The sequence below is a fragment of the Arachis hypogaea genome, chromosome 4 (genome assembly GCF_003086295.3).
Source record: "Arachis hypogaea cultivar Tifrunner chromosome 4, arahy.Tifrunner.gnm2.J5K5, whole genome shotgun sequence".
NCBI classification, from domain to species: Eukaryota; Viridiplantae; Streptophyta; class Magnoliopsida; order Fabales; family Fabaceae; genus Arachis; species Arachis hypogaea.
In genome coordinates, this window is record NC_092039.1 from 23,544,935 (window position 1) to 23,617,023 (window position 72,089).

Genomic DNA, 72,089 nt, shown 5'->3' on the forward strand with positions numbered 1-72,089 from the left:
TATTTTTTTATAATATAAATTACTAATTCTATTAAAAAGACCAAATTGAATGCAAAAATAGTACTAAAAATTATGAATGAAACTCAAATTCAAGATCTTTAAATGAGAATAGAAAAATTATACCATTTGAATTATAACTCATTAACATCTAAACATGCTTTTGAATCATATAATCTAAACAATATTCATTTTACCATAATCTATTTTGATATAAAATTACCAAATATAAATTACGATTGATACCAACTCATTTCTAATCATATCAAGTTTGTAAAATCAATTTAATACAAATTTTTATTTACAAATTTTAATCCAAACATACACTAAGTTATTTTATATGTTAACCGTAAATTTGTGTTAAACTTTGAACAAATATTGCATTAAAGAGTAAAACTAAGTTAAATTCTAAAAGAAAAGTTTTTATAATTGGTATGATGTGCTTTCAACAAAAAATTCAAAAAATAAAAAATAAAAAGATAGTATTATGTACGATATTATTTTTTTAATTTGAAAATTTTTTAAAATAAATAAATTTATAAAATAATAAAATAAATAATTAATTAATATTAAATTTATAATTTTTATTATGTGTGAGTCTCAAAAGGCCAAAATTTTAATTTGAGAGTAATAAAACTCTTATTTTTTTATTTTATCAATTTTTTTACTTCAAAAGAATTTGATCTTTTAATTTATTTTTGTATATTTTACGATAAAATATTTATTGTGAAAAATCATATAAACAAAAAAATTAATTTAAAAATTTAAAAATAATAATTATAATTATAATAGTATTTTTTACTAAAATTAAGAAAGATTTATTATAATTCATAATTATTAATTTTTTTATGAACACTAAACTTCTACATCTAGTATGTTCTAACATAAAAATTAATATTATTTCAAAAAAAATTTTGCATGCAATTATTTTTATGTGAAGTTAATAGTTAATAACGATAATTTAATCAAATCTGATAATTTAGTCAAATCTATCAAATCATATGATGGTTTTCGACTATTAATTTCACATGAACGAAGATAAGAAAATAGTATTATTAGTACTCTTAAATCTTCATAAATATGAAATAAAGAATTATGTTTTTTATTTTTATTTTACGGGAAAAAAGAATCGTAATGTCCATTTGGTTCATAAATAATTACTAGTAATAGTATCGATGTTAAGAAATTATTAAATTTATTTAATTACAAAAAAAATGCATTACTTAATAAAAGTAATAATACAATATTAAAACTATAAATTAAGTGACCGTATAAATTAAACAATTAAAAAAAATATTTAATTATTTTATTAATTTCTATAATTTTATCAAATTTTTAATTAAATTTTTATATTTTTTTTTCTTTTCGATTGAATTCTTACGCAACTTTTAATTTTATAATTAAGCCCTTTTGTTGTATTGTACATGAAATTTTTACATATTTGAAATGAAAAAAAAAGTTCACAAGCATATCTACAAACGGGAAGCAAATGCAAATGACCTTTTTTTTTCATAGGCATTTCTATCTATAATTTATTCTATACTTTCTTCCAACATTGTGAGAACATAAATCCCTTCAAGGGAACTATCGATAATTGTTATATAAATAAGTCTATATGTCAAAAATCATAAAGTTGTCTATATCAAACAAAGAGGAAAAAAAGGTTTGTCTTGTAGACTACCCTTAATAAAATTTCTCTTGCTTCACACAAGTTGTCCTATATAAACAATTTTGCTATGATCAACACAGCATTAGTACTCTTGTAGTATAGGAAGCATTTCAGAAGTATTAGTATTTTAATAATGTTAGCTATTGATTTCAATCATAAAATATATACATAGTGGATGTTAATGGCTAAAACAATTGAAATGTTGGAAAATTTTGATGAGTATATATGTGCACATACATGCTTCATGATCCATGAATGATGAACAACAAAACTCATGATAGGCTTATCCCTCCTGTTTGGTACCATCTGGAGGATCAAGTGAAATCCAAAGCAATGCAATTGTGATGGAAAGCAAGCCGGACCAGACATAAACAATAGTGGGAACTTTTCCTTTCCTACCCATCAATCCTTTAGCAAAAGGGTACATATGAGAAAGCACCCAAAAGCTAAAGAACAATCCCCCAAATAGCTTATTCCATTGTGGTATCACACTATAAACGGTCCTCAAAATCCCCATTATCACAGCAATAAGATTGATGATGATAATAGTTAGTGGCATTATAAAGAGACTAGTCCATTTCACTAAGTAAAGATCAGCATATATGTCCTCTTCATCTTCCCCTGCTGACTTAGATGTTAATGTGAAATGTATCTCCACCCCAGCTATCACCTTTAGCAACCCTTGAAGCACAGCAACAAGGTGAGAGCTTGTTCCTCCAATCACCCAAAACTGCTCGTTTCGCCACCACTCCTCGAGCGCAATGCCGGACCATTTCACTTCCAAGAGGGAGATCAATATGAGGCAGACGGTGATGGAAAGAAGGTAGAAGAGAAAAGTTACATCCAAACCTTGGACTATGAATTGTCCCGAGAAAAGGGACAGTGCTGGTAAGAAGCAGTAGACAACTAAAAATATGGAGGTGAAGGGGTAGATTCCGACATTGAGATAGGCGATTCGTTGTAAGAATTTGAGACGCCGGGTGGCGAAGAAGGCATTGTTTTTAGAGAAGAAGATTTCAACGGATCCTGTGGCCCATCTCAACACCTGGTGGAGACGGTCTGTTAGATTTATCGGCGCAGTGCCGCGAAAAGCGTCTCTTTTTGTGATGCAATAGATAGACCTCCAACCACGGTTATGCATCCTATAGCCGGTGACAACATCCTCTGTAACAGAACCATAAATCCAACCAACCCTGTCTCCCCATTCTGTCTTATCCTCGTACCAGCAGGAGATCACTGCTATAGCCTCGGCCACTGTTGGTGCGTCCATGGGTGGACGAGGCTTAAGCAGTTCTCCCGGTGGCCTTCCATTCTTGACGGATTTGTGATCAGCAAGTGGCCTTGCTTGAAACTCTGCTATGGGTATTGTATCTGTGAAAATGCTCGAGTTTCCGAACTTTTGTGGCACCCCACTAGATTCTGAATTGTTTTCATTTAGGGGTTGTGTGTCGTCGTCTTCTAGATTCAGTTTTGCTTGATTGGGGTTCCGGTTCACCTTGGTTTTTACCCGACCAAATAGTCCAGTGTGCTCCATGAATCTTGGTGGTTCAAATCCGTACAGTGCATACCTTCGAAACATGCAACCTGTCCCCACGTACATTGGACCTTGGAGTCCATCCAATGCTCGCATATTTCCTAATCAAAATGTTCATTGTTGATGAGCACATGGTTGTTATATATATAGAACTCTAGAAGAGAGGTTGAAATGAAATGAATAAGTTACCATCAAAGAAGACTGTGTTGTGATTAGCATAACGATCAGAGGGATCAATCCCTTCAAATCGTTGAGGAAATTGTATGTAACATACACGATCGCCACCACGGTCCATCATGTAACACATTCCTTCCCTAAGCACAATAGAATTATAGACGTAGTGGTCACAGTCCAAGTTGAGTATGAAGGGGCCATTGGACAAAACAGCCGAAGCTCGAACCATGGCGTTCATGGCTCCTGCTTTCTTGTTGTGGTCAAAACCAGGGCGCTTCTCTCTCGATACATATGCGAACATTGGAATCCTTATGTCCACACCAGTGAAGTCCAGTGTCTTCTCATCATCATATCCCATTACTGGGTCATGTTCTGGGACCTTACTCATTACCTGCAAGATTCCGGCATGATCACCCTTGGAGTGATCAGCACAAGGAGTGTACCAGGTGCCAGGCCAGTGAGTGCCATCAGCCATCCATGTAGCTTTTGGGACGTTCAGGGGTTGATCTTCTGTTGCTGCTACTCCGCCATTTTTTGCCTTCATTTCCTCTCTCTCCTTCTTCTCCTCCCTAGCATTGTACATTTCGCTCCTTTTCTTTATTGCCTCTGGGAGTCCATTGATTCTCACCTTAAATTCATCATACTCTCTCTTCATCCACCTTCGGTCCTTCACAAAATCTGGACGTTTCTTGTTCTTTGTTGGGTCTTTCTTTATGCTGAAGTAAGCATCTGGATTTCTAGGTTCAATATTGTGTTTTCGACAAAACGGTACCCATAACTGCCAGTCACATTAACAAATTAACTTTGAAAGTTTTTGCACAACAAGTTTTGATATTACATTATGAAATTATTTATCTGAAAGATTAAATTAATAAGAAGATATATCTCTACCATATTTCTTTTGTTAATTCCATAAAGTATGTAAACAAACCTCAGCAAATTTGACAGCTTCGGCCATGGCTTCAAAAGTGAGTATGGCGCCGCCGTCATCTGAAATATAGCAGGAGACCTTCTCAATTGGATATTCAACACCAAGAATGGAAAGAATGGTGTTGGCAGTGACAAGAGGAGGCTCCTTTTCAGGGTCAGCGGTGGAAACAAAAACATCAATGCCAGGAAGGTCTGATCTTCCAGTAGGGTTAGAAGGAGATGGCTGCTCAAACTTGTCGTGCAAGGCAGCAAGGTCTGCAGCTCTGTTTATGGGGTTCATTTTTGGAAGCACATCAAGAAGCCATGAGATTGCAAACCAAATCTCACACACAATTGACATTCCCCACAACCACATTGCGTCGTAGTTGGGATTCCTAATTCGCCATGATAAGAAGAATGCTAGAATAACTATGCGGAATATCACCAACAATCTGTTCAAATCAAACCATTTTACTAAGTATAATACACGCGGTACATAATATGTAAAACAAAATGTTATAAACATACTCAAAATACTGATTGTACATTTATATATAAATTATATTATTTACCTCATTTTAAATATATATTTAAAATTTTGTTATTTATTTTATACGAATAATTAATTTAGTAATTAATTTTTTGTATATACATAATATGATTGTATATAATATATATTAAAAGAATATTATATATATACTAAAAATCAATCATTATATATTTATGTATGAACATAAGTTATTTTATACTCTTTTAGTATATATTTATAATTATAATTGATATGATCATACAATGACTTATCGATAATGCTAGAAAAAAAAATAACAAAAATTTATTTTATTTAGTATTTATTAATTATTATAATAATTAATAAATATTAAATAAGATAAATTCAAACTATTTTTTGTTAATATTTTTTGTTACCAAATATTTTTGTGACTTATTTTAATTGTAGCTAAACCTTTTAAATATCATAATTATACTTAACATATAATAGAAGATAAACATTTACATGGAGTTATATTTATATAAAATTAATCGTTAAAAATTATTAAATAATTTAATATATTTAATTAAATTATTATTTAATTAAATATATAGAACCATAACAGTATAATAGTTGATATAGAACCATCTAAGCTCCCAAAACTATATAATTACTCAAAAAGAAATGTTGACTAGCTAAAACATTAGTTGTATTTTTATTTTAATTAATAAATTAAAATGGAAGATAATTAATATACCTGTAAGGGCTAATTATACCGCCTGAAATGTTAACTTTCCTAGTAAGTGGTTTCCATGGTTTGTCCAAGAAATCTGACATGCCTATTGAATTCTGATCATCAGCAACAGAATTATGATCTTCTTGCCAACAAGCATTCCCAATCCCATATGTCCCTTTTGTCTCAAACAACCAACGGTTATGATCAAAATCTTGAGTTTGGCTCCTTAACAACATAGACTTGTTATTTGTTGAGTTCAACACAGTAGACACCCTCCTTTCCAATTTAGACCCTCCACCACCACCGTCGTTGCCGCCGCCGCCCCCATTCATGCCTCCTTGTTGTGACTCAGAGGCAAACCTAGAGGCCCCGGCCGGGTTCTTGGAATCTGAGGTGCCGGGTTGGTTGTCGGGCGTCGGAGGCATCATAACTGTGTAATTGATGTAATCATTTTGGCCTCCGAACTCGCCGGAGCCGTCGATTTCATCGTCTCTTGAGAGGTTAACAACCCTTCCACTCGCTGTCCTCCTTGAGAATTTCACTCCTTGTTGTTGTGGTGGTAGCTTGCCACCCATAGATGAATTTGATGAACTTGCCATGTATTTTTATTTTCTCTCTTTTTCTATCTTCCTTTTTATTTTCACATTTATCTGTTTAACTAACTAATTAAACTAACCATTTTCTTTGATGAATTCCCATGCCTACAAAAACATGTGTATGCATGGCTGTTGGAATTGTTTGGGAAAAAAAGGAACAAGAACAATGTTGGTTTAGAAAGGAAAGAAAATTCATGTTTTGTCTAAGATCTTGGAGTTTGGGAAATCCTTGCTCAGCGTATATTACCCCCTTAATTCATGCTTAGCCTCTCTCTCGTTCTTCTCTTTCTATTCCTACTTAATTAGGTTGTTGTGAACTCTAAATCTTTAAATGTGACTCACAATTACGTTCACAAAAAAAAAAAAAAATTAAAACAATTCTTTTTAAAACGGTAAATTGCCCTAGTACATGAATAAATAATAGTTGCATATAGTAAAACTTTATTAAATGGTCTAAATTAAGAAAGTGGTAGCATATTACCACCATGGCTAGATAGCTTTTTATCACTAGATCAGAGAATAATGATCCAATATTATATTACTTGGTCTTTAATTAGATAAATGTGTCGTAGGTTTTATTCTTGTGGCCTATGTAACTCCTTTCGATTATTTTTTTGAGAAAATATTCAATTTAGTCCCTGAAATTGTACTCAAGCCTCAATTTAGTTTTATTCCAGGGCTTACCTAGAACCGGACAGTGGTTGGGCTTGTTTGTGAGGCCCAAACGTTGGAGGAGTGTGGTCTCCGACTTGGTTTACGTCTGGGAGCTGCCTCCGAGTTGTGTATGTGAAAGAATGGGGGTGGTACCTGCAAAGACACTCCGATGCCTAAGTTAGCAAGGGTGTAAGCAGGTCTAGAGAGTATTGGGGCTTAGAGATACCTGAGAGATGTTAGTGTATTTATAGTGGTGAACCCATAACCACCGTTGGAGTAGTTCCGCCTTTTAAGGGGAATAACCGTCCCTTTATCTTAGGGAAGTTGAGATATGGCTCCTGGAAGTGGTTAGAGAGATTTTAGGGGCAGTTATCCTCTTGAGTGAGGGTTTATCTGCCAGCTAATCCCTCGTTCCCGACTTCTTTAGAGCAAGTCGTGGTAAGCACCGACTTCGTAGATTGAAGGTCGGTGTAAGGTGAGGCTCAATCCTTTGGATTGGGCCTTTCGTTGAGTCCTGGGCCTCATTATTGGGCCAGGGTATGAACAGTGCCCCTACTCGAGCCCAATTTCTTTTAAGATTTGGGTTCGAGTATTCTACCGAGGGTCGTAGCCAACCTAGGAGGGAACCGACGTGATCATTGGGAACCGACGTGACTTTTCGTGGCTTTTGATTTTCACAGTTACGTCTAATCAAACGTCGCGTCCGTTAGATGTTCGCGTAGGGATTGATTACCTTGGTAACGGTGCACTCATTAATGACCGCTTCCGTTTTTACCATTATACCCATAACGTGTTTATAAATACTTTTCCTCTCTTTTGTTGTTTCGTTTCTGCGATTTTTCGAATTTTCTTCTTCTCATCCGTTCGTGGGGCATTCCTTGTTTGAAGGCTTTCATCTTCCTCTACCTTATTTCCAGATAAAGGTTAGTCTTTTCTTCTCTTCTCTTTTTACAACGTGCTTTCTGTTTGCATGCTTTTATTTTTTAGAGAGAGAGAAGTTGATTTGTAGGCTTCTGTTTGATTCTGTGCCCCCCTTTAGAGACCATGTTTTTGATTTTCTTTTCTTTTTTCTTTGTAGGTTTCACTAACCCTTTTTAGGAAAAGAAATGTCTTCCGTAGAAATTCTTGCTCAGTGGGTCGATGTCACAGTCTTAGGGGAGGAACCTTGGGTTGACACTGATTTTATTACTGATCTTCGCACTCGTCACCGGCTCTGCACCTCTGATGAGGATGAGCCAAAGTATGAACTGCTTGTCCTGGGTCTAGAAGACCGGGTTTGCTTCGGGAGGGCTTCGGAGGCAGTCCCTCATTTCTTTTATATGTATGAGAGCATGATCACCCGCATGGGCATTTTTCTTCCTTTCTCTGATTTTGAGATTGCTGTTTTACGTCACTGTCGTGTTGCACCTACCCAGCTTCATCCCAATTCCTGGGGTTTTCTGAAAATTTATCAGTTTGTCAGCCATGCCTTAGACTTTCTGACTTCTTTGAGGATTTTCTTTTTTCTTTTCCACATGACCAAGCCCTTCAGTGGGCAAAATAACAAGCAGCAGTGGGTGTCCTTCCGAGCTATACAAGGTCGGAGGGTCTTCACCCTTTTTGATGAATCTTTTTATGACTTCAAAAATTACTTTTTCAAAGTTCAAGCCGTAGAGGGTCACCACCCCTTTTTCTTGGATGAGAATTCTTCTCCTCGCTTTCCTCTGTACTGGTTAGAGGCCTCTTCCTGTGAGAAATATGGTTTGGACAACCTGGATGAGGTGGAGGCAGCCGTTGTGGGGTTCCTCCGAGAAGTGTGGGGAGGGCCCCATATTTGAATACCAAAAAATTTCTCCAGGGGTCGCCGACTTTTGTCCAGACACAACTAGGTAGCTTTTTTATTTATCTACTTTATTTCCGACTTGTTTCGCTGACTTTTTGGCTACTAATTGTTTTCTTACAGAGATGGCGAAGAAGAATTCCAGTGAGTCTTACCAGAGAGTCCAAGAGACCAAGGCGAGATCTCGCGTCAGGACCAACGGCGCCAAGGTAACTAACTCTCCTCTTCCTCCTCCTCCCCCTTCTTCCTGAAGTTTGGAGACTCTTTCTCAACCCGTCGTCATTTCCTCCTCGGCTTCTTCTCAGCCGCCCCCTCCCCCCCGACCTTCTCCTGAGCCAGAGAAGAAGAAGCGTAAGACTTTAGAGTCTAGCTCTTCTTTTGAAGGTGAGGCTAAGGTGGATGCTCCTGCGTTTATCCGAAAATACATCTATCCTCATACCCGTATAGGTATGGATGATGTTTCTATCCGGAACCATCTCACCATTCTGGTTCAGGAGAATATCAGGGCGGTGGCAGTGTGCACCAAGTTTCTTGATATTTTTGAGAAGACTCCTCTTAACTCTCTGGGTTCAACCTTGAGGGTTGAAGAGCTGGAGGAGAGGTTTCTCATATATCAGAAACATGAGAAGGAGTTGAAGGAGGAGGTCGCTAAGTTGAAGGAGGAGAGGGATGGCCTTCGGAAGAAAGAGAGAAAGTTACAAGCCCAATGCAATATGGAGGAGGGCTTGAGGAAGAAGGCGCAGGAGAGTTATTCGAGTTTGTTCAAGGATCTCGTGGAGGTGAGGAAGGACTTGTTGAATTCTCGAAATGCTTACGCCAAGTTGGAGGACTCTATTGCTGAAGGAGCAGAGGAGGCCTGGAGGATTTTTAAGAAGCAGGTCGGGGTCCTTGCTCCCGACCTGGATCTCTCTCCTTTGGATCCTGACAAGATCGTCATTGATAGTGCCATAGTTTATCCTCCTCCCTCTCCTAAGCCTGTCACCGAGTCCGATCTGAAAACTCGGGGGCAGAGGATAATTGAGTCCCCTCCTTGTTCCAAGGATGCTCCGAGTTCCTCGAAGGCTCACAGAACCTCTTCTCCGTCTCCTATGAATACTTCTCTCCCTGAACCTGATGGCGCTGCGACTGCTCTTCCCGACTCTGGTGGTGATCCGACTATTCCTGGTGGTGATGTTTAAAAATTTGTTGGCTATATGGGGGCCCAGCCTGTGGGTCCCTCCTTTTTAAACTATTTTTATGTTTGTGGTGGTAGTGGTCTGTTGACATTTCTCTTGGCCTTTTTAAGGCCGTAAACGAAATATTTATAAATACCTTTTTTTGGATAAGGGTTTAAGTTACCTTTGGAGTGCATGCTTTTCTTTTGATACTTTAAAGAATTTTTTCGACCTTTTTTGAAAACCTTTTTCTTTGGCTTGTCTGTCCTCTAGAGCTTTTTCGCTTTAAGGACTTAGGACAGTCTTTTGGCTTTTTAATAGGTTTTTCGATCTTTTTTCCACTATTCTTTATACTCAACTTTGTGGTTTATTGAGTTCCTATGACTTAGGTTATTTTTGCGATGCGTTTTTTCTTCTACTCGGTTTTTCATTTCGACTTATGAGTCGGAATGTCTCCGAATTTCTCACGATCAACTTTTATAACCTCTTTACACCGACTTGTACCTCGTCGTTTTATCCTGACGACCATCTAGGTCGGTTCATGGGATTTTCACGCTTTGTCGAGCTTAAGTCGGCGCGTTTCGTAGAAAGAAAGAAAAAAAAGCGAGAAGGAATTTATAAGAGATATTGTAAAAGATCTTTATTTATTTGGGAAGGTACTTTACTACTACTAAGGGCATTTGATAGTCTATTTTCCCTTAGCCTCTACTGTGATGCCTCGTTAAAAACCCTTCTTCAGAAAAAACCCTTTGATTTTTGGGAAAAAATCGTGAAGTTGGGAAAAGAGTACATCAGGGAGTAGAGTTCGCTTTTAACTATAGTACCTTTTCAAGTTACAAGCATGCCACGACCTTGGTAACTCGGTGCCGTTTAGGTCGGTCACCTTATAATAACCTTTTCCTAAGACCTCACTAATTTTGTATGGTCCCTTCCAATTAGCAGCGAGTTTTCCTTCCCCCGATTTGTTGACCCCAATGTCGTTTCTGATCAAGACCAAGTCGTTTGGGGTGAAGCTTCTTCGAATGACTTTTTTGTTGTACCTGGTAGTCATCCTTTGTTTCAACGCTGCTTCTCTTATCTGGGCTTGCCCTCGGACTTCGGGGAGTAGTTCAAGCTCCTCTTTGTGCCCCTGTATGTTTCCGATCTCATCATGGAGAATCACCCTTGGACTTTGTTCGCTGATTTCTACTGGTATCATGGCTTCTACGCCGTAGACGAGTCGGAAGGGCGTTTATCTAGTGGCAAATTGTAGCGTCGTCCGGTAAGCCCATAACACTTGTGGGAGCTCCTCAGCCCAGGCTCCTTTTGCATCTTGTAGTCTTTTCTTTAGTCCTGCCAGTATGACTTTGTTGGCTGCCTCGACTTGTCCATTTGCTTGTGCATGTTCCACCGAGGTGAACTGGTGTTTGATCTTCATACTGGCCACCAGACTTCTAAAGGTAGAGTCGGTGAACTGGGTTCCATTATCTGTGGTAATGGAATATGGTATCTCATACCTTGTGATGATATTTTTGTAGAGGAACTTCTGACTTCTTTGGGCTGTGATGATGGCTAATGGTTCTACTTCTATCCACTTTGTGAAGTAGTCTATTCCCACAATCAAGTATTTGACTTGTCCTGGTGCCTGGGGAAAAGGGCCTAACAGATCCATCCCTCATTTTGCAAAGGGCCATGGAGAAGTTATACTGATTAGCTCCTCGGGGGGAGCCACGTGGAAATTTGCGTGCATTTGGCATGGTTGGCACTTTTTCACAAATTCTGTGGCATCTTTCTGCAAGGTCGGTCAGTAGAATCCAGCTCGAATTACTTTCCTAGCTAGCGACCTGGCTCCGAGATGGTTTCCGCAGATCCCATTATGAACCTCCTCTAGTACTTCAGTGGTCCTTGAGGTCGGTACGCACTTCAACAATGGCGTTGATATTCCTCTTTTATAAAGGATATTTTTCACCAGAGTGTAATGTTGTGCTTCCTTCCGGATTTTCTTAATCTCTTTTTCCTCTTTGGGGAGGATGTCGAATTTTAGGTATTCGACCAAGGAATTCATCCATCCGAGGTTTAGCCCAGTTACCTCTAGGACATCTCGTTTGTCCTCTACTTTTACCACAGAGGTTTCTTGGAGAGTTTCCTGGATCAAGCTTCTATTATTCGCTCCTAGCTTGGTACTTGCTAACTTGGATAGGGCGTCTGCTCTGCTATTGAGATCCCGGATTATGTGCTTAACCTCGGTTTCCGCAAAGTGCCCGAGGTGCTCCAGAGTTCTTTCCAAGTATCTTTTCATGTTCGGATCTTTAACCTGATACTCCCCATTTATCTGAGAGGTCACCACTTGAGAGTTACTGTATATCATCACTTTTGTTGCACCGACTTCTTCTGCCAGCTTCAATCCTGCAATCAGGGCTTCATATTCTGCCTGATTATTTGAAGCTGGGAATTCAAATTTGAGGGATACCTCTATTTGGGTTCCTCTTTCATCAGCCAGTATTATGCCTGCACCGCTTCCTGTCTTGTTTGAGGATCCATCTACGAAAAGTTCCCATGCAGTTGGCTTCTCTTGATCTCCCGCGTATTCTGCTATGAAGTCGGTGAGGCATTGGGATTTGATTGCTGTCCGAGTTTCATATTTTAAGTCAAACTCGGAGAGCTCTATTGCCCATTGAACCGTTCTCCCTGCAACATCCGTCTTTTGGAGGATTTGCTTCATGGGTTGGTTCGTTCGGATTCTTATCATATGAGCTTGAAAGTAAGGTCGTAGCCTCCGTAAGGCTATTACTAAGGAGTAAGCAAATTTCTCTAATTTGTGGTACCTTAGTTCGGGGCCTTGTAGAACTTTGCTGATGAAGTACACTGGATGTTGTCCGACCTCGTCCTCCCTTATCAGGGCTCATGTGACAGCTTTGTCTACTACGGACAGATATAGGACGAGATCTTCCCCAACTAGAGGTCGGGTCAAGAATGGAGGTTGGCTCAAGAACCTTTTGAACTCCTGGAATGCTCTTTCGCATTCTGGTGTCCATTCAAACTAGCATCCCTTTCTTAATAAAGAGAACAGTGGAAGGGATTTTAATGCTGATCCTGCCAAGAACCTAGAGAGAGCTGCAAATCGTCCATTTAGTTGTTGAACCTCCCTTAAGCAAGTCGGGCTCTTCATTTTCAGTATAGCTTGACACTTATCGGGATTGGCTTCAATCCCTCTTTGCGTCAGCATAAACCCTAGGAATTTTCTGGCCTCCACTGCGAAGGTACACTTTGCAGGATTTAGCCTCATCCCGTGCAACCTTATGGTGTCGAAGACTTGCGAGAGGTCTGTCAAGAGATCAGCTTCTTCCTAATTTTTCACTAGCATGTCGTCTACGTAGACTTCCATTAAGCTTCCGAGGTAGGGGGTGAACACCTTGTTCATCAGCCTTTGGTATGTGGCCCCTGCATTTTTTAGTCCAAATGGCATAACCACGTAGTAGAAATTTGCTCGGGGCGTGATGAACGATGTTTTCTCTTGGTCTGGCTCATACATAAGGATTTGATTATATCCCGAGTAGGCATCCATGAACAACAAGTATTGATACCCCGAGCTAGAGTCTACTAGAGTATCAATACTTGGGAGTTGATAAGGGTCCTTGGGACGCGCCTTATTTAAGTCGGTATAGTCGACACATATCCTCCATTGGCCATTTTGCTTCTTGACTAGCACTGCATTTGCTAGCCATGTTGGATATTTAACTTCTCTGATGAAGCCGGCTTCTAGGAGTGCTTGTATTTGCTCCTCCACCACTAGGGCTCGTTCCGGGCCGAGCTTGCGCCTTCGCTGTTGTACAGGTCGGGATCCTGGATACACCGAGAGCTTGTGGGACATAAGCTCGGGATTTATCCCAGGCATGTCAGAGGCTTTCCAGGCAAAGAGGTCAGAATTGTCTCTTAGGAGCTTAGTCAACCCTTGCTTCAGGGTTTCCCCTAGGTTGGCTTCTATATTGGTATTTTTTCCTTCCTCTTTGGAGACCTGTATTTCCTCGGTTTTTCCTCCTGGCTGTGGTCGCAACTCATCTTTGGCCCTTGCACCGCCGAGCTCTATGGTGTGAATCTCTTTGCTTTTTCCCCTCAAGTTCAAGCTTTCATTGTAGCACTTTCTTGCCAATTTCTGGTCTCCCCGCACCGTTGCTACCCCCGCTGTTGTCGGGAATTTCATGCAGAGATGGGGGGTGGATACCACTGCTCCTAGTCGATTTAGGGTAGCTCTTCCGATTAGGGCATTATATGCCGACCCTACGTCGATGACTATGAAGTCTATACTCAGAGTTTTGGATTTTTCCCCCTTTCCAATGGTAGTATGAAGGGGTAAGAATCCCAGTGGCTTTATTGGCGTGTCACCTAGCCCATATAAGGTGTCGGGGTAGGCTCTTAGCTCCCTCTCGTCCAACCCTAGCTTGTCAAACGCGGGTTTGAAAAGGATGTTGATGAGCGGATAATTTATACGCTTTTTGGCATTGTTTTTAGTATGTTTTTAGTATGTTTTAGTTAGTTTTTATTATATTTTTATTAGTTTTTAGTTAAAATTCACTTTTCTAGACTTTACTATGAGTTTGTGTGTTTTTCTGTGATTTCAGGTATTTTCTGGCTGAAATTGAGGGATCTGAGCGAAAATCTGATTCAGAGGCTAAAAAGGACTGCAGATGCTATTGGATTCTGACCTCCCTGCACTCGAAGTGGATTTTCTGTAGCTACAGAAGCTCAATTGATGCGCTCTCAATTGCATTGGAAAGTAGACATCCTAGGCTTTTCAGCAATGTATAATAGTCCATACTTTGCCCGAGATTTGATGGCTCAAACTGGCGTTCCAAATTAGCTCAAAACTGCCCGGTGTTAAACGCCGGAACTGGCACAAAAGCTGGCGTTGAACTCCAAGAGAAGTCTCTACTCGAAAATGCTTCAATGCTCAGCCCAAGCACACACCAAGTGGGCCCGGAAGTGGATTTTTATGTCATTTAAGCATTTCTGTAAACCCTAACTACTAGTTCTCTATAAGTAGGACCTTTTGCTATTGTATTTGGAGTCTTTTGATCACTTGAATCTTTTGATCATATTTTTATGATTGAACCCTATTTGGGAGGCTGGCCATTTGGCGATGCCTATACCTTGTTCTTATGTATTTTCAATGGTGGAGTTTCTACACACCATAGATTAAGGTGTGGAGCTCTGCTGTACCTCGAGTATTAATGCAATTACTATTGTTCTTCTATTCAATTCAGCTTATTCTTGTTCTAAGATATCACTTGTTCCTCAACTTGATGAATGTGATGATCCATGACACTCATCATCATTCTCACCTATGAACGTGTGCCTGACAACCACCTCCGTTCTACCTTAGATTGATTGGATATCTCTTAGATCCCTTAATCGGAATCTTCGTGGTATAAGCTAGAATTGATGGCGGCATTCAAGAGAATCCGGAAGGTCTAAACCTAGTCTGTGATATTCTGAGTAGGATTCAAGGATTGAATGAATGTGACGAGCTTCAAACTCGCGATTGTGGGGCGTTAGTGATAGACGCAAAAGAATCACTGGATTCTATTCCGACATGATCGAGAATCGACAGCTGAATAGCCGTGCTATGACAGAGCGCGTTGAACATTTTCACTGAGAGGATGGGAGGTAGCCACTGACAACAGTGAAACCCTACATATAGCTTGCCGTGGAAAGGAGTAAGAAGGATTGGATGAAGACAGTAGGAAAGCAGAGAGACGGAAGGGACAAAGCATCTCCATACGCTTATCTGAAATTCTCACCAATGAATTACATAAGTATCTCTATCTTTATTTTATGCTTTATTCATAAATCATTCATACCCATTTGATTATGCCTGACTGAGATTTACAAGATGACCATAGCTTGCTTCATACCAACAATCTCCGTGGGATCGACCCTTACTCGCATAAGGTTTATTACTTGGACGACCCAGTGCACTTGTTGGTCAGTTGTGCGAAGTTGTGATAAAGAGTTGAGATTGCAATTGAGCGTACCATGTTGATGGCGCCATTGATGATCACAATTTCGTGCACCAAGTTTTTGGCGCTGTTGCCGGGGATTGTTGAGTTTGGACAACTGACGGTTCATCTTGTTGCTTAGATTAGGTATTTTTCAGAATTTTTAAGAATGAATTCTAGTGTTTCAAGGTGATGTTCTTATCATCACCAAAGCTGATTGATCTTCATTAATTTAGCTCTTGAATGCAATGTCCTGCTGAAGCTTGGCTAGCCATGTCTAATTCCTTTAGACTAAAGCTTTAGACTAACATTGCATGATTCTTGGAATTCTTATTAAAAATTTTGAATCTCTTTATTTTCTTCTCCATATAATTTTCGAAAAATCCAAAAAAATCTACAAAATCATAAAAACCAAAAATATTTCTTGTTTGAGTCTAGTGTCTCATTTTAAGTTTGGTGTCAATTGCATGTTTCTGTTTTTCTTGCATTTATCATGTGTCTTCATTGATCTTCAAGTTGTTCTTGATGATTTACTTGCTCTGATCTTCAGTAGTATACAAACTTTTAAGTTTGGTGTCTTGCATACATTGTTTATTTGATTTTAGTTGCATCTTGATTTTTCCTCATCATTAAAAATCCAAAAAAAAATTAATTTGTGTCTTTTCAAGTCAATAATACAGAGAATTGAAGATTCAGAACATACAACAGAGGAATTACACAGAAAAAGCTGGGCATTCAAAAAGCCCAGTAAAGAAGAAAAACTGGCGTTTAAACGCCAGCCAGGGTGCCTGGCTGGGCGTTTAATGCCCAAAAGGGTAGCAATTTGGGCGTTAAACGCCAGAATGTATACCATTTTGGGCGTTTAACACCAGGATGGCACAAGAGGGAAGATTTTGTTTTTAATTCAAATTTTTTTCAAGTTTTCATAATTTTTTCAAAATCAAATCTTTTTCAAATCATATCTCTTCAATCATATATTTTCAAAATCAATTTCTTTCCATTTTCAAAAATACTTGCTAACAATTAATGATTTGATTCAACATTCCAAGTATGTTGCCTTTTCTGTTGAGAAAGGTTTAATGTTTGAATCATATCTTTTCTTGTTAGCCAAGTCATTGATTTTAAAAATTAAATCTTTTTAAATTGTTTTTCCAAATCATATCTTCTCAATCATATCTTTTTAAAACTATATCTTTTCAATCATACCTTTTTTATTTCTAATTTCAAAATCTTTTTCAAAAATCACTTAATTTCTTTCCCACTCTTAGTTTTCGAAAATCATCAATCAATTTTCAAAATTCTTTTTCAAAATCTTTTAACTTATTTTCGAAAATTCTTCCATTCTTCTCACATCCTAATTCTTCTACCTCCTCCTTCTATTCCTCTGACACCCCAAGGAATCTCTATACTGTGACATAGAGGATTCCATATTTTCTTGTTCTCTTCTCTTTCATATGAGCAGGAGCAAAGACAAAAGCATTCTTGTTGAGGCTGACCCTGAACCTGAAAGGACCTTGAAGCGAAAGCTAAGAGAAGTTAAAGCACAACTCTCTGTAGAGGACCTAACAGAAATCTTCAAAGAATAAGACATGGTAGCCGAAAACAACAACAATGCCAACAATGCAAGGAAGGTGCTGGGTGACTTTACTGCACCTACTCCCGACTTCTATGGGAGAAGCATCTCTATCCCTGCCATTGAAGCAAACAACTTTGAGCTTAAGCCTCAATTAATTTCTCTAATGCAATAGAATTGCAAGTTCCATGGACTTCCATTGGAAGATCCTCATCAGTTTTTAGCTGAATTCTTACAAATCTGTGACACTGTCAAGACCAATGGGGTTGACCCTGAAGTCTACAGACTTATGCTATTCCCTTTTGCTGTAAGAGACAGAGCTAGGATATGGTTGGATTCACAACCTAAAGAAAGCCTGAACTCTTGAGAAAAGCTAGTCAATGCCTTCTTGGCAAAGTTCTTTCCACCTAAAAAATTGAGTAAGCTTAGAGTGGAAGTCCAAACCTTCAGACAGAAGGAAGGTGAATCCCTCTATGAAGCTTGGGAAAGATACAAACAATTGATCAGAAAGTGTCCTTTTGACATGCTTTCTGAATGAAGCATCATAGGTATCTTCTATGATGGTCTGTCTGAACTGTCCAAGATGTCATTGGATAGCTCTACTGGAGGATCTCTTCATCTGAAGAAGATGCCTGCAGAAGCTCAAGAACTCGTTGAAATGGTTGCAAATAACCAATTCTTGTACACTTCTGAAAGGAATCCTGTGAATAATGGGACAAATCAGAAGAAAGGAGTTCTTTGGATTGATACTCTGAATGCCATATTGGCTCAGAACAAAATATTGACTCAGCAAGTCAATATGATTTCTCAAAGTCTGTCTGGAATGCAAGTTGCACCAGGCAGTACTAAGGATGCTTCATCTGAAGAAGAAGCTTATGATCCTGAGAACCCTTCAATGGAAGAGGTGAATTACATGGGAGAACCCTATGGAAACACCTATAATCCTTCATGGAGAAATCATCCAAATCTCTCATGGAAGGATCAACAGAGACCTCAACAAGGTTTCAACAACAATAATGGTGGAAGAAACAGGTTTAGCAATGGCAAGCCTTTTCCATCATCTTCTCAGCAACAGACAGAGAATTCTAAGCGGAGCCACTCTGACTTAGCAACCATGGTCTCTGATCTGATCAAAACCACTCAAAGTTTCATGACTGAAACAAGATCCTCCATTAGAAACTTGGAGGCACAAGTGGGTCAGCTAAGCAAGAAAATTACTGAACTCCCTCCTAGTACTCTTCCAAGCAATACAGAAGAGAATCCAAAAGGAGAGTGCAAGGCCATCAACATGGCCGAACTTGGAGAGGAGAAAGAGGCAGTAAGTGCCACTAAGGAAGGCCTCAATGGACGTCCACTGGCCTCCAATGAGTTCCCTAATGAGGAACCATGGGAATCTGAGGCTCACACTGAGACCATAGAGATTCCATTGGATTTACTTCTGCCATTGGTGGACGAAATTGTGATCCATGTTCTAACTATTTTGAGATGAAAGCTTTATTATGGCACTGGTTGAATTCACAACTCCGTTCAACTAACCAGCAAGTGTACTGGGTCGTCCAAGTAATAAACCTTACGTGAGTAAGGGTCGATCCCACAGAGATTGTTGGCATGAAGCAAGCTATGGTCACCTTGTAAATCTCAGTTAGGCAGATTAAAATTGTTTATGGGTTTCGAAAATAAAGATAAAAGAATAGATTAAATAAAAGGATAGAAGACTTATGCAGATTCATTGGTGGGAATTTCAGATAAGCGAATGGAGATGCTGCATGGCTCAGAGACGTCTGCTCTCCTACTGCTTCTACTCAATCCTTCTTACTCCTTTCCATGGCAAGCTTTGTATAGGGGTTCACCATCAGCTGTGGCTACTTTCAATCCTCTCGGGAAAATGATCCTATGCGGTTGTCAATCGCACGGCTAATCGTCTGGAGGCATCACCCATGGTTGATTGCTACATCCCATCCTCGCAGTGAAAACTAATGCTCACGCACTCTGTCACAGTACGGCTAATCACCGGTTGGTTCCCGCTCCTACTGGAATAGAATCCCTTGATTCTTTTGCGTCTGTCACTAACGCCCAGCACTCGCAAGTTTGAAGCACGTCACAGTCATTCATTACCGGAATCCTACTCGGAATACCACAGACAAGGTGAGACTTTCCGGATTCCGAGGATCCTACTCGGAATACCACAGACAAGGTGAGACTTTCCGGATCCTCATAAATGCCACCATCTATCTAGCTTATACCACGAAGATTCTGTTGGGGAATCTAAGAGATACGCATTCAAGCTCTGATTCATGTAGAACGGAAGTGGTTGTCAATCACGCGCGTTCATAAGTGAGAATGATAATGAGGGTTACTTATCATCACATTCATCATGTTCTTGGGTACGAATGAATATCTTGGAATAAGAATAAGAGAGATTTGAATAAAAGAAGATAGAATTTCATTAATACTTGAGGTACAGCAGAGCTCCACACCCTTAATCTATGGTGTGCAGAAACTCCACCGTTGAAAATACATAAGTAAAAGAGGTTCAGGCATGGCCGAATGGCCAGCCCTCTCCCTGATCAAGTGACCGAATGATTAAAGACTTAAAGTGGTCAAAAGATGAAACGTGGTCAAAAGACGTCTAATACAATAGATAAATGTCCTATATATACTTAGACTAGCTCCTAGGGTTTACATGAGTAAGTAATTGATGCATAAATCCACTTCCGGGACCCACTTGGTGTATGCTTGGGCTGAGCTTGATTAATCCACGAGCTGAGGCATTTCCTGGAGTTGAACTCCGAGTTATGATGTGTTTTGGGCGTTCAACTCCGGATCATGACGTTTTTCTGGCGTTTAACTCCAGACAGCAGCTTGTACTTGGCGTTCAACGCCAAGTTACGTCGTCATTCTTCGAATAAAGTATGGACTATTATATAGTGCTGGAAAGCCCTGGATGTCTACTTTCCAACGCCGTTGAGAGCGCGCCAATTGGAGTTCTGTAGCTCCAGAAAATCCATTTTGAGTGCAGGGAGGTCAGATTCCAACAGCATCAGCAGTCCTTTTGTCAGCCTTCTTCAGAGTTTTGCTCAAATCCCTCAATTTCAGTCAGAATTTACCTGAAATCACAGAAAAACACACAAACTCATAGTAAAGTCCAGAAATGTGAATTTAACATAAAAACTAATGAAAACATCCCTAAAAGTAGCTCAAACTTACTAAAAACTATATAAAAACAATGCCAAAAAGCGTATAAATTATCCGCTCATCACAACACCAAACTTAAATTGTTGCTTGTCCCCAAGCAACTGAAAATCAAATAGGATAAAAGAAGAGAATATACTATAAATTCCAGAATATCAATGAATATTAATTTAATTAGATGAGCGGGACTTGTAGCTTTTTGCTTCTGAACAGTTTTGGCATCTCACTTTCTCCTTTGTAGTTTAGAGTGATTGGCTTCTCTAGGAACTTAGAATTTCAGATAGTGTTATTGACTTTCCTAGTTAAGCATGTTGATTCTTGAACACAGCTACTTATGAGTCTTGGCCTTGGCCCTAAGCATTTTGTTTTCCAGTATTACCACCGGATACACAAATGCCACAGACACATAACTGGGTGAACCTTTTCAGATTGTGACTCAGCTTTGCTAAAGTCCCCAGTTAGTGGTGTCCAGAGCTCTTAAGCACACTCTTTTGGATCACGACTTTAACCACTTAGTCTCAAGCTTTTCACTTGGACCTTCATGACACAAGCACATGGTTAGGGACAGCTTGATTTAGCCGCTTAGGCCTGGATTTAATTTCCTTGGGCCCTCCTATCCATTAATGCTCAAAGCCTTGGATCCTTGCTTTTTCTTTCTAAAATTTTCGCCATTTTTTTTTCACTGCTTTTTCTTGCTTCAAGAATCAATTTCATGATGTTTTTCAGATCATCAATAACATTTCTCTTTGTTCATCATTCTTTCAAGAGCCAACAATTTTAACACTCATAAACCACAAGATCAAAAATATGCACTGTTCAAGCATTCATTCAGAAAACAAAAATTATTGCCACCACATCAATATAATTAAATTAAATTCAAGGATGAATTCGAAAATTTATGTACTTCTTGTTCTTTTGAATTAAAACATTTTTCATTTTAAGAGAAGTGAAGGATTTAATGGATTTTATTCATAGCTTTAAGGCATGGTTACATACTAATGATCATGAAATAAAGACACAAAACATAGATAAACATAATGCTAAAAACCGAAAACAGAAAGAAATAAAGAACAAGGAATGAATCCACCTCTTAGTGGTGTCTTCTTCTTGAAGGACCAACAATGTCCTTAAGCTCTTCTATGTCCCTTCCTTGCCTTTGTTGCTCCTCCCTCATTGCTCTTTGATCTTCTCTTATTTCTTGGAGAATGATGGAGTGTTCATGATGTTCCACCCTTAATTGTTCAACATTATGACTCAAATCTTCTAAAGAGGTACTGAGTTGCTCCCAATAGTTGTTGGGAGGAAATTGCATTCCTTGAGGCATTTGTTGATGATGTACTTCCTCATGTTCTTCTTGAGGGCAGTGAGGAACTTCTCTTGTTTGCTCCATCCTTTTCTTGGTGATGGGCTTGTCTTCTTCAATGGAGACATCTCCATCTATGATAACTCCAGCTGAGTAGCATAGATGGCATATAAGATGGGGGAAGGCTAGCCGTGCCATAGGTGAGGACTTGTCGGCTATTTTGTAGAGTTCATTGGAGATGACCTCATGAACTTCCACTTCCTCTCCAATCATGATGCTATGGATCATGATGGCCCGATCCACAGTAACTTCAGATCGGTTGCTAGTAGGAATGATGGATCTTTGGATGAACTCCAACCATCCTCTAGCTACAGGCTTGAGATCCAGTCTTCTTAGTTGGACTGGCTTGCCTTTGGAGTCTATTCTCCATTGAGCTCCTTCCACACATATGTCCATTAGGACTTGGTCCAACCTTTGATTAAAGTTGACCCTTCTTGTGTAGGGGCGTTCATCACCTTGCATCATAGGCAAGTGAAACGCCAACCTCACATTTTCTGGACTAAAATCTAAGTATTTCCCCCGAACCATTGTGAGATAGTTCTTTGGGTTCGGGTTCATACTTTGATCATGGTTCCTAGTGATCCATGCATTGGCATAGAACTCTTGAACCATCAATATTCCGACTTGTTGCATGGGGTTGGCTAGGACTTCCCAACCTCTTCTTTGAATTTCATGTCGGATTTCCGGATACTCATTCTTTTTGAGCTTGAAAGGGACCTCGGGGATCACCTTCTTCTTTGCCACAACATCATAGAAGTGGTCTTGATGGCTTTTGGAGATGAATCTCTCCTTCTCCCATGACTCGGAGGTGGAAGCTTTTGTCTTCCCTTTCCCTTTTCTTGAGGATACTCCGGCCTTAGGTGCCATTGATGGTGATGGAAAAACAAAAAGCTTAGGCTTTTACCACACCAAACTTAAAATTTTGCTCGCCCTCGAGCAAGAAAGAAAAGAAAAGTAGAAGAAGAAGAAGAGAATAGGGAAGAGAGGGGGGAGAAGGAAGTTCGGCTTTTTGGGAGAAGATGGGGTTTGTGTTGTGTGAAAATGAAGAAGAGTGGAAGGGTATTTATAGGGAGGGGGGAGGGTATAGGTTCGGCCAATTTGGGTGGGAATGGGTGGGAAAATGAATTTGAATTTTATGGAGCTAGGTGGGGTTTATGGGGAAGAGGAGGTTGATGTGAATGGTGAATGGGGTAATTGGGAAGAGGAATTGAGGTGATTGATGAAGAATATTGGGAATTGTGACATGGGGTATTCAAATCACAAAAATAGGATTAGGAGGTAAGGTGGGAATATGGTAGGTGGGGATCCTGTGGGGTCCACAGATCTTGAGGTGGGGATCCTGTGGGGTCCACAGATCCTGAGGTGAAAAGAAATACCATTCCTTCACCATATAGGCGTGTAAGATGCCTCCATGCATCATTCTGGCATTCAAACGCTCATTGGTGCATGTTCTGGGCGTTAAACGCCCATGTAATGCATGTTTCTGGCGTTCAGCGCCAGTTCGTCCTCTGTGTGCACATCCTGGCGTTAAACGCCAGGTTGTTGCTTGTTTCTGGCGTTCAGCGCCAGAATGGTGCTCTGTTCTGGCGTTGAACGCCAGCCAGATGCATCTTACTGGCGTTGAACGCCAGTCTGCGCTGCCTCCAGGGTGAACAATTTTTTTTTCTTCTGTTTTTGACTCTGTTTTTAATTTTTTGATTTTTTCGTGACTCCTCATGATCATGTACCTAACACAAAAATAACAAAGAAACAAAATAAAATAAAATTAGATAAATAAAATTGGGTTGCCTCCCAACAAGCGCTTCTTTAATGTCAATAGCTTGACAGTGGCTCTCATGGAGCCACAAGGTGATCAGGTCAATGTTGTATAGTTGTCCACATCAAACTTAGAGTTTGGATATGGGATCTTAACACCAAACTTAGAGTTTGGTTGTGGCCTCACAACACCAAACTTAGAGTTTGACTGTGTAGGTTCTTCTTGACTCTGAACTGAGAGAAGCTCTTCATGCTTACTCTCCTTTGTCACAGAGGGATGGCCATGTGCCTTAAACACAAGGTAGTCCCCATTCAATTGAAGGACTAACTCACCTCTATTGACATCTATCACAGCTCCTGCTGTGGCTAGGAAAGGTCTTCCTAGGATGATGCATTCATCATCTTCCTTCCTAGTGTCTAGGATTATGAAATCAGCAGGGATGTAAAGGCCTTCAACCTTTACTAGCACGTCCTCTACTGTCCCATAAGCTTGTCTCATGGACTTATCTGCCAATTGTAATGAGAACAAGGCAGGTTGTACCTCAATGATCCCTAGCTTCTCCATTACAGAGAGTGGCATCAGATTTATCCCTGATCCCAGATCACATAGAGCTTTTTCAAAGCTCATGGTGCCTATGGTGCAAGGTATTAAGAACTTGCCAGGATCTTGTTTCTTCTGAGGTAGAGTTTTCTGAATCCAAGTATCCAGTTCACTAATGAGCAAGGGAGGTTCACTTTCCCAAGTCTCATTACCAAACAGCTTGGCATTCAGCTTCATGATAGCTCCTAAATATTGAGCAACTTGCTCTCCAGTCACATCTTCATCCTCTTCAGAGGAAGAATAGTCTTCAGAGCTCATGAATGGCAGAAGGAGATTTAATGGAATCTCTATGGTCTCTAGATGAGCCTCAGATTCCTTTGGATCCTTAATAGGAAACTCCTTCTTGCTTGAAGGACATCCCAGGAGGTCTTCCTCACTGGGATTTTCGTCTTCCTCCTCCCCAGTGCATTCGGCCACTTTGATTAAATCAATGGCCTTGCACTCTCCTTTTGGATTCTCTTCTGTATTGCTTGGGAGAATACTGGGAGGAGTTTCAATAACTTTCTTACTCAGCTGGCCTACTTGTGCCTCCAGATTTCTGATGGAGGATCTTGTTTCATTCATGAAACTGAATGTGGCCTTTGACAGATCAGAGACTATATTGGCTAAATTAGAAGTCTTTTGTTCAGAATTCTCTGTCTGTTGCTGAGAAGATGATGGATATGGCTTACTATTACTCAGCCTGTTGCGTCCACCATTGTTAAAGCCTTGTTGAGGCTTTTGTTGATCCTTCCAGGAGAAATTTGGGTGATTTCTCCATGATGGGTTATAAGTGTTTCCATAAGGTTCACCCATGTAATTAACCTCTGCCATGGCAGGGTTCTCAGGATCATAAGCTTCTTCAGAAGCTGCCTCTCTAGTGCTGTTTGATGCATGTTGCAGTCCATTCAGATTTTGAGAGATCATGTTGACCTGTTAAGTCAACACTTTGTTCTGAGCTAATATGGCATTCAGAGCATCAATTTCAAGAACTCCTTTCTTCTGAGGTATCCCATTATTCACGGAATTCCTCTCAGAGGTATACATGAACTGGTTGTTTGCAACCATGTCAATGAGTTCTTGAGCCTCTTCAGGCGTCTTCTTCAGGTGAATAGATCCACCTGCAGAATGGTCCAATGACATTTTCGAAAATTCAGAGAGACCATAATAGAATATATCTAATAGGGTCCATTCTGAAAACATGTCAGATGGACATCTTTTGGTCAGCTGCTTGTATCTTTCCCAAGCTTCATAGAGGGATTCACCATCTTTTTGTTTGAAGGTTTGAACATCCACTCTCAACTTGCTCAGCTTTTGAGGAGGAAAGAATTTATCCAAGAAGGCAGTGACCAGCTTATCCCAAGAGTCCAGGCTATCCTTAGGTTGTGAATCCAACCATATTCTAGCTCTGTCTCTTACAGCAAAAGGGAAAAGCATGAGTCTGTAGACTTCAGGATCAACTCCATTTGTCTTTACAGTCTCACAGATCTGCAAGAACTCAGTTAAAAACTGATAAGGATCTTCAGATGGAAGTCCATAAAACTTGCAGTTTTGTTGCATTAATGCAACTAGTTGAGGCTTAAGCTCAAAGTTATTGGCTCCAATGGCAGGAATGGAGATGCTTCTTCCATCAAACTTGGACGTTGGCTTTGTGAAGTCACCAAGCATTCTCCTTGCATTATTATTATTATTATTTTCGGCTGCCATGTCCTTCTCTTGTTCGAAAATTTCTGAAAGGTTATTTCTGGATTGTTGTAATTTAGCTTCTCTTAATTTTCTCTTCAGAGTCCTTTCAGGTTCTGGATCAACTTCAACAAGAGTGCTTTTTCCCTGTTCCTGCTCATATGAAAGAGAAGAAGACAAGAAAAGAAAGAGGAATCCTCTATGTCACTGTATAGAGATTCCTTTATGTTAGTAGAAGAAGAAAGGGGTATAAGAAAGAGGAAGGAAGGATTCGGATTTTTGGATGAGGAGAGGTGAAGAGAAGTGTTAGTAATTAAATAATTAAATAGAAGAAGAGAGGAGAGGGAGAGGATTTTCGAAAATAATTTTTGAAAAAAGGTTAGTGATTTTCGAAAATTAGAGATAAATGTAATTGAAATTAAAATTTAAAACAATTAAAAAGAATTTTTGAAAAAGAGAGGGAGAATTTTCGAAAATTAGAGAGGGATAGGTAGTTAGTTGGTTTTGAAAAAGATAAGAAACAAACAAAAAGTTAGTTAGTTGATTGAAAAAGATTTGAAATCAAATTTTGAAAAAGATAAGAGGATAAGAAGTTAGATAAGATATTTTGAAATCAAATTTTGAATAAGATAAAGTTTTTGAAAAAGATAAGATAAAAAGATGAAAAGATTTTTAAGAAAAAGATATTTTGAAAAAGATTTAATTTTTAAAATTACTTAACTAACAAGAAACTATAAGATAAGATTTTAGAACTTAAAGATTGAACCTTTCTTAACAAGAAAGTAACAAACTTCAAATTTTTGAACCAATCACATTAATTGTTAGCTAATTTTCGAAAATTTGATATAAAGATAAGAAAAAAATTTTGAAAATATTTTGAAAAAATAATTTTAAAATTTTCGAAAATTATAAAAAAAATGAAAAAGATATGATTTTTGAAAAAGATTTTGAAAAGATAAGATTTTTAAAATTGAAATTTTGACTTTGACTTGTAAGAAACAACTAATTTTGAAAATTTTTGACTAAGTCAACCCAAAATTTCGAAAATTTGGAGGGAAATAAGGAAAAGATATTTTTTTTATTTTTGAATTTTTAAAGATGAGAGAGAAAAACAACAAAAATACTCAATGCATGAAATTTTTAGATCAACACAATGAATGCATGCAAGAATGCTATGAATGTCAAGATGAACACCAAGAACACTTTGAAGATCATGATGAACATCAAGAACATATTTTTGAAAATTTTTTAATGCAAAGAAAACATGCAAGACACCAAACTTAGAAATCTTTAATGCATGGAAAATATGAATGCAAAAGTGCACATGAAAAACAACAACCAACACAAAACAAGAAAACATCAAGATCAAACAAGAGGACTTATCAAGAACAACTTGAAGATCATGAAGAACACTATGAATGCATGAGATTTTCGAAAAATGCAAGACAAATTTTAAAAACATGCAATTGACACCAAACTTAAAAATTGACTCAAGACTCAAACAAGAAACACAAAATATTTTTGATTTTTATGATTTTATGATTTTTTTTGTACTTTTATTAATTTTTGTTTTCGAAAATATAGTTTAGAAAAACGAAAAAATAAAAAGAAAAATTTTTGAAAAAGATTTTTGAAAAGAAAATTACTTAATCTGAGCAACAAGATGAACCGTCAGTTGTCCATACTCGAACAATCCCCGGCAACGGCGCCAAAAACTTGGTGGACGAAATTGTGATCCATGTTCTAACTATTTTGAGATGAAAGCTTTATTATGGCACTGGTTGAATTCACAACTCCGTTCAACTAACCAGCAAGTGTACTGGGTCGTCCAAGTAATAAACCTTACGTGAGTAAGGGTCGATCCCACAGAGATTGTTGGCATGAAGCAAGCTATGGTCACCTTGTAAATCTCAGTTAGGCAGATTAAAATTGTTTATGGGTTTCGAAAATAAAGATAAAAGAATAGATTAAATAAAAGGATAGAAGACTTATGCAGATTCATTGGTGGGAATTTCAGATAAGCGAATGGAGATGCTGCATGGCTCAGAGACGTCTGCTCTCCTACTGCTTCTACTCAATCCTTCTTACTCCTTTCCATGGCAAGCTTTGTATAGGGGTTCACCATCAGCTGTGGCTACTTTCAATCCTCTCGGGAAAATGATCCTATGCGGTTGTCAATCGCACGGCTAATCGTCTGGAGGCATCACCCATGGTTGATGGCTACATCCCATCCTCGCAGTGAAAACTAATGCTCACGCACTCTGTCACAGTACGGCTAATCACCGGTTGGTTCCCACTCCTACTGGAATAGAATCCCTTGATTCTTTTGCGTCTGTCACTAACGCCCAGCACTCGCAAGTTTGAAGCACGTCACAGTCATTCATTACCGGAATCCTACTCGGAATACCACAGACAAGGTGAGACTTTCCGGATTCCCAGGATCCTACTCGGAATACCACAGACAAGGTGAGACTTTCCGGATCCTCATAAATGCCACCATCTATCTAGCTTATACCACGAAGATTCTGTTGGGGAATCTAAGAGATACGCATTCAAGCTCTGATTCATGTAGAACGGAAGTGGTTGTCAATCACGCGCGTTCATAAGTGAGAATGATAATGAGGGTTACTTATCATCACATTCATCATGTTCTTGGGTACGAATGAATATCTTGGAATAAGAATAAGAGAGATTTGAATAAAAGAAGATAGAATTTCATTAATACTTGAGGTACAGCAGAGCTCCACACCCTTAATCTATGGTGTGCAGAAACTCCACCGTTGAAAATACATAAGTAAAAGAGGTTCAGGCATGGCCGAATGGCCAGCCCTCTCCCTGATCAAGTGACCGAATGATTAAAGACTTAAAGTGATCAAAAGATGAAACGTGGTCAAAAGACGTCTAATACAATAGATAAATGTCCTATATATACTTAGACTAGCTCCTAGGGTTTACATGAGTAAGTAATTGATGCATAAATCCACTTCCGGGGCCCACTTGGTGTATGCTTGGGCTGAGCTTGATTAATCCACGAGCTGAGGCATTTCCTGGAGTTGAACTCCGAGTTATGATGTGTTTTGGGCGTTCAACTCCGGATCATGACGTTTTTCTGGCGTTTAACTCCAGACAGCAGCTTGTACTTGGCGTTCAACGCCAAGTTACGTCGTCATTCTTCGAATAAAGTATGGACTATTATATATTGCTGGAAAACCCTGGATGTCTACTTTCCAACGCCGTTGAGAGCGCGCCAATTGGAGTTCTGTAGCTCCAGAAAATCCATTTTGAGTGCAGGGAGGTCAGATTCCAACAGCATCAGCAGTCCTTTTGTCAGCCTTCTTCAGAGTTTTGCTCAAATCCCTCAATTTTAGTCAGAATTTACCTGAAATCACAGAAAAACACACAAACTCATAGTAAAGTCCAGAAATGTGAATTTAACATAAAAACTAATGAAAACATCCCTAAAAGTAGCTCAAACTTACTAAAAACTATATAAAAACAACGCCAAAAAGCGTATAAATTATCCGCTCATCAGCCATTCATGAGCTCTGATGAGTATTCTTCCTCTGAAGAGGATGAAGATGTCACTGAAGAGCAAGTTGCTAAGTGCCTCGGAGCAATCATGAAGCTAAATGACAAGTTATTTGGTAATGAGACTTGGGAGGATGAACCTCCTTTGCTCACCAAAGAACTGGATGACTTGACTAGGCAGAGATTACCTCAAAAGAGACAGGACCCTGGGAAGTTCTCAATACCTTGTACAATAGGCACCATGACCTTCAAGAAGGCTCTGTGTGACCTAGGGTCAAGCATAAACCTCATGCCTCTCTCTGTAATGGAGAAGCTAGGGATCTTTGAGGTGCAAGCTGCAAGAATCTCACTAAAGATGGCAGACAATTCAAGAAAACAAGCTTATGGACTTGTAGAGAATGTTCTGGTAAAGGTTGAAGACCATTACATCCCTGCTGATTTCATAGTCCTAGAGACTGGGAAGTGCATGGATGAATCCATCATCCTTGGCAGACCCTTCCTAGCCACAGCAAAGGCTGTGATTGATGTTGATAGAGGAGAATTGATCATTCAAGTGAATGAAGAATCCTTTATGTTTAAGGCTCAAGGATATCCCTCTGTAACCATGGAGAGGAAGCATGAAGAGCTTCTCTCAAAACAGAGTCAAACAGAGCCCCCACAGTCAAACTCTAAGTTTGGTGTTGGGAGGCCTCAACCAACTTCTAAGTTTGGTGTTGAACCCCCATATTCAAACTCTAAGTTTGGTGTTGGGAGGTTCCAAACATTGCTCTGAGTACCTGTGAGGCTCCATGAGAGCCCACTGTCAAGCTACTGACATTAAAGAAGCGCTTGTTGAGAGGCAACCCAATGTTATATTTATCTATTTTCCTTTATTATTTTATGTTTTCTGTAGGTTGATGATCATGGAAAGTCACAAAATCAATTGAAAAAGCAAAAATAGAATGAAAAACAGAAAGAAAAACAGCACACCCTAGAGAAAAACCTTGCTGGCGTTTAAACGCCAATAAGGACAGCAAATGGGCGTTTAACGCCCAGTCTGACACCATTCTAGGCGTTTAACGCCAGAAAGGGGCACCAGACTGGCGTTAAACGTCAGGAAGGGGCAAGAAGTTGGCGTTAAATGCCAGAAATGGGCACCAGCCCGGCGTTTAAGGCCAGAATTGGCATAAAGAGCATTTTTGCTTGCCACTTGGTGTGGACCCCACAGGATCCCCACCTACCCCACCACTCTCTCTCTTCTTCACCCATTCACCAATCACCTCAACACCTCTTTCCCAAAAACCCCTCACCTATCAAATCTCACTATTCTCTTCACCACTCACATCCATCCTTCATAAAACCCCACCTACCTCACCATTCAAATTCAAACCACTTTCCTACCCAAACCCACCCTCACATGACCGAACCATACACCCCCTCTCCACTCCTATATAAACTCATCTTCACTCCTTTATTTTCACACAACCTAAACACTACTTCTCCCCCTTGGCCGAACCACAAAGCCACCTACATCTCCTCTATTTCTTCTTTTTCTACTCTCTTCTTTCTTCTTTTGCTCGAGGACGAGCAAATCTTCTAAGTTTGGTGTGGTAAAAGCATTGCTTTTTGTTTTTCCATAACCATTTATGGCATCTAAGGCCGGAGAAACCTCTAGAAAGAGGAAAGGGAAGGCAAAAGCTTCTACCTCCGAGTCATGGGAGATGGAGAGATTCATCTCAAGGGTGCATCAAGACCACTTCTATGAAGTTGTGGCCATGAAGAATGTGATCCCCGAGGTCCCTTTCAAACTCAAAAAGAGTGAATATCCGGAGATCCGACATGAGATCCGAAGAAGAGTTGGGAAGTTCTTACCAACCCCATTCAACAAGTCGGAATCTTAATGGTTCAAGAGTTCTATGCCAATGCATGGATCACCAAGAACCATGATCAAAGTGTGAACCCGGACCCAAAGAATTGGCTCACAATGGTTCGGAGAAAATGCTTAGATTTTAGTCCGGAAAATGTAAGGTTGGCATTCAACTTGCCCATGATGCAAGGAGATGAACACCCTTACACTAGAAGGGTCAACTTTGATCAAAAGTTGGACCAAGTCCTCATAGACAATTGTGAAGAGGGTGCTCAATGGAAGAGAGATTCAAGAGGAAAGCCGGTTCAACTGAGAAGGCATGACCTCAAGCCCGTGGCTAGAGGATGGTTGGAGTTTATCCAACGCTCAATCATTCCCACTAGCAACCGGTCCGAAGTTACTATAGACCGGGCTATCATGATTCATAGCATCATGATTGGAGAGGAAGTAGAAGTTCATGAGGTTATATCCTAAGAACTTTATAAGGTGGCGGACAAGTCCTCTACCTTGGCAAGGTTAGCTTTCCCTCATCTCATTTGTCACCTCTGTTATTCAGTTGGAATTGACATAGAGGGAGACACTCTCATTGATGAGGACAAGCCCATCACTAAGAAAAGGATGGAGCAAACAAGAGACCCCACTCATCATGAAATCCCTGAGATGCCTCAAGGGATGCACTTTCCTCCAAAAAACTATTGGGAGCAAATCAACACCTCCCTAGGGGAATTGAGTTCCAATACGGGACAACTAAGGGTGGAGCACCAAGAACATTCCATTCTCCTCCATGAAATTAGAGAAGATCAAAGAATCATGAGAGAGGAGCAACAAAGGCAAGGAAGAGACATTGAGGAGCTCAAGCACTCCATAAGATCTTCAAGAGGAAGAACAAGCCGCCATCACTAAGGTGGACCCGTTCTTTAATTTCCTTGTTCTTTATTTTTCTGTTTTTCGAATTTCCATGCTTATGTTTATCCATGTTTATGTCTTATGATCATTAGTGTCTTAGTGTCTATGCCTTAAAGTTATGAATGTCATATGAATCCATCACCTTTCTTAAATAAAAAATGTTCTTAATTGAAAAAGAGAAGAATTGCATGAATTTCAGATTTTATAACAGATTAATTATTTTGATGTGGTGACAATACTTTTGACTTCTGAATGTATGCTTGAACAGTGCATATGTCTTTTGAATTTGTTGTTCATGAATGTTGGCTCTTGAAAGAATGATGAAAAAGGAGACATGTTACTAAGGATCTGAAAAATCATAAAAAAATGATTCTTGAAGCAAGAAAAAGCATTGAATACAAAAAAAAGAGAGAAAAATTTGAAAAAAAAGAGAAAGAGAGGAAAAAGAAAAAAAGAAAAAGAAATAATAAAGTTGTGATCCAAGGCAAAAAGAGTGTGCTTAAGAACCATGGACATCTCTAATTGGGGACTCTAGCAAAGCTGAGTCACAATCTAAAAAGGTTCACCCAGTTATGTGTCTGTGGCATGTATGTATCCGGTGGTAATACTGGAAGACAGAGTGCTTTGGGCCACGGCCAAGACTCATAAAGTAGCTATGTTCAAGAATCATCATACTTAACTAGGAGAATCAATAACACTATCTGGATTCTAAGTTCTTAGAGAAGCCAATCATTCTGAATTTCAAAAGATAAAGTGAGATGCCAAAACTGATCAGAGGCAAAAAGCTAAAAGCCCCGCTCATCTAATTAATACTGATCTTCATAGATGTTTTTGGAATTCATTGCATATTCTCTTCTTTTTATCTTATTTTATTTTTAGTTGCTTGAGGACAAGCAACAATTTAAGTTTGGTGTTGTGATGAGCGGATAATTTATACGCTTTTTGGCATTATTTTTAGTATGTTTTTAGTATGTTTTAGTTAGTTTTTATTATATTTTTATTAGTTTTTAGTTAAAATTTACTTTTCTGGACTTTACTATGAGTTTGTGTATTTTTCTGTGATTTCAGGTATTTTCTGGCTGAAATTGAGGGATCTGAGCGAAAATCTGATTCAGAGGCTAAAAAGGACTGCAGATGCTGTTGGATTCTGACCTCCCTGCACTCGAAGTGAATTTTCTGGAGCTACAGAAGCCCAATTGGCGCGCTCTTAATTGTGTTGGAAAGTAGACATCCTGGGCTTTCCATAAATGTATAATAGTCCATACTTTACTCGACATTTGATGGCCCAAACCGGCGTTCCAAATCAGCTCAAAACTGCCCGGCGTTAAACGCCGGAACTAGCACAAGAATGGGAGTTAAACGCCCAAACTGGCACAAAAGCTGACATTTAACTCCAAGAGAAGTCTCTACACGAAAATGCTTCAATGCTCAGCCCAAGCACACACCAAGTGGGCCCGGAAGTGGATTTTTATGTCATTTACTCATTTCTGTAAACCCTAACTACTAGTTCTCTATAAGTAGGACCTTTTGCTATTGTATTTTGAGTCTTTTGATCACTTGAATCTTTTGATCATGTTTTTATGATTGAACCCTCTTTGGGAGGCTGGCCATTCGGCCATGCCTAGACCTTGTTCTTATGTATTTTCAACGGTGGAGTTTCTACACACTATAGATTAAGGTGTGGAGCTCTACTGTATCTCGAGTATTAATGCAATTACTATTGTTCTTCTATTCAATTCAGCTTATTCTTGTTCTAAGATATCACTTGTTCCTCAACTTGATGAATGTGATGATCCGTGACACTCATCATCATTCTCACCTATGAACGTGTGCCTGACAACCACCTCCGTTCTACCTTAGATTGAGTGGATATCTCTTGGATCCCTTAATCGAAATCTTCGTGGTATAAGCTAGAATTGATGGCGGCATTCAAGAGAATCCGGAAGGTCTAAACCTTGTCTGTGGTATTCTGAGTAGGATTCAAGGATTGAATGACTGTGACGAGCTTCAAACTCGCGATTGTGGGGCGTTAGTGACAGACGCAAAAGAATCACTGGATTCTATTCCGACATGATCGAGAACCGACAGCTGAATAGCCGTGCTATGACAGAGCGCGTTGAACATTTTCACTGAGAGGATGGGAGGTAGCCACTGACAACGGTGAAACCCTACATATAGCTTGACGTGGAAAGGAGTAAGAAGGATTGGATGAAGACAGTAGGAAAGCAGAGAGACGGAAGGGACAAAGCATCTCCATACGCTTATCTGAAATTCTCACCAATGAATTACATAAGTATCTCTATATTTATTTTATGCTTTATTCATAAATCATTCATACCCATTTTATTCTGCCTGACTGAGATTTACAAGATGACCATAGCTTGCTTCATACCAACAATCTCCGTGGGATCGACCCTTACTCGCGTAAGGTTTATTACTTGGATGACCCAGTGCACTTGCTGGTTAGTTGTGCGAAGTTGTGATAAAGAGTTGAGATTGCAATTAAGCGTACCATGTTGATGGCGCCATTGATGATCACAATTTCGTGCACCAGATGTCCGCCGAGCTTCCTTGATCTACTAGAGTTCTGTGGAGATGGGCATTGGCCAGGATCATGGTTATCACCACTGGATCGTCGTGTTCAGGGATTACTCCTTGCCATCTTCCTTTGTAAATGAGATGGTAGGAAGGTCAGGCGATTCGCTCCCGACCTGGTAGACTCGCTTGAGGTGTCTCTTGCGAGAGGACTTGGTGAGTCCCCCTCCCGCGAATCCACCTTAGATCATATGTATATGTCTCTCCGGAGTCTGCGGTGGTGGGTCTCTTCTATCTACGTCATCTCGCTTTCTCTTCCCATGATTGTCTGACCTTTCCATGAGATATCTATCAAGTCGACCTTCTCTGGCCAACTTTTCTATCACATTCTTGAGGTCGTAACAGTCGTTTGTTGAGTGACTATATATTTTATGGTACTCGCAGTAATCGCTGCAACTTCCCCCTTTTTATTTTTAATGGGCCTAGGAGGCGGCAGCCTTTCAGTATTGTAAATTTCTCTGTATACGTCCACTATAGAAACCTTTAGAGGAGTATAAGAGTGATATTTCATAGGTCTGTCAAGACCGAGGTCTTCTTTCTTCTTGGGCTCCCTCTCCCTTTCTTTTATCGAGGGAGGGTGCCCAGATCGCTAACTCGACTCTCTCAGTCTGGCATTTTCCTCCATGTTGATGTACTTTTCCGCTCTCTCCTGTACATCACTCAAAGAGGTCGGGTGCCTTTTTGATATGGACTGTGAGAAGGGTCCTTCCCTAAGTCCATTTACTAATCCCATGATAACTGCCTCTGTGGGCAGATCTTGAATTTCCAAACACGCTTTGTTGAACCTTTCCATGTAATCACGTAGAGGTTCCCCGACCTCCTGTTTAACTCCCAGGAGGCTCGGTGCGTGGTTTACTTTATCCTTCAGGATGGAGAATCGCATCAGGAATTTTCTTAAGAGGTCCTCAAAGCTGGTAACCGACCTTGGAGGGAGGCTATCGAACCACTTCATCGCTGCTTTTGACAGGGTGGTCGGAAAAGCCTTGCAACGTGTTGCATCAGAAGCATCAGCCAGATACATCCGACTTTTGAAATTGCTTAAATGATGCTTTGGGTCTGTGGTTCCGTCATAGAGGTTCATCTCAGGGCTTTTGAAGTTTCTTGGAACCTTCGCCCTCATGATGTCCTCGCTGAACGGGTCCTCTCCTCCAAAGGGCGACTCTTCTAGGTTGCCGCGGGAGTCTCGGGCTTTAAGGGAGGATTCAAGCTTTGTGAGCTTTTCTTCCAACTCTTTTCGTCGTTCTATTTCCTCCCTAAGGTTTCGCTCTGCCTCTCATTGTCGTTCTAGTTCCTGTTCCAGTTGCTCCAAACGACCTTGGTGACCATGGACCAGCCCCATTAGCTCGGTTGCATGGGGTGGCCCTTCCTTTCCGAACTCTCGTCCTTCCAAGGAATTTGCCTTTGGGTTTTTGAGCCCAGAGGTGCCTTCTTTATGCTGGTCGCTGGTTCCTTGATTAAGGGTCAAGTCTGCGGTATTGTTTCCGGTATCTGGATTTTCTTGCTCGGAATCAGATGCTGTATGTCCATCTTCTGGTGAGTTGTCCGCCATTACTAGTTGATCTCTCGGTTCGCCGGCAACGGCGCCAATGTTTCGGGGCTTACCTAGAACCGGACGGTGGTTGGGCTTGTTTGTGAGGCCCAAGCGTTGGAGGAGTGTGGTCTCCAACTTGGTTTACGTCTGGGAGCTGCCTCCGAGTTGTGTATGTGAAAGAATGGGGGTGGTACCTGCAAAGACACTCCGATGCCTAAGTCAGTAAGGGTGTAAGCAGGTCTAGAGAGTATTGGGGCTTAGAGATACCTGAGAGATGTCAGTGTATTTATAGTGGTGAACCCATAACCACCGTTGGAGTAGTTCCGCCTTTTAAGGGGAATAACCGTCCCTTTATCTTAGGGAAGTTGAGATATGGCTCCTGGAAGTGGTTAGAGAGATTTTAGGGGCAGTTATCCTCTTGAGTGAGGGTTTATCTGCCAGCTAATCCCTCGTTCCCGACTTCTTTAGAGCAAGTCGTGGTAAGCACCGACTTCGTAGATTGAAGGTCGGTGTAAGGTGAGGCTCAGTCCTTTGGATTGGGTTGGGCCTTTCGTTGGGTCCTGGGTCTCATCATTGGGTCAGGGTATGATCAAGTCTTAAAATTTTAATTGCCTCAATTTAGCCCCTAAATTTTTTAAGTTTTAATAATCTTAGTCCGTGCGATGGTTTTCGTCACAAAGTCAATTGAAAAGTTTAGAGACTAAATTGAGACAATTGAAACTTCAAAAGCTAAATTGAAACTTGTGTATAATTTCAAGACTAAATTTTTGACAAACTGCGATCCCCATTAAATTTTTGACAAATATTTTAAGTATGTATATAACTTGTCTCCTACAAATTCCGATCTTCTTAAGACGAAATCATTGTTTGAAATAAATTCACCAGGTTTTCTGTTGATTTATTTACAACTTATTATAACATTGTTTCAATAAAGTGATAGCTAGTTTAATGGTTCCTGATGACATTTTTTAACGTAGGATTGTTTGTGATAAAATGAAGGTTTTGAAATAACATATTGGTTTTTAGACCCGAAGTTGTCGATGTATGTGATTGAATATGTGTTATTCTGTTTGCGTGTGATCAATGATGGATGCAATTAAACATTTCAAGAAAGGGCAAGTGTGCTTATTTGATTTCTACTGAGACTTGATGAAATTTTATTTCACCTCCCCCAATTTCGCTATTAATAAGTTCCATGTTATATATACTTGGTATCCAAATCGGAAATATTATCAGACCAATACGTTTACTTTTTACTAATATTAATTAATATTGTAGATTAATATTTTATTTTATTTTATTTTAATACTATGGAAATATAATTAAAGCTTGTGTAAAAATAAATATAAACAAATGAAATTTAGCTCGTCAACAACCACCATCAACGTCAACGTGGATTTTATTTTATTTAAAGACTATATAAATATATTAAACCGTTTGTTTTAAAAAATAGGATAAGACAAGATACAGAAAAATATAAAAGACAAAAATATAAAATTTTATAGTCTTGTATTTTATCAGGTGATAAACTAGTACAAATTATAAAAATTTAATTTATTTACATTTTTTTCATTCAAAAAATTTAAAAAATATATATAATAATAAAAATATAATTATAAAAAATTAATAAAAAATAAGTTGTATTTTTTATTAGTGTCTCTATATCATTCTTATTAAAATAAATACAAAATATATTAATTAAATATCTCTGTATATAATATTTTTATCTATTTTTATCTGTCAAATATAATTTTTTGTTTTTATGTCTTTGTCTTAATTTTCCGTCCGTATAAACAAACGCATATAAACCGTGCCATCAACTTTTACGCTAAAACTTAAATTTCAATATATTGCAAAGAACACACACCAAAAGAAAATGAACAACGACATACTTAAGTATATGTACTTATGTAGTTTGATTAATATGACTATCCACTAGTATATATATGCTCCCAACTCTTCAAAGTAAATACAAGAAAGAAAACAAAGGGAAGCAAACACTTTCTTTTTTAAAATAAAAAATAATAAGAGCAGAAAAAGAGAAAACACTCCTTTGAACTAGCTATCAACATTACATTTAGTTTGTCTTTTATTTTATATTTTTATTTTTTAATAATTTTGTTTTTTTATAATTTTATAAAGAAAAGAGAAAACAATAATTTTTTATATTTTTTATTTTCTCCTTTTCTCTACAAAATTTTAAAAACAAAAAAATTAAAAATAAAAGATAAAATGCAAACCAAACAAATCCTACTTTATTCTTCCATTTCTTCTTTCGCCTTACAGCATCATTATTTCTTCCAATTTTGGCTCTTCTACGTACACCTTCATGAAAATCAAAACCAAATAAGCAAGAAACTTAAATAAAATATAACAAGCTAAGCCAATTTAATGCCAATTTTTCCCTTAAAATATGGGTATGAAAATTTTTAGTTATGTCTAAATAAAAAATGTTTGATAATAAAAAAATATTAATAAAAAATAGATAAACATTGTCTTATTTAAAGTTTATTATTAAATGTTATACAATTAATAATTATTAAATAAGATAAATTTTGACTTTTTTTGGTTTTTTAACATGATCATACTTAAATATTTACTTATTTTTTTATTTTTTATTTTTGTAAGGAGGATTGGAATACTTGTATTTTGATCTTATTATAAAAAGTACAACTAGTGAAATCTAATCTAGCCTTTAAAGTCTCATGGAAAGGATAACTAAAAATTTTTGGACAATGATTTCTTTTCATTTTCAAAAGTTAAATTTGAGATCATTAATTAGTTAAGAAACTACAATATTTATCATCTTAACATAATCAATAATATTAAGTATATACTAAAATCAGTTATTAATATAAAATATATATTTAAATATAATATACATTAAAAATAAATTAAACAATATATATTTATACATAAATATATTGATAATTAATTTTGATAGTCATTTTTAATATACAAATAATATTTTTGTAACAAATTTTTACATCGGTGAATATTAATAGTTACTTATTAATTATTACACGTAAAATACTTACCTTTCAAGAAATCAATTACTCTTGGGATAAAATATGTTCTTGGGTGTTGGTGCCTTCGGCCTATCCCCAGAGCCCGAAGAACTTGAGCCCTTGGTAGTTGCTGCCTTGGTTTTACCCTCAGAGCCTGAAGGACTTGAGACACTGCTGCTCAGAGACGATGGCGGTGGAGGCCTTGTAGGACAAAGAGAAGCTTGAATACTACTTATCTTGGTGGCCATTTTCATAAAGGAGGAAAATTTTAAGAAAGAAAAATATATATAACTTTTGTTAAGGAACTATAAATACCTAGCTTGTTTTGTGGTTATATTTTAGGACAATATAATGCTTTATATATATAGGGAGCCATTTGATGAAGCGATAACAACTCATCAAATATTTTTGTAGTAATTAACATGGAAACTACATTTGCATTACCAGGTATTTTAATTGCAATTTACGAACAACTCAAACGAAGATTGACCATATGTATGTGCATGGAAACCGTATAGAAAAATTAAACCTAAATAAATGTTTAAAGATATATATACAGAAAAACCTAATAACATGTTGACATGGTCGTGACGTAGGTTAGTCCCTTATTTGGGTTGTTATTTCTTTTATTATTGTTTTTCTTTTTTACCAATGCCAATCACACACACATACACGCTTAAGTCTTCGTCACTTTTAATAATTTCTTATATATATATATATATATATATATATATATATATATATATATATATATATATATATATATATATATATATATATATATATATATATAAAAGAAAGACTACTATCCCCTTTTATGAGTAGATAATTAATTAATTAATGGTATTATTCTCTCTTATATTTCATCAACATTCTTGTAAATATCACTACAACAAAAATTATTTTTAATATTAAATTTTTAATGATAATAATATAAATATATAATGGTCATTATATATTCTATTAAACTTATATTTTTACGTCAATTATATATATATATATTGGTATTACTATATGTGGTAATGACAATTGTATATATTTTTGTAACTATTAAAAATATTTTTATCCGTAATTATATAATTGTCACTGAAATTTTTTAATAACAAAATATAAGACAACTAATATCTAATTATCAATAAAGTGACTATTTTTATTTTTGCTAAAGATATAAATTACCGTTAAAATTAATTTTTCCAGTAGTATATATAAACGTCTTTTAATTGAAAGGTGAAGACTACTAAAAGTTAAAAATTACTTGAAAAAATTATTAATTACCCGAATTTATTAGAAATCAAGAATATTTATTAATTAGATACTTAAACTCTGAATAACTCATCAGTTATCTAAATTAAAATCAATTGCATACTCTACTATTCTTAGTCAAAATTCAATAAAATTCCTATGATGTATAATATTTTTCCGGTTTGGTTAGTGTCAATGGTGGGAGCAGCTCCATGTTTGGAAGAATGGAAGTTATGGGGAAATTTAATGTGTTTTTGATGACTCTTTCGTGGACGTAATATAATCAAGCTAAACTATTCGGTCTTGTATTTCTATATTAAAAAATACGAGATAATAATGTCTCTTCAAAGCTTAAATTAATTTGTGAATATCATTATTTTTAAATAATACTCAAACTGCGTTGCTTTCTTTATGTTTCACTTTGTTGAATATAAATTTTGTTAGAAAAAACAAATGTTCTTCTAAGAAAAATACTTAAAGTACATTCATATGAACATTAAGAGGAGCTAATTAAATTTAATAAATTCTACAATATATTTTTATTTTAATTTAATTGCTTTTGGGAAAAAGAAATTAACCTCCTTAACAAACTTATAGAGTTATAGTAATAAATTGGTAACAGATATATATGTCACATCTATGAATATACTTAGTGGTCAAATGGTTGACCAAAACCTTATATTGTTTTCACGTCATTAATAATTGGTCTTTTATTTTTAACCATTTAATAATTTGAGCATTTTCCCTTGACCATTATGCAGCTCATATTTCCGTGATCTTTTGTCATTTTTATTAATTATGCTACACATTTTGAAAGCTTTAAGTTTGAAAGATATGTTTGTAAGAGAGATTAAGACTAAAAAGTAAAGATTGAGGGAAAAAAATTAAATTAAATATTTATATTATGTTTAAGTATAAAATATATTAGATTAAATTATATCTAAATATATATTATGTTTGGTGTAAGATAAATTTATAAATTGAGGGACAGATTTAAAATTTAAAAAATTACATGAGAGTATTTATAAAAAAAATTTAATTTTTAATTTTAGACATTTTAGTCTCATATATTTTTACTTTATGGAAATAGTAAAGAGACTAAAATTTTAGTTTTAATATCTTGATCACTAAATATAATACTGAATCTCAATTTAATCTCTGAATCTCTAAAAACTAACATTACCTAATAGTTTATTTGTTCGTTGAAATTACTATTTTTGGAGAAGTATATAGATAAATTTGCCTATAATTTTGTATTTATTTATCTAATTATCTTTTTTATTTTTATTAATCTTTAATCTAAACTGAAAATAATAAATTAAAATAGGTCAAAATAATATGTTAACTAAAAAAGTGTTTATTTAGCAATTATTGTATGTTTAACATAAAAACTTAAATTTTTATGATTGAGATATAGAATGGGAGAAACAAAATAATTCGTACAACGACGTAGAGATCCTTTTCATTTGTTTGTTGAAGAGTTTATTTAATTTGTATTTGATCCATAAAAAATAAAGTGATTAATTAGAACGATTAGGATTAAATACTCCAGTGTGAATAGTTTTTAACGCTAACAAAAACATGTTTAATATATAACTATGGGAATATAATTAAAACTTGTATAAAATAAATCTAATAAACAAATAAAATTTAGCTTGTTAATAAATAATAACCACCATCAACGTAGATTTTAAAGAGTATAAATATATTGAACTCATCATATATAATTAAACTGTCACATTAACTTTTTCACTAAAATTTACATTTCACTATATTACAAAGAACACACACCAAGAGAAAACGAATCACGACGTACACTAAATATATTTAATTTTATTTTATTATTATGACTATCCACTAGTATATATGCCCCCCAACTCTTGAAATTAAAGTAAACCGTAACCCCGAGAAACCTAAATACAAGAAAGAAAACAAAGGGAAGCAAACACTATGTTTTCTAAAAATAAAATATAAAAAATAAAAATAAACATAAAAATTGAAAATACAAACTAAATAAATCCTAACTTATTCTTTCATTTCTTCCGTTCGCCTTGCACTTGCAGTATCATTCCTTCCAATTTTGGCTCTTCTACATACACCTTCATGAAAATCAAAACTAAATAAGCAAGAATCTTAATTAAAATATATATAACAAGCCAATTTAATGCCAATTTTTTTATTCTTAAAACATGGGTATATATGGTCGTATGGAAATTTTTCATTATATCTAAATATTTACTTATTGTTTTTATTTTTATTTGAAAAATTATAGAAAATTAATTTTTGGTTAGCTAATATTAACCAATTTTAATATTTAGGTTTGTAATTTAGGATTAAGTAACGCTAGGGAACTAATTTTCTTTAGCCAATATTAGCCAATATTTTTAAAATGACTTTGTTTATCTTAAATTGTATGTATATACCCTAAATAATAAATTTTTAATCGTAAATCTTAAATTATAAACATAAACTAACTATAAAATTAGTTAATATTAGCTAACAAAAAGTTTGTTTCTTATACTTTTAGAATTTAGGATCAAAAGTTTATAATTCAGAATTTAGACTTTAAAATAAATAAAATAATTTTAAAAAATTGACTAATATTAATTTAAAAAATAGCTATCTAACATTATTATTTTTATTTTATTTTATTTTTTGTACCCAGGGCTGAGCTACTTAGCTTGTATTGGTATCTTATTATAAAAAATTCAACTAGTGAAATCTAATCTAGTCTTTGAAGTCTCATAGAAAGGATAAGTAAAAATCTTTCGATAAAGATTTTTTTTTTTAATTTTATCTCCAAAAGTTAAATTTGAGATCAATTGTTAAGAAACTAAGATACTAATTAATTATTATGCATAAAATACTTACCTTTGAAGAAATCAATTTCTGTTGGGATAAAATATGGTCTTGGTGGTTGGTGCCTTCGGCTTATCCCCGGAGCCTGAAGGACTCGGAGATGGTGGAGGCCTTGTGGGACAAAGAGAACCTTGAGCACTTTTCTTGCTACTCATTTTGATAAATAATAATGGAAATTTTTGGGAAACAAAAAATATAACTTTTCTCAAGAAAGTGAGGAACTATATATATATTCTTAATTAATTAGCTTGTTTCCTGGTTATGTTTTAGGACAATCTAACGCTTTCGAATGCTCATTATATAGGGAGCCATTAACATGGAAAATTGGAAACTACATTTGCATTGCCGTGTATTTGAATTGCAATTTACGAACTTAAACATAGATTATTGACCATTATGTACGTGCATGGAAACCGTATAGAAAATTAAATTAGACCTAAATAAATGTTTAAAGATAGATATAGAGAAAAACCTAATAATATGTTGACATGGTCTTGCCGTGGGTTAGTCCTTTATTTGGGTTGTTATTTCTTTTATTATTATTGTTTTTCTTTTTTACCAACGCAATCACACATACACGGTTAAAGTCTTCGTCACTTTTAATAATATTTTATAAATATGTAGAGAAGAAAGATAATCCCCCTTTAAAGATAATTGATTGACTACTTTTATTATTCTCTTAAGAAGTAAAACCTAAATTCTATTTAGTTAGGACCATATTGTACCTCTATTTGGTAAAATTATTAATTACAAGAATTTGTTATTAGAAATCATGCAAGAATATTTATTAGATAAATTAAACTCTAAATAATTCAGTTATCTTCTAAATTAAAATTAATTACTATACTACTCTATTATTCTACTAGTCAAATTTCAATAAAATTCCGTGATGTGTAATATTTTTTCTGGTTTGTTTGGTGTCAATGGTGGGACGAGGAGCTACATGTTTGGAAGCATGGAAGTTATGAGGAAATTTAATGTGTTTTTGATGACTCTTTCGTGGACGTAATATAATCAAGGTAAACTATAAGGTCCTTGTATTTTTTATATTAAAAAATATGAGATAATAAGGTCTATTCAAAGCTTAAATTAATTTGTATATATCATTATTTATTAAATACTCAAACCGCTTTTTTATGTTTCACTTTGTTGAATAGAAATATTGTTGAAAAAAAATGAATGTTCTTTCTAAGAAAAATACTTAAAGTACATTCATATGAACATACATTAATTATTAAGAGGAGCTAATTGAATTTAACATATATATATATATATATATATATATATATATATTGTTTTAAAAAAAATCCTTAATAACAAACATAGAGTAATAAACGAGTAACAGATATGTTACATCTATGAAAGTACTTATTGGTCAAATGGTTGACCAAAACCTTACATTGTTTTCACGTCATTAAATAATTGGTCTTTTCTAGCAATTTAATTTGAGCATTATTTTCCCTTGACCACTATGCAACTCATTATTTATGGTATGTCTAAAACGAATTCAATTATTATGTATTTATTAAATGAGTTATATTTATATAGATTATTAAATTTTATTAGATGAAAATTAGAGATTAATATAAAAGAAGAGTATTGATATAATCTAATAAATATAAAATATCTTAGTACATAAATAAATATTTTAAATGACAATATTTTAATACATAATATTTTAAATGGCAACAAAATTTTTTATTCTTAACTAATTAAATATAAAATATATTAGTATTTTTTATTTAATAAAATTAATTATTATGCAAAATTTTTTTATAATATTAAAAAATTATATTAATATTTTAAACTGTAACATAAACATATAAAATTATTAAAATTTTATTTTATATTACCTGATAAATAATTAGATTATTATATTCAAAATTTATTAACTAACTATTTTTATTAAAGATATTATTATATAATATAATTTTTCATAAAAAAATTTTAAAAAAATAATTTATTTAAAATATTATATATAATACATGAAAATATTAATTTTTTAAATTTTTTAAAAAATAGAATAAATAATATAATTTTAAATACATACCTAAATAAAAAAGTTAATATTTTCATGTATTATATATAACGTTTTAAATAAATTTTTACTTTTATAAATATTTTAATAAAAATTATATTATATAATAATAAATTTTAAATATAATAAATTAATTATTTTAATAATTTATTTATTTTATATTTTTATGTTGTAGTTTAAAATATCATTTTAATATTATAAAATTTTTTTGTATAATAATTAATCTTAATGAATAAAAAAATTTATATTTTTTGTATTTATTTATTTTATATTTTTTAGAATAAATTTTTTTTATCTTTATATAATAAAATATGTGATAATCTTCTTATATATATAGGGGTGGTAAAATGGGTCGAATTCGTCGGGTCGACCCGATGAACCCGCTAAAAATGTGGGTCGGGCTAGAATTTGAAATCTGTCAAATAAAAAAACTTCGTCAAATTATATATATATGTTCCAATTATGTGACTTTATTTATTTTATTTTACAATTTCGTATATGTGTTTAAATTATGTGACTTATTTTTTAAAATAAAGATGGTTCTATTGACAAATATTATTTTGAACAATTTTATTGAAGTTAAAATTTAAAAAAAATAAAAAAATTTATATTATAATTTGACTATTTTTTTATTTGTAATTAATTGTTTAATTATTATTTTTTAGTTAATTTTAATTAATTTAAAAAAAAAAACAAAATCAAACGGCTAGCATTTTGTACCCACTTTAGTTGGCGGGATAGGCCGGCCCGTCCCGCTTAAGGTGCGGGCCTAGGTGAGGCGGGGCGGGTTGGGGCGAGCCGGCCTACATTGCCACCCTTAATATATATACTATCTAGTAATTTTTTATATATTAAATAATTATAATCATATAATAACATTGAAATCAAAAAACATATTAAATTTGTTACAGTATAACTATTTAAAATATCATTTTAATATAATTTGTTAATATTATAAAAAAATTTTACATAAAAATTTTGCGGGTACGTCAAACTTTTTTAATTTGACAGGTTTCAAATCCTAGTCCGACTCACCTTTTTTAGCGAGTTCAGCGGATCGGTCCGACGAACTCGACCCATTTTTCCACCCCTAATACATATATTAAGAAGATTATCACATATTTTACTATATAAAGGTAAAAACTTTTTGTTCTAAAAAAATAAATTAAATAAATACAAAAATATAGTTTTTATATAAAGGTAGAAACTTTTTGTTCTAAAAAATATAAATTAAATAAATACAAAAAAGATAAGCTTTTTTATTCATTAAAATTAATTATTATGCAAAAAATTTTTATAATATTAAAATGATATATATTTTAAGCTATAATATAAAAATATAAATAATGAAAATTTATTTTATATTACTTGCCAAATAATTAGATTATTATATTTAAAATTTTTTAACTAATTACTTTGTTAAATATATTATTATATCATATAATTTTTTATTAAAATATTTGTAAAAGTAAAATTTATTTAAAAAGTTATAATAATACATGAAAATATTAATTTTTTTCATTTAGGTATGTATTTAAAATTATATTATTTATTCTATTTTTTAAAAAAATTGAAAAACTAAAAAAGTTAATATTTTCATGTATTATATATAATATTTTAAATAAATTATATTTTTAAAATATTTTTATAAAAAATTATATTATATAATAATATCTTTAATAAACGTAATTAGTTAATAAATTTTAAATATAATAATTTAATTATTTGTCAAGTAATATAAAATAAAATTTTAATTATTTTATATTTTTATGTTAGTTATAGTTTAAAATATTATTTTAATATAATTTTTTAATATTACAAAAAAAATTTGCATAATAATTAATTTTAATAAATAAAAAATACTCATATATTTTATATTTAATTATTTAAGAATAAAGATTTTGTTGTCGTTTAAAGTATTGTGTATTAAAGTATTGTCATTTAAAGCATTTATTTATGTATTAGGATATTTTATATTTATTATGGTCCATCAATGCTTTTCTTTTATATTAGCCTTTGATTTTCATCTAATAAAATCTAATGGCCTATATAAATGTGGCTCATCCAATAAATATATAATTGTTGAGCTCGTTTTAGACATATATGATTTCTATTATTAATTAATAATATCATATAAAGGGCAATAACACTTTATTATTTTGAGATCGGAGTATTCAAGTGGTTCAATTGGATTAAAAAAAATTAGTCATCAGATTGATAAGATTCAGGTAAAATATTAATTAATTGATAATAAATTAATTAAAAAATAAAAAATCGATTAAAAAATTGGTTAATCATGTATATCAGTATGACTTCTAAGTAATTAATCAGTTTAAAATAATAAAATATAAATTTTATTTATTAAAAAATATATTTTAAATACAAATATATTATTTATTGTATTTAATTTAATTTCAATTGAACTTCAATTAAACATTTAAATATTCAAATTTTTAACTCAATATAATCGATGACCGGTCTGATTCTTTGAATTTTACATTTTCCATTTTGTTTATTTAAGATTTAATAATCCAGTAGATTCTTATAATTTTATTAAATTTTTAATTAAGTTCTTATATTTTTTTTTCAATTAGATTTCTATACGTTAATTTTTTTAATTAAGTATTTGTCGTGAAAATAATATTTAAGATAACAAAATATTCTGTTTAAAAAACGAATATTCTTATGAATAGGTTAGAATAACTAGTTGAACATACATCTATTTTTTTAAAATACCAAAAAAATTCATGACATTTTATCCCAAAGAAAAAAAAATCTAGCCAGCCCTAACTTGCTCACTGTAGATCGTGTACACTGCGTTTCTCCTCCGTCGGTCCATCGTCTTCATCCATAATTGTCGTCGTCCGTAGTGGAGGCTTGGTGGTCGTCCGTCCGTCGCATCCTTCTCTCTGCGCTGTTCTATTCTGCGTTACTCTGTTCTGCGGTCTTCTGTGCTATTTGCCCGTCGAAGCTCTTGTTGTGTTGCGCCTCGCCTCGATTTGCCTATACTCGATCTCTCAGAACAGGTGATATTAAAATTTTTTTCTTCATTATTTTGAAGTTGATGAAATATATTTATACATATGTCAATTTTTTTAAAATAACACTTTTTAGTATAATTCTTGCTTAGATATTATCGTTCATTTTTTACTTAAAATGATTGGGTCAAACCTAGATACTATAGTAGTAGTTATAATTTGTGAAGCTTAATTGGTGTGCAAATGCCATCAGGGTTAGTGATTAATTTTAAATACTATAAGTATACTCTTAAGTATTAATGTAAAGTTTATTATGCTATCATTAGATTATATATATTGTATCAAACGTGTGTGTAATTACTGAGACATGGATTCTAATAGTAAAAGCTTTATGATGAGTTGATATATAATTTGGTTATATTTAATTTAGTTAGATAGTAATTACATCAAAATATTTTCTTAATCAATTGAAAAATATATCATTAATATGCTATGTCTATTCTGTAATTATTTCTTAATTTAGTTCTTCTGATATTTTTACATGCAGTAATGTAAATTTGGTTGTATTTGATATCAATTTTAAGGTTGTTCTCTGCTGATAGTGAAGATGTTTTTGATTCAGCTTCTAAAATAAATGTACATAGGTATGTTGATTGTGAGTCGCTTTTATTTTATCGAACTTATTCGAAGCATAATTTTAAATGTTATTGGATGTGTGTTTGATCGGAATTGAAAAGATGGACTATCAACACTAAGTACTATAATGCTGATGTTTTTGTGTGGATGGCTCATCTTCGTGATAATTTTTCTGTCTAAAATCTACCTATGTTTCAACAGACAGTAGCACTGGTGATGATTTTTGACATGAATATATAATGTTAGTTCTTTCATTTGACTACTCTTTAATTTGTTTTTTGGTCAATGATCATTTATTCCATGAAAAAATCTTAGTTACTTTCATTGTTTTAGTGTGTGTCTTGTTTTTGGCCATGAGGAATCTCAAACAATGGTTTGAAGCAAGCAGACCAAATTTTAACTAATTTTGGCCTGTTCAACAACATTATGTTTGAGCTATATTTTAACATGATTTTTAATAATGTGCTATAGTTTGGACAGAAGTATAAAAGGTTTATTTTTTGTTAGACCGAACCTTGATTTACAAATTATAAACAAAACACACCAATATTCATATAATGTAAACTTAATTTTTATTTTTCTTGTTATATGCAGTCGTCTTTTCTAATTGCTCTCCAAGATTGGATATTTGGTACTGATATTCAAAATTTTGATATGATCATATATGGTTGCATATATTTACTTTTATATATAATAAATTGTTGGGACATCTGATAAACTCAAGTCTGCTCTATTTTAATTTTTTTTATTGGCTCGAAACCGGCTGTTATCAATGTTATTATTCATCCCTATGCTGGTTCAGAGAGTAGAAGGCTGCAACACAAAAATTAATTTTCAAATTTCAAATTTCAATAATACAAATTAGCCTTGTAGTTTTTTATGTTGTACCATGATACCATAAAGACATAAATTATACTCCATGAATCCACACAAATGTAAAATGTTACATGATCATAATGAATACTTGAATGATAGAAACTGAATTTTATATATACTTATTACTACTATTTCTGTTTTATTTTATCCATTCCCTTTTTTTTAGATTCTTAAGATAAAATATTTTGAAAGTTAAAAAAAAAAGAGAAAAGGTATTTTTGGTACAATTTATATATAAATAAGCAAAAGAATGATAGTGACAAAATAAAAGGGATTATAAGAATATCTTTTATGTCGTAGAATCATTGAATAGGGATTATATGAATATCTTTTATTGAATATTTATAATTTTACCGAATTTTTAATTTAGTCTCTATACTTATTTTTTTCTTTTTAATTGGATTTCTAAGGCGAAAGCTAGTGCACTCCAGATAAAGTAGGGAGTGCAGCACTCCTTAAAAGTTAACCTACTATCAAAAGTTATCAAGTAAATTTAATTTATTTATTATTGTTATTATTTTTTTTGTCATGGGCTGAACAAACAAACCAGCACTAACAAAAAGACTAATTCCTCTGTTACTCTGTTATTGTCGATGTGATGTCTTCAAATATTTTCACTGTTTTGTTTGATGGCTGGTGCTTCCACTATCGTTTTAGCTAGCTATAGATTTTGACGCTTTTGAACCCACCCTATTCCACTTCTACCATAAATGACCATCAAAGTCCGAAAAATTGCTGCCATAGAAAAGGAAGACGCATGTCTGTCGCCACTGCTGGTTAGCTAACTCCAAACGCAAAACGGATTCTGTAGAAGAACCCCGGTTTCCATGAAGGCGCATGATTCTCAGATGACGACGCAGTCAAAGCACAATATGCATGGCAGTTACAACAAGTACATTATCTTTTATTTCAAATTAACCTCAACGTGTACGTAATAGAATGAAAAATTAAAATACAATTATATTTAAACAATTATTTATATTATTTTTTTATTAATTTATTCAAAAAATAATTAAATTCTGAAGCTAATTGGTATAAAATATTACAGATATAAAATTAAGAAAAATTTTTATTTGTATAAAAATGAGCCTAATAAATAATTATTCTATTTAATATATAATTAAGAGTATTTCTTTTTTTGCCAACGAAATTATAGTTCAAATGACATAATCTCTTTATATTCACCTAAGAATTGGTAAAAAAAATATTTCTTTCCTTTATTAATTTTTTTAAACATTAATTATTTATTTTACATACAATATAAAAATAAATGAATATAATATTTATTGAGTAGAAGCAATTACACAAAAAAGTTTGTTGTCATAGTATTTGAACAAAAGAAAAGAAAATATTATTTTAAGAAAAAATAATAATATATTTTTAATAATATTCTTAATACAAAATAATAAATTTTAAATATTTTTAAAATAATATATATTAACTAAAATAATATAATTATCCCAAATAATATATTATAAATATAGTAAAATAACATATTTCAATAAAAAATATTGTTAATAAAAAATTATATAAATTTTTTTTACATGAATTTTTGTTTCGCACAAAATAAAATTATTATATGTTTGTTTGTTTTTTACGTTGTATAAATATTTTTTTAATTAAATTTATATAGTACTAAATCTTTTATCATTCTGTTCATGTTTAATATTTTAATTTTGTTTCACACAAAATAAAATTATATATATATATAATACAAAATTTTTTATCATTATATTTATATTTAATATTATAATTTTATTTCACATAAAACAAAATTTATTTAAATTTTAATATTATATATATATATATATATATATATATATATAACACAATTTTTTTATCATTGTGTTTATATTTAATATTATATTTTATTTCACACAAAACAAAATTTATTTAAATTTTAATATTATATACATAATATATATTTAATATTATTTTTTTAAGATTTTAATATATTTTTTTTTGATTTAGTACATGAATTTTTAACTTATTTTTTATGTATTATTTATTTTAATTCTAAAGTCCAATAACTTTTTTTTTGTACAGACATATTGTTTTTAATAGCATCCCTTCAGAGAAAGTATATGTCATCATTTTTATTAAAATTTGGCTAGCACTTAACTAGTAAAAAAAAAGTGAGTAATCTCACACTGTTCATTATTGGATGAAATCTTATACTATTAAAAACACCAATAATAACTAATTAATGATTACAAATCACATAACTTGTTAGTTCCTTAGCACTCTTCTCCTCTTCATCATAATTAGTGTACAAGTAATTTAAATTTTTTCATCATTCAATATAATAATTCTTTCCCCTTCTTTAATTTTGTCAGCACCCATTTTTTCATTACACAATGTGCATTTCTTAATAATTTATTTATTTTCAAATCATATGGTTTTACTAGGGCATACCTAATTCTCACGTTCAATATATAATCCTTTTTCAAACAAATTAAGTTTAATATTTATAGTGTATATTAATAGAAATTAATATTATATTATATTTTATTTAATTTATAATTTTTACTTACTTTTAGAGATGCTCTATTAACATCGTATGCAGTAGTAAAAATGTTACAGTTCATATTGTATAACTTAACTTAAAATACATAAATTGACATGAGCATATCTGATTTTGTGAAAGTTAATCGCTGTATAGTTTGTCTACCGATGAGTATTTACATACTTTTCGTTGAGATGAGTTATATATCAATAATGAGAGAATAAAAGGGTAAGTACCTGCAAAAGGTATTTTGACTCTCAAATCAGTAAATGAATAATAGATTTTGCCGAATGTAATGATAGAACAATCTTCTTACCATTTTATTTATATCTGAAAATGAAAAAAAAAAACGGTTATTTTCCCGAATAATGATACTTTAAACGGAGAATAATAGCATTTCTGAGCGTTACTAGTATTTGTTTGAGTGACCGTTATTGACAGCCAATCTATAACATTTATAGTCGAGTTATAACGTATAACCGATGTATAACAGTCATATCACAACTCCCAAGCTTGATCTTGTGATATTTTTTATAAAACAGGTTGAACTTTTTATTGAGTTATAACTTGGTACTTTGATAAGGATATAGAACCCCCAATTCAATGTATTTTATCAAAATAAATATAAAATAATTATATGCAACAATTGTAATTTTTTGGAAAAAGAAAAAAGAAAAGTAAAGGGTTTTGTCATTAAATTAAAAGTGGGTATAATTTTCAGTTTCCAATGTCATTCGTTGTCGTTTGTTTTTTAGAGAAACAACGGTTGTGATGGAGTTGGAATTAAAATATTTTATTAAATATTAATAAACTATTTTGGAATCCTTAAGGGTTACATTAAAGCAAATTCAGTTCCGTTTAAACCTATTTTAGAAAAGTAAGAGATGAGTAAAAGAGGTTAGTTTTACTTTTATTTTTGGGTATGATTTCTTCATCTTCTTCTATCATTTTGTTTTCAAAAAAATATGGGTGAGAAAAGGGGGAAAGAAAAATTTGAAGATGTTGAGACGGTTGTTACAATTGGTTAATAAGGATGTGAAAATTCGAGAGTCTTTTTTCGTGGATATGGGTAGTGTGGCTGAGATTGACGTTGAAAAAATAGTTAGGAGGATTCTGGGGTAGGGGTTGAATTGCTTTCATGCACTAGGGATGATCGCGTTTTTCATAGAAAAATGGATTTTGAATTTTTTTACATGCATAGTTGTGTTCCAGAAGAAACGCGTGTGAAATTGTCTTTTACAGCTTTCGAATGTGATGTTTTAAAATAACTTAACTGTGCTCCATCTCAGCTCCGTCCGTATGGTTGGACTTTTGTGAGATGTTTTGAAATTTTAATGGAATTTTTAGAGATAAAACCTTCTCTTGAAATGTTTTTCTCCTTGTTTCAAGTTAAAGAGGTTTGGAAGGGGATTTGAGTGAATCTGAATAGTGCTTCTGCCTTTTCGGCTTTTGAATTCTATAATTCATTTTTCAAGAATTTTAAGGAAATAATTTTGAAAGTAAAGTTGGTCGACGATGATTTTTTCTTCTATTTGGAAGAGAATTTAGGTGAGAAATTTTCACTTTTTTGGTGTTCGCAACCACAACATATATTAGGTTCAGAAGAGATCACTCTTCGGAATAAGTGTATAATAAGATATTTGGTTGAAGTAGTTGATAGAGGAAACTTAATATCTGTGTTTGATCTACTTCCATTGGAGGAAGATAGAGCATCTGTGGTGAATTATCTTGGTGAGAGTTGTTGAGTTGTTTGTTAAAGATATTGATATTTTGGATGTATGTTTGATATTGTTTACTGGTTTTGTAGGTGAAAAATATCCAGAATATCTGCAGTGAGTTTTAGAGCTCGTCTGAAGACAGAATTTTGTGAAAGAGGGATCTTCCTCTAATCCTGATAAGAGGGATGGAAAGGGAGAGGTTAATCAACCAGCCCCCCAAAAGAAGAGCTTTGTATTTAAGAAGAGAAAGGCGGAGGTTATAAATTTGGGTGACGATGTTACTGAGAAGGAGAATGACACTCTTTTGGAGGAGCTTTCAGCATTTGTTACTAAGCAAGAGAAGCTCCATGGGTTTGCCGAGGAAGGTGATGGTTCCTCAGTATGGGATAAGAGATTTCTAATCTGTTTATGATTATAGCTGATGAGGTGGTGCAAGCGTCTTCCGACATTGTCTTAGTTGATAAGGTTGGGGATACTGGTGTTGACCAGTATCTTTATGTATGAAAACTGAACTTTGTTTTTTAACTTTTGGGGATCGACGAGTTATATATATTTCTTTGACTTTTGGGTTGTTTCAGGTTTTGGGTTTTCGTCTGGCCAATATAGGTCGGAGCCAAGAGAGGAGGCATAAAAAACTGTTGCTAAAAAATGATGGGTCTGTAATTCTAAAAGAGGAGTTAGGCTTGAAAGAGATTGTTATAATGGATCTTAAAAAGAAATTGGCTGAAAAAGATGATGACTTAAAGTTGTAAACAAGTAATCATGACAAAGATGTAGTGCTATTGAAAAAGAAGGAGAGTGATATTTTTAAATTGAATAACCAAGTTATTGAAGTTATTGTGAGGCTAAAGAATACGGAGAAGGATTGTGAGACCGAGCTTTTAGATGCCTTTGCCGAAGGATTTGAACGTGCTGTTACACAAGTAAAGTTATTTGTAAGGCCCAGAACCTTTGAAAAGCCTTTTTATGATCAAGTCTCAAATCATATAGTTATTTATAGTCTTAATTTCAGAAATTGTTTTATTAAAGATAATTAAGGCAAGTTTTGATTTATTGAAATTGAGACGAGTTATGATCTTTATCCAATTTTATAATTATTGGGTTATTTTCTATATTTAAATTATAAAGTTGGCAGTTATGAAACAATATGAATTTTATATGATTTGGATTAAATAATTAATATTTTTAAATATTAATACTGCTACTTTGGAAAATAAAGAATTTAATTATATTATTTTTAGTTATTTGATTTGGGTATTTTATTGAAAGTAATTTGTAAAAATAGAAGAGCAAATAGTATTTTTCCATATACTATTAGTGTTGGATTTACATTGGGTTCCAATTACTATATTATTCCCAATTTTATGTGAAATTACCAAAATGCCCTAACCCTAATTTTTGAAAATGAAACCCTAACCCTGAAACCCTAACCCATGACCCATGACCCGGTTTCTCCACAACTGCTGCAACCCTCCCTTCTAACAGCAACACACACACACACACAAAGCTTCCTTTCTCTCTGAAAGAACGAAAAAGAAAGAAGAATGGGGTAAGGGGAAGGGGCCGCGTAATAAGGGAGAAGGAGAGGAAGACTCGCGCCAGCGTGCTAGTCTCACCGCCGCCATCGCGCCGCCGTCCTGCTCAACGCTGCTGTCCCATCTTGCCGCGTCGTCGTGCCACGCCTTGAAGGCTGTCATGCAAGGGAAAAGAGAAGAGAACGTGCCGCCGCGCCCTGCCGTCGACCCACGTCTCGCCCCCGGTCCACCGTCATTCGATCCATCCGCGAGTCGCCGAGCCAGGCTGAGAGAAAGGGAGACGCGCAAAGGAGAGAACGGATCTGAGGCCGAGTTGAGGTCCAACCACCGCGTCGGAGTCCATCCGCGTCGCCGTCGTACGCGCCGTGACCTCCAGCCGCGCCGTTGCCAATCGTGCTTACTTTGCCACCCTGAAGCCCAGCTGCTGTTGGGAACCATGTCGCTGCTCATGGGGTGCGCTGGTAAGCCTCTGCCGCTGAAAAACGTCACTGCTGCACCGGCCACCGCCGCAGGTGACGCTGTTGGAAAGGGGAGCTGCACCTCTGTGTTTATAGCTGCCGGAGAAGTGGTTGTGGCTACCGGAACCACACCGGAGCTTCTGGCCGTTTCTGCCACTTGAGACCCCCGCTGCCGTCGCCGGAAAACGCCTCTGTCACCATCGAGATCCAATGCCGGTAAGGGTTTCGAATTTGGTTTTCGTTTCTTGGTTTTCAGTCACCGTTGCCGGAGTCGGGTCGCCGCAGCCGCTGGAGGTGACTGCCGGGGACACCGCCCAACCGGTTTAGAGGGCACTGCGGTCCGGTTCAGCTGTTCTTAGTTTCAGAGTTAGAATCCGAGTTTCCTTGTGGCGTTGAGGTTGTTTCTACTTTTAAGAAAGACACGCGGAACCGGGGTTTTGATTGTCGATTTCGGGTTGAGGCAGAAAGGACACTGTGACGCGTTTAGGTTATGGATTTGCGTTTTGAGGTAGGGGCGCTTTCCAAACACTATGTTTTATGTATTGGAATTATTACATATGGATACTGATGTGAGATATTATGTATTTGGTGATTGTATCAGCCTTATGTATTATTTGATTGACTCGAATGATTATGGATGTTGATTTGGCTGAATTGTTGTGCGGCTTGTGAAATGTAATGTTTTGAAGTTGATTCTTTAAAGATTTGAAATCTGAGTTTAATCCGCTAAGGATTGATTTGGTTTGAGTTAATTGTTTTGATGATTTGAAAAGTCGAATGCACTTTTGAATTCAGCCTGGTTTACTTTAATTGACTTGGTTTTGGACAAATGATTTGTTATTGAACCGTTTCTTTAAAGCTTTAGAAATGAGTTAAATCAGTTGATATTGATTTGATTTTAAAATGATTTTCTTAAGATATGCCAATGAGGCGACTGTTGGATTTAGCTTGATTTTGAATTGATTTTGGATTTTGGACTGTTGAAAGGATTGAGGAACAGTTAGTTGGACCCGAACCGGTGGCAAAGTCCAAGTTTTAGGGAGATGCTGCGAAATTTCTATAAAATCAGATTTATTTGAAATGTTATTAGAATTTGAGTTAATGTCTTTCCTATTTACTCAGAGGATTGTGAATTTAGGGCTTCTCTTATTATCTTTGCTTAGAACGATTATGAAAGCGATGAAACTATGCTTTGAAAGAATTATTAAAAAAAGAGAATCATGATTTCTCCTTGTTTTCCAAGAAGAATAGTATGTTTTTGGTACAAGTTTTCGGTTTTTTTTTTTTTTTTTTTTTTTTTTTTTTTTTTTTTTTATTTTGTAGATTTTTTTTTCTTTTTTGATTTGAAAGAGTTGAATTGAAAGAACTCTATTGAATTACTCAATTCGGAAGCCAATGTTTTAATGATTTTAAATACAAATGATTTGTTATTGAACCGTTTCTTTAAAGCTTTAGAAATGAGTTAAATCAGTTGATATTGATTTGATTTTAAAATGATTTTCTTAAGATATGCCAATGAGGCGACTGTTGGATTTAGCTTGATTTTGAATTGATTTTTGGATTTTGGACTGTTGAAAGGGATTGAGGAACAGTTTAGTTGGGACCCGAACCGGGTGGCAAAGTCCAAGTTTTAGGGGAGATGCTGCCGAAATTTCTATAAAATCCGAGGATTTATTTGAAATGTTATTTAGGAAATTTTGAGTTTAATGTCTTTCCTATTTACTCAGAGGATTGTGAATTTAGGGCTTCTCTTATTATCTTTGCTTAGAACGATTATGAAAGCGATGAAACTATGCTTTGAAAGAATTATTAAAAAAAGAGAATCATGATTTCTCCTTGTTTTCCAAGAAGAATAGTATGTTTTTGGGTACAAGTTATTCGGAAGAGAATTTTGCCTTGGGGCTGTTTTAAGAGGTAAAACGGGTTTTATGTTTTTCTCTATTAAACATAAAGAGTGTCCATTGGAAGAGTTTTTGTGATTTTAAAAGGAATTAGATTTTGATTTATGAACCTCATTATTTTGACGTTTTGAATAAGATTCAGAGTACCCTTTGAACTCTAGTTTAACACAACAAAAAAATAATTCTCTTAGCAGTTTGAAACGCTTCAAATTTAATTATGGAATTGAAGATGGTTTTGTTTAAGTAAAGGAAATAGCTTTGAAAAGAGTAATTGATTACATGTCTCGGATTGGCTTAGATCCTATTTTATTACTCAATTCGGAAAGCCAATGTTTTAATGATTTTAAATGAATTTGGCGGAATGAGTTATGTTATTCTCCCCTAAAGGCTTGATACTCTGTCGAGAAATTTTTGTTATTAAAGCCCCTTGTTAGATGGATGATTTTGAATGTTTCAAAATGAATCTTTAACTTGCCATGGTTATGGAAGTTGTGGAAAGAGGATGCCGAGAGTGGCATTGTTTTTAAAAGGGGAACTTACTTTGAGTAAAAGTGGCTTATGAGCCTGAGATGATTTGAGAAACGAGATTTCTAAAGCCAAGGCTGAAAAGAGTTGAAACTTGATTGAAGTGAAATGTCTTGAGAAAAGTAATTTATGGCTTAAATGCCGGTTTTATGAATTTGATGATGTTGAATGATGGAAGTGCTGTTTTGTTATGGGCCAGAATGGCTGTGTATGATTATGAATATTGGCTGGTTCTGGATTGAACCGTGAGCCGGAATGGCTGTGTATGATATTGATTTATGGCTGATTGCCGAATGAGTTATGGGCCGTATGGTTGACTATGAATTATGAATTTAAGCCGGATGGCTGAGATGGATGTTGATCCATGGCTGGGACTGAATGAATATATACTTGAGATACCTGGGTAGTAGTAAGGGTTGTGGTTCGTCCCACTTGCTCCAGGTCAGAGACTGTTACGCCTGGTAGTAGCGGTAGTAGTGGTGATTCCACTCGCTCCAGGTTGAGCTTTTAAACACCCACTTGGGTAGTAGCCGCAGCAGTGGTTATTCCACTGGCTCTGGGTTGAGCGGATAGTAGCAATGGGGTTGTAGCTCAAACCTACTTGCTCCGTGAGGGGTGTTTCTGTCCATGGTTAGCTACCAGGATGTGTCGAGTTGGCTATATAACTGACAGATGATATCATCAGCCACTAGGGACAGGCATGCATCATATGAATTTATGTGACATTGTTTGGGTGTGCATATTATACTTGGTTTGCCTATGTGATTAACTGCTAATTGTTCTACTTGCAATACTTGTTTGTTTGTGCTTACATCTTCTTATTTGTGTTTGCTACTGGGATTCTGTTGGACTGTGGTGATTGGTTGATGGTTGGATTGTTTGGGCCTAGGGCCGTGGTTGGAATGAGATGAACCGATGGTTGATTTCGGTTTGTATTTTTGGTTTGGAATAAGATATGAAAGGCTATTTTGTTTTAGCATAGATAAACCGCTTTGAAAGGCTTTTGAGTTTTTGAGAATTGAATGGTTCCTCTTTCAGAAAAGATTTCCTACTTTACTTTTATTGTAAACTGTTGTTTTTGAAAAGGGGCATAAGACGGTTATTAATCACTGGTGCGGTTATCTTCACATATCCTATTACAGTAATTCCCAAAAACCCTCTACTGAGAACCCTTTCGAGGATGATGTTCTCACCCCTTACATTTTTCCCTTTTCAGGATATGGCGCAGAAGTTACGAAGGGTTTATTTAGTTGTTGTTGAGATGCTTTGTATTGCTTTAGATTATTATTTATTGTACCCTCGCCTTTATCTTGAGATGTTTTGTAAGAGGGTTAGGAATTGTATTGGGTAATATTTGTAGTATTATTTATATATATGTATGTATATATATATGGTGTACTCTTGATGAGCTTTTGTAAGTTGTATGGTATCTATGGATGTACGTTATCGAACGAAAGTAATTTTTGGAGCAGTATTGTGGTTTAAAGTTTTAAACAGGCTCATATTTTAGTATTAAATAGTATAAGTGTCGTCGTAATGTCCGAGCTATCAGAGTTGCACAGCCGGAAGCGTGAGCTTTGGTAGTTAGGGTGTTACATTATGGTATCAGAGCAGTCCTTCTTGTAGAGCCTGAGGATTGGACCGGCTATGCTTCAATTGCATACTCTGAACGTTTGTCATGTATTAGGTCTTGTCGAATGACGAGAATTAGAGCTTTATGCACATGACGGTCTATTGATTAACGCTGTTAGTCTTGCATTGCATAATTTCTGATATTAAGTTTGGCCGGCTTAATACTAGTGAATTATGTACATGAGAGCACTGATGGGTTATCATACGCGATATACGAGTTTCGAGTAAAGCGAATCGCGGGTTTTGGGAATGTTGGAAACTATTTCTCGAGGCTATTCAGTTGTGTGTCTTGAATTCTGTTTGAGTCGACCTATTCTTTCGTATCCTAATTTGAAGTTCTTGGTTACTAATCCTTTTGAAAAATAGCTTGATTTTTCAACTTTATTCCTCTATTCATATGCATTCCTGTTTGAACTTAATTGCATATGCTTGGTTGAAATCCTTGTTGTATCTACCTTTCTCTGATTGAGTTCTTCTTGATTCATGTATCCTTTGACATGACTTTGAACTTGTCCTTCTGCGCTGTGCATTTTAACTCCGGATTCCGAGTCCATTAATAGAGAAATTGTTGATTCAATTTTCCTCTTATTTAACAGTGATTGTAGCCAATTTTGAGATTTTTATGAAAATTGCTGTTAAAAAGATATATACTTTTCTATAGGTGCAACTTTGAAGATTTCTTATATAGTTTAACAATTGTCTATTTCTAATACCTCGTGTGAGCTTTTACTGTGTTATGGAACTGCACTTACTTTAAATACAAATTGACTTTCTAATAATTTTACTATAGTTCTAGGACACATTTTCATTTGATTATGTATTTGGATATTTTTCAAAATTTTGGAAAGAAGAAATTTTTCACTTTTATCCCAGTTGAGTTTCGTTTGATAAGCTTTACTTAACTTATTTTGAATTGAGTTTGATTTAGCATGCTATATGGTTTATGCCATTGTTGTTCTTTTGAGAATGTTGGACTCAAAGCTTTCTATCTCCATGAACGTCATGTTTGACTTTGTTTTTAACTGACCTTTTACACCTTGTGAACGTTACTATTGATCTTGGTTTTTATTTTCTTGTGAATCTCATTCCTATATGAGTTAATTTGATTCGTTTCAAAATGGTGTATCGTTTATCCTCTCATTGTCTTTACCAGAGTTTTAGTCAAAGATTTATCCTTGAGAAGTTACTAATGGTTGAGTTGTCTTTTCTATGACTTTTGTATTCTTTTGAATCAATTGAAAGCTTGTTTGATGTCTCATGCTTAGTGGATCTTGTTTGAACTACTTTGATTTAAGATCCTTTCTTGTATGACTTGACTCCTTTTCAAGTACATTCTAATCTTCTTGAATATTATTGTGAGATGGTGATTTCAAGTATACTTTTGGAGTCTTGTTTTGAATTTTATAAAGTATATTGAATTCTTTTTGAAGAAGCTCTAAATCGAACTTATTTTTTTAGTTGCTTGGTTACAATTGAAACCATTGTTCAATCTTTGACAAAGTTGATTTAAATTGGGCATGCGCTATTTTAAATGAAGTTTCGAAAGCTTTCTTGTTTATTGGAAACCGGTTTGTCTGTAATGCAACACTTAATTCCTTTACCAATTTATAGCAAACTTTTACCTCGGATTTCCTTTTCATAGAGCTTAAATTTCTCTTTCGACTTCGCTAAGATTTTTATACACGCTTGTTTGAATATGGACTTTGGAGATTTTTGAACAAGCATTTGATTCTTCTTCCGAGTTTTATGATTGCTTTTGGTTAAGTTGTGCACCTAATTATCTTTCTAAAATATTTGAGGAGATAATTTAGCCTTTAGCCAAACTTGTGTGCACCTTGTTTTTAAAATTCTGCATGATCTGTTTCAACATAAAAATTGTATTACAGCAAAGCCACGTTATTGCTTTTGTTATTCTCTTGGAGAATGTTTGTTACTTAACTTTTCTTTTAAATTGCGAAGTGATTTTTCCGCAAGTTTTCGATTCTTTTATGAACAATGTATTCGGGAGTATTTCTAATCGTGCTCTTGAGTTCTGTGAGCTTTGTCTTGGGTCTGAGATATTCTTTCCTGTAGACCTCATATTTCTTCGATTAAGCTTGGATTTGTTTTAAAATATTGCGCTGAATTTTCTTTTTATTGGTCCTGTTGGATTTCTTTGATACAAGGGTTATCTTTGAAGTTGTCAATCGATTAATTTCTAGCAAACTTCATTGGTTGAGTGTCTTTGTTACCTGGATTGGATGCATTTTCCCAAATCTATGAGTATTATTCTTGACATGTGTCTTTCCTTTCTGAATCTGGTACCCTTCTGAGTAGACTTGAGAATTGTTTTGATATCACGTGCGACTTGTAGACGTAGTAACGCGATGCGTTAGTTCTCTAAGACGTGATATGTGTATACGGAAACTGGAACGGTAGGTGTACCATGTTACGAGTTGTGGGTGTTTTGTCCCTTACAAACGAGTTTGCGGGTGTTAGGCATATGATTGGCTATGAGGTTGTAAAATGTTTGGTGGAGTTGGGAAAGTGAAGTTCTGAAGTGGGAACAAGATTCGTCAACGAATTATCCCGCTGTTTAAATACAAACATGCCTTGCAGCATTTTACCACATTAATTACCACTTTACATTGTGAACACCTATCTTGATTTGCACCCTATTTTGGCACCTCAAGTTTTTGTAAGTCTTGAGATTACGTGACCTTGTGCATTGAGCCTATCTTGTAACTTTTGCCTTGCAATCACATTCCTACCTTTGTATCCTTATGCATACGATAATCCAAGTATTTGAAAATCATACATATGTTTATATTTTGAGATATTTTTGCTTATTCCTTAAATGTGTTCAAGGGTGAACTGTTATGAGATTTCTTTCATTTTGTACCAATTTTTTAGGATGAAAATTTTTATAAGGTGGGTAGAATGTAAGGCCCAGAACCTTTGAAAAGCCTTTTTATGATCAAGTCTCAAATCATATAGTTATTTATAGCCTTAATTTGAGAAATTGTTTTATTAAAGATAATTAAGGCTAGTTTTGATTTATTGAAATTGAGACAAGTTATGATCTTTATCCAATTTTATAATTATTGGGTTATTTTCTATATTTAAATTATAAAGTTGGCAGTTATGAAACAATATGAATTTTATATGATTTGGATTAAATAATTAATATTTTTAAATATTAATACTGCTACTTTGGAAAATAAAGGATTTAATTATATTATTTTTAGTTATTTGATTTGGGTATTTTATTGAAAGTAATTTGTAAAAATAGAAGAGCAAATAGTATTTTTCCATATACTATTAGTGTTGGATTTACATTGGGTTCCAATTACTATATTATTCCCAATTTTATGTGAAATTACCAAAATGCCCCTAACCCTAATTTTTGAAAATAAAACCCTAACCCTGAAACCCTAACCCATGACCCATGACCCAGTTTCCCCACAACTGTTGCAGCCCTCCCTTCTAACAGCCGCACACACACACACACACACACAAAGCTTCCTTTCTCTCTGAAAGAACGAAAAAGAAAGAAGAATGGGGGTAAGGGGAAGGGGCCGCGGAATAAGGGAGAAGGAGAGGAAGACTCGCGCCGGCGTGCTAGTTTCACCGCCGCCATCGCACCACCGTCCTGCTCAACGCTGCCGTCCCATCTTGCCGCGTCGTCGTGCCACGCCTTGAGGGCTGTCACGCAAGGGAAGAGAGAAGAGAACGTGCCGTCGTGCCCTGCCGTCAACCCACGTCTCGCCGTCGCGCCACCGTCATTCGGTCCATCCGCGAGTCGCCGAGCCAGGCTGAGAGAAAGGGAGACCGTGAAGGAGAGAACGGATCTGAGGCCGAGCTGAGGTCCAACCACCGCGTCGGAGTCCATCCGCGTCGCCGTCGTACGCGCCGTGACCTCCAGCCGCGCCATTGCCAGTCGTGCTTACACTACCACCGTGAAGCCCAGCTGCAGTTGGGAACCTTGTCGCTGCTCATGGGGTGCGCCGGTAAGCCTCTGCTGCCGGAAAACGTCACTGCTGCACCGGCCACCGCCGCAGGTGACGCTGTTGGAAAGGGGAGCTGCACCTCTGTGTTTATGGCTGCCAGAGAAGTGGTTGTGGCTACCGGAACCACACCGGAGCTTCTGGCCATTTTTGCCACTTGAGACCCCCGCTGCCGTTGCCGGAAAACGCCTCTGCCGCCGTCGAGATCCAATGCCGGTAAGGGTTTCGAATTTGGTTTTCGTTTCTTGTGAGATTCTGGAGTTTTATTGTTGCGGCATGTTGGTTCCAGTCACCGTTGCAAGAATCGGGTCGCCGCAGCCGCTGGGGGTGGCAGCTGGGGACACCGCCCAACCGGTTTAGAGGGCACTGCGGTCCGGTTCAGCCGTTCTTAGTTTCAGAGTTAGAATCCGAGTTTACTTGTGGCGTTGAGGTTGTTTCTACTTTTGAGAATGACACGCGGAACCGGGGTTTTGATTGTCGATTTCGGGTTGAGGCAGAAAGGACACTGTGACGCGTTTGGGTTATGGAGTTACGTTTTGAGGTAGGGGCGCTTTCCAAACACTATGTTTTATGTATTGGAATTATTACATATGGATACTGATGTGAGATATTGTGTATTTGGTGATTGTATCTGCCTTATGTATTATTTGATTGACTCGAATGATTATGGATGTTGATTTGGCTGAATTGTTGTGCGGCTTGTGAAATGTAATGTTTTGAAGTTGATTCTTTAAAGATTTGAAATCTGAGTTTAATCCGCTGAGGATTGATTTGGTTTAAGTTAATTGTTTTGATGATTTGAAAGTCAAATGCACTTTTGAATTCAGCCTGGTTTACTTTAATTGACTTGGTTTTGGACAAATGATTTGTTATTGAACCGTTTATTTAAAGCTTTAGAAATGAGTTAAATCGGTTGATATTGATTTGATTTTAAAACGGTTTTCTTGAGATATGCCAATGAGGCGACTGTTAGATTTAGCTTGATTTTGAATTGATTTTTGGATTCTGGACTGTTGAAAGGGATTGAGGAATGGTTTCGTTGGGACCCGAACCGGGTGGTAAAGTCCAAGTTTTAGGGGAGATACTGCCGAAATTTCTATAAAATCCGAGGCTTTATTTGAAATGTTATTTGGGAAATTTTGAGTTTAATGTCTTTCCTATTTACTCGGAGGATTGTGAATTTAGGACTTCTCTTATTATCTTTGCTTAGAACGATTATGAAAGCGATGAAGCTATGCTTTGAAAGAATTATTGAAAAAAGAGAATCATGATTTCTCCTTGTTTTCCAAGAAGAATAGTATGTTTTTGGGTACAAGTTATTCAGAAGAGAATTTTGCCTTGGGGCTGTTTTAAGAGGTAAAACGGGTTTTTATGTTTTTCTCTATTAAACATAAAGAGTGTCCATTGGAAGAGTTTTTGTGATTTTAAAAGGAATTGGATTTTGATTGATGAACCTCATTATTTTGACGTTTTGAATAAGATTCAGAGTACCCTTTGAACTCTAGTTTAACACAACAAAAAAATAATTCTCTTAGCAGTTTGAAACGCTTCAAATTTAATTATGGAATTGAAGCTGGTTTTGTTTAAGTAAAGGAAATGGCTTTGAAAAGAGTAATTGATTACATGTCTCGGATTGGCTTAGATCCTATTTTATTACTCAATTCGGAAAGCCAATGTTTTAATGATTTTAAATGAATTTGGCGGAATGATTTATGTTATTCTCCCCTAAAGGCTTGAGACTCTGTCGAGAAATTTTTGTTATTAAATCCCCTTGTTAGATGGATGATTTTGAATGTTTCAAAATGAATCTTTAACTTGCCATGGTTATGGAAGTTGTGGAAAGAGGATGCCGAGAGTGGCATTGTTTTTAAAAGGGGAACTTACTTTGAGTAAAAGTGGCTTATGAGCCTGAGATGATTTGAGAAACGAGATTTCTAAAGCCAAGGCTGAAAAGAGTTGAAACTTGATTTCAAAGTGAAATGGCTTGAGAAAAGTAATTTATGGCTTAAATGCCGATTTTATGAATTTGATGATGTTGAATGATGGAAGTGCTGTTTTGTTATGGGCCAGAATGGCTGTGTATGATTATGAATATTGGCTGGTTCTAGATTGAACTGTGAGCTGAAATAACTGTGTATGATATTGAATTATGGCTGATTGCCGAATGAGTTATGGGCCGTATGGCTGACTATGAATTATGAATTTAAGCCGGATGGCTGAGATGGATGTTGATCCATGGTTGGGACTGAATGAATATATACTTGAGATACCTGGGTAGTAGCAAGGGTTGTGGTTTGTCCCACTTGCTCCAGGTCAGAGATTGTGACGCCTGGTAGTAGTGGTAGTAGTGGTGATTCCACTCGCTCCAGGTTGAGCTTTTAAACACCCACCTGGGTAGTAGCAGCAGTAGTGGTTATTCCACTGGCTCTGGGTTGAGCGGGTAGTAGCAATGGGGTTGTAGCTCAAACCTACTTGCTCCGCAAGGGGTGTTTCTATCCATGGTTAGCTACCAAGACGTGTCGGGTTGGCTATATAACCGACAGATGATATCATCAGCCACTAGGGACAGGCATGCATCATATGCATTTATGTGACATTGTTTGGGTGTGCATATTGTACTTGGTTTGCCTATGTGATTAACTGCTAATTGTTCTACTTGCAATAATTGTTTGTTTGTGTTTACATCTTCTTATTTGTGTTTGCTACTGGGATTCTGTTGGACTGTGGTGATTGGTTGATGGTTGGATTGTTTGGGCCTAGGACCGTGGTTGGAATGAGATGAACCGATGGTTAATTTTGGTTTGTATTTTTGGTTTGGAATAAGATATGAAAGGCTATTTTGTTTTAGCATAGATAAAACGCTTTGAAAGGCTTTTGAGTTTTTGAGAATTGAATGGTTCCTCTTTCAGAAAAGATTTCCGACTTTACTTTTATTGTAAACTGTTGTTTTTGAAAAGAGGCATAAGACTGTTATTAATCACTGGTGCGGTTATCTTCACGTATCCTATTACAGTAATTCCCAAAATCCCTCTACTGAGAACCCTTTTGAGGATGATGTTCTCACCCCTTACATTTTTCCCTTTTCAGGATATGGCGTAGAAGTTACGAAGGGTTTATTTAGTTGTTGTTGAGATGCTTTGTATTGCTTTAGATTATTATTTATTGTACCCTCGCCTTTATCTTGAGATGTTCTGTAAGAGGGTTAGGAATTGTATTGGGTAATGTCTGTAGTATTATTTATATATATGTATTGGTGGACGAAATTGTGATACAAGAGTTCAGGCACTGTTAGAGAAGCTCACAACTCCGTTCAACTTAACCAGCAAGTGTACTGGGTCATCCAAGTAATACCTTACGTGAGTAAGGGTCGATCCCACAGAGATTGTTGGTATGAAGCAAGCTATGGTCACCTTGTAAATCTCAGTTAGGCAGATTAAATGGTTATGGTTTCGAAAATTAATAATAAACAGAAAATAAAATAGGATAGAAATACTTATATAAATCAATAGTGGGAATTTCAGATAGGCGTATGGAGATGCTGTGCTCCTCTCGAATCTCTACTTTCTTATTACATTCATCCAATCCTTCCTACTCCTTTCTATGGCAAGCTGTATGTAGGGCATCACCATCATCAATGGCTACTTTCAATCTTCTCGGGAAAATGGTCCTATGCGCTGTCACTGCACGGCTAATCGTCTGGAGGCATCACCCTTGTTGATAGCTACATCCCATCCTCTCAGTGAAAATTGTCCAAATGCTCTGTCACAGCACGGCTAATCATCTGTCGGTTCTCAATCAGGTTGGAGTAGAATCCATTGATTCTTTTGCATTTGTCATCACGCCCAGCCTTTAGGAGTTTGAAGCTCGTCACAGTCATTCAATACCGGAATCTTACTCGGAATACCACAGACAAGGTTAGACTTTCCAGATTCCCAGAATCCTACTTGAAATACCACAGACAAGGTTAGACTTTCTGGATCCCCATGAATACCGCCATCTATCTAGCTTATACCACGAAGATTCTGTTGGGGAATCTAAGAGATATGCGTCCGGCCTAAGGTAGAACGGAAGTGGTTGTCAGTCACGTGCATTCATAGGTGAGAATGATGATGAGTGGTACGGATCATCACATTCATCAAAGTGTTGTGCAACGTATATCTTGGAATAAGAATAAAAGAGAATTGAATAGAAAGTAATAGTAATTGTATTGAAACTTGAGGTACAGCAGAGCTCACCCTTAATCTATGGTGTGCAGAAACTCCATTGTTGAAAATACATAAGTGAAAGGTTCAGGCATGGCTGAATGGCCAGCCCCCATGGTCTAAGGACTAGGCGTCCAGAGATGTCTAATACACTAGTAAAAAGTCCTATTTATAATAAACTAGCTACTAGGGTTTACATGAGTAAGTAATTGATGCATAAATCCACTTCCGGGGCCCACTTGGTGTATGTTTGGGCTGAGCTTGATCTATCCACGAGCTGAGGTGTTTATTGGAGTTGAACTCCAAGTTATAGCGTGTTTTGGGCGTTCAACTCCGGATCATGACGTTTTTCTGGCGTTTAACTCCAGACAGCAGCATGTATTCGGCGTTCAACGCCAAGTTACGTCATCAATTTCCGAATAAAGTATGGACTATTATATATTGCTGGAAAGCTCTTGATGTCTACTTTCCAACGCCGTTGAGAGCGTGCCAATTGGAGTTCTGTAGCTCTAGAAAATCCATTTTGAGTGCAGGGAGGTGAGATTCCAACAGCATCAGCAGTCCTTTTGTCAGCCTTTTTCAGAATTTTGCTCAAGTCCCTCAATTTCAGCCAGAAATTACCTGAAATCATAGAAAAACACACAAACTCATAGTAGAGTCCAAAAATGTGAATTTAACATAAAAACTAATGAAAACATCCCTAAAAGTAGCTTGAACTTACTAAAAACTACCTAAAAACAATGCCAAAAAGCGTATAAATTATCCGCTCATCACAACACCAAACTTAAATTGTTGCTTGTCCCCAAGAAACTGAAAATCAATTAGGATAAAAGGAAGAGAATATACCATAAATTTCAGAATATCAATGAATATTAATTATAATTAGATGAGCGGGACTTGTAACTTTTTGCTTTTGAACAGTTTTGGCATCTCACTTTTTCCTTTGAAGTTTAGAATGATTGGCTTCTCTAGGAACTTAGAATTTCGGATAGTATTATTGACTTTCCTAGTTAAGCATGTTGATTCTTGAACACAGCTACTTATGAGTCTTGGCCGTGGCCCTAAGCATTTTGTTTTCCAGTATTACCACCGGATACATAAATGCCACAGACACATGACTGGGTGAACCTTTTCAGATTGTGACTCAGCTTTGCTAGAGTCCCCAGTTAGAGGTGTCCAGAGCTCTTAAGCACACTCTTTTGCTTTGGATCACGACTTTAACCACTCAGTCTCAAGTTTTTCACTTGGACTTTCATGACACAAGCACATGGTTAAGGACAGCTTGGTTTAGCCGCTTAGGCCTGGATTTTATTTCCTTGGGCCCTCCTATCCATTGATGCTCAAAGCCTTGGATCATTTTTACCCTTGACTTTTGGTTTTAAGGGCTATTGGCTTTTTCTGCTTGCTTTTTCTTTTTCTTTTCTATTTTTTTTGCCAATTATTTTTTTCGCAAGCTTTTCTCTTTTTTTCACTGCTTTTTCTTGCTTCAAGAATCAATTTTATGATTTTTCAGATTATCAATAACATTTCTCTTTGTTCACCATTCTTTCAAGAGCCAACACTTTTAACATTCATAAACAACAAGATCAAAAATATGCACTGTTCAAGCATTCATTCAGAAAACAAAAAGTATTGTCACCACATCAATATAATTAAACTAAATTCAAGGATAAATTTGAAATTCATGTACTTCTTGTTCTTTTGAATTAAAACATTTTTAATTTAAGAGAGGTGAAGGATTAATAGAATTTATTCATAGCTTTAAGACATAGTTACTACATACTAATGATCATGAAGTAGAGACACAAAATATAGATAAACATAACATGGAAACCGAAAAACAGAAAGAGATAAGAACAAGGAATGAATCCACCTTAGTGGCGTCTTCTTCTTGAAGGACCAACAATGTCCTTAAGCTCTTCTATGTCCCTTTCTTGCTTTTGTTGCTCCTCCCTCATTGCTCTTTGATTTTCTCTTATTTCATGGAGAATGATGGAGTGCTCATGATGTTCCACCCTTAATTGTTCAACATTGTGGCTCAAATCTTCTAAGGAAGTGTTGATTTGTTCCCAATAGTTGTTGGGAGGAAAATGCATCCCTTGAGGCATCTCAGGGATTTCTTGATGATGAGCTTCCTCATGCATCTCTTGAGATCCGTGAAGGGTCTCTCTTGCTTGCTCCATCCTCTTCTTGGTGATGGGCTTATCCTCTTCAATGGAGATGTCTCCTTCTATGATAACTCTAGCTGAGTAACATAGATAGCAAATAAGGTGAGGAAAAGCTAGCCTTGCCATGGTAGAGGGCTTGTCGGCTATTTTGTAGATTTCATTGGAGATGACCTCATGAACTTCTACTTCCTCTCCAATCATGATGCTATGAATCATGATGCCCGATCCACAGGCTTGAGGTCCAGTCTTCTTAGTTGAACTGGCTTGCCTTTGGAGTCTCTCTTCCATTGAGCTCCTTCCACACATATGTCCATTAGGACTTGGTCCAACCTTTGATTAAAGTTGACCCTTCTAGTGTAGGGGCGTTCATCTCCTTGCATCATGGGCAAGTGAAACGCCAACCTCACATTTTCTGGACTAAAATCTAAGTATTTCCCCCGAACCATTGTGAGATAATTCTTTGGACTCAGGTTCATACTTTGATCATGGTTCCTAGTGATCCATGCATTAGCATAGAACTCTTGAACCATTAAGATTTTGACTTGTTGCATGGGGTTGGTTATGACTTCCCAACTTCTCCTTCGGATCTCATGTCGGATCTCCGGATACTCATTCTTCTTGAGCTTGAAAGGGACCTCAGGGATCACCTTCTTCTTTGCCACAACATCATAGAAGTGGTCTTGATGGCTCTTGGAGATGAATCTTTCCATCTCCCATGACTCGGAGGTGGAAGCTTTTGTCTTTCCTTTTCCTTTTCTAGAGGAATCTCCGGCCTTAGGTGCCATTGATAGTAATGGAAAACAAAAAAGATTATGCTTTGACCACACCAAACTTAAAATATTGCTCGTCCTCGAGCAATAGAAGAAAGAAGAAGAAGAAGAAGAAGAAGAAGAAGAAGAGAATATGGTAGAGAGAGAGAGATGTAGGTTCGGCCAAGGTGAAGAAGAGGGGGTTGTGTTGTGTGAAATGAAATAGAATGGAAGGGTATATATAGGGAGAGGGGAGAGTGAAGTTTCGGCCATATAGGGTAGGAATGGGGGGGAAATGTTTTTGAATTTTTGAAGGTAGGTGGGGTTTATGGGGAAGAGTGGATGGATGTGAGTGGTGAAGGGGGTGATTGGGAAGAGGGATTGAGGTGATTGGTGAAGGGTTTTTTTTTTGGGAAGTGTGACATGGGGGGAATACTCATCACAAAATAGGATTAGGAGGTAAGGTGAGAATATGTTAGGTGGGGATCCTGTGGGGTCCACAGATCCTGAGGTGATCCTGTGGGATCCACAGATCCTGAGGTGTCAAGGAATTTCATCCCTGCACCAAATAGGCATGTAAAATGCCTTTGCACACCATTCTGGCGTTTAAACGCCGAGTGGTGCACATTCTGGGCGTTCAACACCCACTTGTAACATGTTTCTGGCGTTGAACGCCAGTTTCATGCTTGTTACTGGCGTTCAGCGCCAGCTTTTCCTCTAGGCACATTCCTAGCGTTCAGCGCCAGAATGTTGCTTGTTTCTGGTGTTCAGCGCCAGTTTCATGCTCTGTTCTGGCGTTGAATGCCAACCAGATGC

At 35.6% G+C, this 72,089-nt stretch overlaps 2 protein-coding genes, 3 long non-coding RNA genes and 2 other non-coding genes across 7 annotated transcripts; 2 read left to right on the top strand and 5 right to left on the bottom strand.

The window, feature by feature from the left end:
- Positions 1-1,650: 1,650 nt before the first annotated feature.
- On the bottom strand, positions 1,651-6,474 carry LOC112796535 (cellulose synthase-like protein D1). Its single transcript, XM_025839023.3, has 4 exons — positions 5,528-6,474; positions 4,306-4,735; positions 3,390-4,152; positions 1,651-3,301 (listed from the first exon to the last, which is right to left on the bottom strand). The coding sequence occupies exons 1-4, from the start codon at positions 6,103-6,105 to the stop codon at positions 1,950-1,952; spliced, it is 3,123 nt and encodes a 1,040-aa protein (XP_025694808.1). The 5' UTR covers positions 6,106-6,474; the 3' UTR covers positions 1,651-1,949.
- Positions 6,475-17,698: 11,224 nt separating this feature from the next.
- Positions 17,699-17,806, bottom strand: LOC112799460 (small nucleolar RNA R71). Its single transcript, XR_003201041.1, has one exon. It is a non-coding gene; the product is annotated as a small nucleolar RNA R71 (small nucleolar RNA).
- A 7,562-nt stretch (positions 17,807-25,368) lies between these two features.
- LOC112798769 (small nucleolar RNA R71) lies at positions 25,369-25,472 on the top strand. Its single transcript, XR_003200366.1, has one exon. It is a non-coding gene; the product is annotated as a small nucleolar RNA R71 (small nucleolar RNA).
- Positions 25,473-35,314: 9,842 nt separating this feature from the next.
- On the bottom strand, positions 35,315-35,746 carry LOC140184075 (uncharacterized). The gene has a single exon (XM_072234361.1). It carries the CDS (start codon positions 35,744-35,746, stop codon positions 35,315-35,317), a length of 432 nt encoding a protein of 143 aa, XP_072090462.1.
- A 2,387-nt stretch (positions 35,747-38,133) lies between these two features.
- Positions 38,134-39,642, bottom strand: LOC140184414 (uncharacterized). Its single transcript, XR_011881023.1, has 2 exons — positions 39,295-39,642; positions 38,134-38,581 (listed from the first exon to the last, which is right to left on the bottom strand). It is a non-coding gene; the product is annotated as an uncharacterized lncRNA (long non-coding RNA).
- Positions 39,643-42,190: 2,548 nt separating this feature from the next.
- LOC112794253 (uncharacterized) lies at positions 42,191-43,638 on the bottom strand. The gene is made up of 2 exons (XR_003198772.2): positions 43,378-43,638; positions 42,191-42,605 (listed from the first exon to the last, which is right to left on the bottom strand). It is a non-coding gene; the product is annotated as an uncharacterized lncRNA (long non-coding RNA).
- Positions 43,639-55,559: 11,921 nt separating this feature from the next.
- LOC140184415 (uncharacterized) lies at positions 55,560-59,996 on the top strand. Its single transcript, XR_011881024.1, has 2 exons — positions 55,560-56,618; positions 59,753-59,996. It is a non-coding gene; the product is annotated as an uncharacterized lncRNA (long non-coding RNA).
- Positions 59,997-72,089: the final 12,093 nt, after the last annotated feature.

What these genes read in the sequence shown, in the direction of transcription:
- LOC140184075 (XM_072234361.1), bottom strand. Translation starts at nt 35,746, where the DNA reads ATGTATCTGGCTGATGCTTCTGATGCAACACGTTGCAAGGCTTTTCCG.
- LOC112796535 (XM_025839023.3), bottom strand. Translation starts at nt 6,105, where the DNA reads ATGGCAAGTTCATCAAATTCATCTATGGGTGGCAAGCTACCACCACAA. An exon ending in AAGCTGTCAAATTTGCTGAG is followed by an intron (nt 4,153 to 4,305) that starts GTTTGTTTACAT and finishes TGTGACTGGCAG; the next exon opens with TTATGGGTACCGTTTTGTCG. An exon ending in CAACACAGTCTTCTTTGATG is followed by an intron (nt 3,302 to 3,389) that starts GTAACTTATTCA and finishes CATTTTGATTAG; the next exon opens with GAAATATGCGAGCATTGGAT.